This window comes from Cucumis sativus, chromosome 1, assembly GCF_000004075.3.
Source record: "Cucumis sativus cultivar 9930 chromosome 1, Cucumber_9930_V3, whole genome shotgun sequence".
NCBI classification, from domain to species: domain Eukaryota; kingdom Viridiplantae; phylum Streptophyta; class Magnoliopsida; order Cucurbitales; family Cucurbitaceae; genus Cucumis; species Cucumis sativus.
In genome coordinates, this window is record NC_026655.2 from 11,883,629 (window position 1) to 11,942,868 (window position 59,240).

The following is a 59,240-nucleotide window of genomic DNA, read 5'->3' on the forward strand; positions in this document are numbered from 1 at the left end:
TGGACGCTTAGCCAAATGGGCGGTTCTACTCCAACAAATGACATTGTCTATATTCCCCAAAAGGCGATAAAAAGGACAAGCGCTAGCAGACTTTTAGCAAGACCACCCAATTCCTTCGGATTGGAAGTTATGTGATCCTACGACGATGAGGTTTCTTCACAGAAGTTATGGAACCTTGGACTATGTACTTCGATGGTGCAGCTCGAAGAAGTGGTGCGGGGGCAGGCATTGTCCTCATTGCTCCTGAGAAGCATATGTTGCCTTATAGCTTTGCACTTTCCGAATTGTGTTCAAACAATGTGGCTGAATATCAGGCTTTGATAATTGGCCTTCAAATAGCATTAGAAATCGGAGTGTCATTCATAGAGGTCTATGGTGATTCAAAATTGATAATCAGTCAACTCTCGCTTCAATATGACGTGAAACATGAAGACTTGAAGCCATATTTTGCTTATGCTCGACAATTGATGGAAAAGTTCAATAATGTGATGTTAGAACATGTCCCTAGAGTAGAAAATAAGAGAGCGGATGCATTGACAAATTTAGCCACGACCTTGACCATGCCAGATGATGTAACTTTGAACATTTTGTCAACGATGGATTATACCCCCAGTTAGGCCTGAATGTCAGGAAGTGAACATGGCAACATCCTATTTGATTGATGAAGAAGATTGGCGTCAACCCATCATAGAGTATCTTGAACATGGAAAGCTTCCAAAGGATTCTCGTCATAAAATTGAGATACGAAGAAGGGCAGCACACTTCATTTATTACAAGGGAACTTTATATCGCCGTTCTCTTGAAGGGCTCTTCCTTCGATGTCTCGGAAAGGAAGATTCGGTAAAAGCTCTAAAGGAAGTACATGCAGGTGTTTGTGGAGCACATCAATCGGGATCAAAGCTTCAATTCCAGCTAAGAAGAATGGGCTACTACTGGCCTAAGATGATCCAAGATTCAATAGACTATGTGAAGAAGTGTGAGCCTTGTCAATACCATGCAAACTTCATACACCAACCTCCAGAACCTCTTCATCCAACTGTGGCTTCTTGGCCTTTTGAGGCTTGGGGACTCGATCTGGTTGGCCCCATTACACCAAAATCATCAGCAGGACATTCTTATATCCTAGCAGCAACAACTATTTTTCAAGATGGGCTGAGGCCATTTCCTTGAGAGAAGCCAAGAAGGAGAACGTGACTTTATTCGAACACACATCATCTATCGATACGGTATTCCACATAGAATCGTGACGGATAATGGAAAGCAATTCTCCAATAGTATGATGGACAAGTTATGTGAAAAATTCAAATTCAAGCAATATAAGTCATCCATGTACAACGCAGCTGCGAATGGACTAGCAGAAGCATTCAACAAAACATTGTGTAATCTTTTAAAGAAAATCGTCTCCAAGTCAAAGAGGGATTGGCAAGAAAAGATCGGCGAGGCATTATGGGCTTATCGGACGACTCATCGCACCCCTACAGGGGTTACACCATATTCGCTTGTTTACGGTGTGGAGGATGTCCTTCCTCTCGAAAGGGAAATTCCGTCACTAAGAATGGCAGTACAAGAGGGATTGACTACCGAAGATAATGTGAAGTTACGTCTTCAAGAATTAGAAGCACTTGACGAAAAGCGATTAGAGGCTCAGCAAGCATTGGAATGTTATCAAGCGAGAATGTCCAAAGCTTTTGATAAACACGTTAAACCTCGCTCCTTTCAAGTCGGTGATCTAGTACTTGCCGTAAGGAGACCGATCATCACAACAAGGCATACAGGAAATAAGTTCACACCTAAATGGGATGGACCCTACATTGTTAAAGAAGTTTATACAAATGGCGCATACAAGATCGTTGATCAAGACAACTACGAATTGGCCCAATCAATGGTAAATTTCTTAAAAAAATTTATGCTTAATTTTGTTAGGTAAAAAAAAAAAAAAAAGTTGAACTACGTTATGACTTGATTCCTATATTATAAAGGGTACGTAGGCAGCTTAAGGAAAACCTTAAGCCCAGTCCAGCAAAAAAAAAAAACTACGTTATGACTTGATCCCTATATTATAAAGGGTACGTAGGCAGCTTGAAGGAAACTTTAAGTTCAGTCCAATAAAAAAAAAGGAAGAAAGACAAATTACATTTTAAAAAATATGATGAGGAGTGGAACAATGAAAGAATAATTTTTTTTATTATTATAAACTTCTAGCAAAAAAAAAAATAATAATAAATAAAATAATACATAAGTAGATAAATAAGAGAAAGCAGAGAATCATGGAGTCCATTTAAAGTTCTTCAGCTCCTCTAGTGTGCTTTCTAAAGATTCACGAAGTGTTGATAGCATTTTAGCATCAATATCTCGATCGGGACATCGATTCGAGTCAATTTCCTCACAAGTCTTCGAAATCTCATGTTGCTTCTGCTTCAGCTCCAGGTCGTTCTTAAAAATTATTCCAGAAAGTTTAGCAGACTCAGCCCGCACCATCTTTAGTTTTGCCTCTAGTTTAGCCTCCTTGGCGGACAGTCGTGTAAGACGACGTTTAGCAGTGTTGGTCTCTGCCAATATACGATTCTCATCAACTCGCAGAGTCTTCACAAAACCTTTTGCCTCCGTTAGCTGAACATCCTTAGTTGATTGGAGTAGAAATGAGGAATGTATTTGATTATGGTTCTCGACACCTTGGAAGTAACCATTCACAAGCTCCCTCAAAACAATAAGGTTGTCGCTGCCGCTAGTCGCAATCGCATCAAAGATCTTATGCATTTCTGGTTCAAGACTACTCAGTCGTTCAAAAGGGGTACGAATGATCTTCTGTCGTAGGTTTTCCCATAAGGTTATGGCAGCCTGTCGTCGGAGGTCAGAAATTAAGCTGTCAGCACAAAAATGAGAAATCTCAGAAACTGTAATAGGCTCCGTGCCTTCCACTTTTTGAGGAGGTCCCTTGATCACAGGAGGACAAGCAGACACAATATTTGCGCCTATAGGTTCCTTAGAGTTCCATTATAAGAAAGTACAACGTTACAGTCTTCTAGATTCGGCATCGACTCTAGGGTATCTTCGATGTGTAGGTCGTGATCACCTAAAGAAGACTGCAAAATAATATTAACAACAAGAAATAAGAGTAAAGGAGAGAAAATACAATAAATAAATAAATAAAAAGGAGACGAAAAGAAAATGGGGAAGGGACATCGAAGAATTGTGCAGCATCAGGGACCCGAATAGGAGACTCTTCATCATCGATCGACTGTTTGTTGGGCTTCTTGGGTCTCTTCCAATGGCGATCATCATTGCTGCTTTGACTGTCCTCAATACGTTTAGAAGGATGCTTGGTAGCTATCGATAAGCGGTTGTCCTTACCCACATTGTCAATACCACCTTTAATAAGATGTTTAAATCGTGTAGAAAGAGACAAATTATCCACCAAGCGTTTTGTCCCTCCCTCAATTTTCTCCACAAGTCGTTCATCAGTTTCATCGGAGCATATCTTCTGATTCCACTACCAAAATTATGTTCAATCTTTTTTGTGGTTTTGGATTTGATGTGAGGGGGAGTAGGACGATCTATCAAATGTTGTACTCCTTCTTGGAGGTAATCACCGTGTTTTGCAAGCCACCAGACCTTATAATGAGAGGTAACATGTGTGTCTGGATTAGGGGCAGACACAGGAAGATATACTTGGGAAAGTGTATTCTCGCGAATACAAATCATCCAACAATATCGTACGTTAAAAAAATTGGCTTCGGGAATTTCTTCACCTAAGTCATATGGCACGTCTTGATAAAATCCAAATTGTCGGCTAAAGCGACAAGGACTATAAGGCTCAATAACTGTGGAGGATCCACATTGCGAGGATAGAAAACAAGAGCGAATGCTTATGAAAAATGAAGCATTCCAACTAATTAACTCTCCATCATCCGTTAAGAGTTCGTCCTTATTCTTTGTTGGAAGACACGCATGCCATGACACATACTTTCCCTTGTGGATATGTGTTCGAGCCTCAAGATTAGTATAATATTTGGCCCCACCTTCACCAGAAAATTCAACCATGCGAGGACCCCTAAGACTCCTAGGGGCTTTATAATGAGTGTTGAAGTAAAGAGCAAGCCACCCATGGACATAGTGAAGAGGAAAACAGGCATTTGAATAACCAAGTGATGAAGTAGAATCATGAACTTGGCGTAGGCCACTATAAATATTAGCTAAAACAGGGACGGCAAGGCTAAATGTGTAGCCTTCCGCCATGAGGCTAGCAACCTTAAAAACCTCCGGACGAAGGGAAAGTTGCTTATCAGGGAACACAAACACACATAGCCAACAAGAGAGAAATGCCGCTAGATAGGTTTTGTCCCTATCATCAGTGACGCTTAAGTCAAGGAACACTTTGAGTTCAGCTTTAGACCAGTCAGGACGTCTGATGGGAATTCCATCTGGATTATGAGTTGAGCGAGGGCGAGAAGTCTTTTTAGGCTTTCGAGGAGGCGGTTTCGAATACTTTACCTCAGATCGTGTAACCCAAAAAGAGATCCATTCACTTACAGTGATTTGAGAGTGATCCATGCGTTGAGAAACAATGCGGTAATAGGCTGCAAATAAATGCTCACAACTTCTTGGACATACATCAGGTGATCCTATTAAGTCTTGGTGGCAAGGAATGCTTTCTTCATAAAATCTACCTTTAATCGGAGTCCTCCTAGTATCCATAAGTCCCATAAGGAGATGGACATCTCACCAGCTGAGGTGTGAAGAGTGTTTGTTGAAGGACACCATGCCTCGCAGAAAGCCCGATCAATGTCACTGTTGCGATCATATGTATATAGGGAAGCCATCACAGCATTAAATAGGGAGGCTCGCTTGAGTACTGCGCGTATTTCTAGCAACAACGAGCTCTAACCACTCCCAATAATGAGGAAGATAGTAAAATTCTCCATGTACCTTGAGCACATTTCCCCAACGAATTTTTGGGTCGTTTATAATTCGACGACCCAACGTTGATTCTGGATCCTCATTTGGAGGCTTGTTGTGAATCGAAGACTCCAGAAACCAAGATTTTAAAGATGAATTTGGATTTACAAACCGTTCCTTGGACCATTTAGGCAAAAAGATAAAATTGTCCTCGGGTATTTGGAGTCCATAATATTCTCATATGTCCCCTCTCTCACAGGAAGAATGATCCCTTCCTCTAAAGATTGATCTACGTCCTTCAGGATAATTAAACACCTTTTGGTCGAGTCAGAATACTCAGTGAAGTGCACCATGATGAAAAGAAGAGTTAAAAAAAAAAGAATAGAAAAAGAAAAAAAAATAATAAAAAAAAAAAAAAAAAAAAAAAAAAAAAAAAAACAAAAGAAAGAAAAGAAAAAAAAAAGAAAGAAAGAAGAAAAAAAAGGGGGGAAGAAAAAGCAAATGAAGATTGAAGCCCGACGATGACAGAGTCGATCTCTCCTACTACTAGGGCGATAGATCTGACGGCAAAAGCCCGATCGTCCCTAGAAGAAGCTCAACAAAGTCATTTCTGCAAACGAAGATTGAAGCCCGACGATGAGAGAGTCGATCTCTCCTACTAGGGCGATAGATCTGACGGCAAAAGCCCGATCGTCCCTAGAAGAAGCTCAACAAAGTCATTTCTGCAAACGAAGATTGAAGCCCGACGATCTCTCCTACTAGGGCGATAGATCTGACGGCAAAAGCTCGATCGTCCCTAGAAGAAGCTCAACAAAGTCATTTCTGCAAACGAAGATCGAAGCCCACGATGACAGAGTCGATCTCTCCTACTAGGGCGATAGATCTGATGGCAAAGCCCGATCGTCCCTAGAAGAAGCCGACAAAGTCATTCCTGCAAAAACAAAAAAAACAAAAAAAAAACAAAACAAAACAAAAACAAAACAAAAACAAAAAAAAAATAATAAAAAAAACACACAAAAAAATAGAAAAAAAGAGAAAGGGAGAAGAAAAGTTTTCTATACCTTTCTGCTGATTGGATGAGGAATAAGCGTTGGATGAGGTATAAGTGAGTAGGGTATGAGTCTATTTATAAGCCCAACAAATCCAATTCTTAAAAGGATTAGGAATGATATTTAATTATTTTTTTTAAAACAAATCCAATTCCTAAAAGGAATAGGAATGATTTTTTTAAAAAATATATATATATACAAAGAAAAGATAATCCAATTATCTTATTTTATTTTAAATTATTTCTTTTTTTTGGATAAATCTCAAGTTTAACTTTTATTGAGATATTTAAAGTATTTAAAAATTTCAACATTTTTTAAATATATATATATATATATATATATAAATATTCTCAATTTCAAAATTCAAGTTAAATTAACTTGCATATGTGACCTCCTTTTTATCATGAATTTAAATTGAAGCCATAAATCCAACTTTACCTAAGATTGAGGACCTGATTTTTTTATCTCAAATTAAAATTGGTCATTCCAAATTCTTATGCATCCCCAAGATAAATTAAGGTACGGTAGAAACCTTATCCTTATTTCAAAATTAAAATTTTGGTTATATTCCAAATTTTACTTAAAAAAAAAAATCATCATATTAAATTTTTTTCCCTCAAATAAAATTAAGTGGGAAATAAAACTTTGAATTTTTTTTAAGGTTTGGCCATATTCCAACCCTTATTTTAAATTTAAATCAAATTCACGTACTAAATTCATAGTTTGATTAATTTGATATGCTGAATTGAGTAAAAAAAAAAAGGCTCGTACTTTGACTTCAAATTTATCTTTTCCGACATTCATTCACCCATATACGTGCATAAATCTCGAAAAGGGGCATTTGTTGAATAAGAAATTTTGAGACCAATCACAAGTTGCCACATCATTTATTAAGTTAATGATGAAAAGTACAAATAATTAAATTTGGGACTAATTAAAATTGACACATGCTCCAAATTAAAGAGTTAAAATAAATAAATTGGTCATTCTAATAATGCCACATGTTTTCATATTAATCGTTGGATTAAGTTAATTATTTTAGTTCAATTAAATATTATTTACTTGGATTAAGTTCAATTAAGCCAAAAAAATAAGCTTAATTGAGCCCAAAGATTAAATATAACCTAAGTCCATATGGTTGAGCCCATGGGTCTGGTCCATGGACCAACCAGGTTCAAACCCATAAAGTCCACCAGTGAACTCTATAAATAGAGGAATTCTCCTCATTTGTAGGGGTTGGAAAATTTTGACTCTAGAAAATCCAGAGAGAATTCTTCCAAGAGCTAGAAGACTCCCTAACTCCTGAAGTCGACCATCCTCGAAGATTGAAGCTTCTTTAAAGATACAAGTTATACAAGCTTTCTTCCAAGGCTCCAACTTCAAGAACATCACGTGCTTCGCTTCCTCCAAATCAAGCTGAAGCATCCAGTTGAGAGAGAATCAGAGGATTAAATTCTAGAGATTGAACCGCATCGCAACAAAATCAACAAAAATACAACATTAACTCCAAGTTCAAGTCCACGAATTAAATTTCTCCGGAAATCTCGTGCGAACAGAGTGCATTAACCTTTTTCAACGTATAAGAAAGTTCAACTCATCTAGAGCTTTGATTTTAGGCTTTTCTCTTGTTGGCGCACCCATGTCCTAACAAAGAGACCTTTCTGAAACGAATAGTTGAGCAAGGGAAGGGTAGGCTGAAATTGCCCGTGGCTCTCGAACCCTCTAATATGATCTGTGGTGATTGAGTGCTTGAGTGGAATCAAGGGAAAAGACAGTTATTGTGTTCTTCCTCCTTTCCATAAGGAAAAATGCAATTTTATTCCCCCATAAGACCCAATTTCCCTTGATTTTAGCCTTTGAACCTCTTAGTCTGTAAATATATATACTTGGATTTCCCTACTTTCATCCGTCTAGATCCTCATGTGAATTTAGAAGTCCTTCCATCATTATTTAAGCCTCTGAAGAGGTTCAGAGGCTAAAATCAAGGCGGTCAAAGAACAAAGGTCCATAAACATCGGCATCTTACGAGACCAGTTCTTTTGAGGAGGTTAGTTAAATAAAGAGGATTGCAATTTCTTCGCCTTTAAAGATAGGTAACAATATCTCGACTGATTTAGTGTTGGAATTTTTTGTCCTAAAACTCGTAGTTTGTAAATCATATTCTGTTCAATAAAGTTGTTATTGAGAAATTAAATATTATAATCTTAAATCCAATAAATTAAATATTGTCCTAAACTTGAACTTTATGTGTAAACATAAACGTGGATCAAGTTCGAGTATATAGCCTAAATAGTCTATAGTATATGAAATAAAGGTTGGGCGCCTTATTTAGAGAAACTATGGATGCGGCCCACTTTGTAGTACAAACGAGGTGATCCTAATCGTTCATGTAGAGACATGAAAGTGGGGGCATCCTATGTAAAATGTTTACATAAGACTGAACCATGAATTAGTCATTTTTACGTTATAACACCGTTTACTGTTTAAAACTGACTATCTCAATTATTGATGACCTAGGTAACTTAGTCTTAATCCTGAGTTAACTATGAACTCCTGTTCACACGAGATTATCCTTAGATCTGCATAGGTGAGGGCAGCTCATCAGCGTTGGCCCAATAAGCCTCCCATTTCAGGGTAAGATCATGTGGATAGCTGGAACATAGGGTACAAGATGGAATTCACTCCTACCCGCTTTAGGGTTAGTAGATAGGTTGTTCTCTTAAGCACTGAATCCAAGTCTTGAACAAGGGCCCACCCTCTCATTGGCCCGAGAGGGATTAAGTTTATAGGTTGAACCTTAAACCAATTGTTCAATAGTGGATTAGTGGGACTTAAGGAGCAAATGTAATCTTAGGGGTAAAACGGTATTTTGACCCAGCCAAGGTTACGAGCAACCTGTGAAGGATTAACTTACTGATTATGGTTTTATCAAATGGACACAAATATATCTATAGTGAGGGGAGTGCAACTACGGGACTTTAGTGGAATGACCCGTTAGTTAACGAATGTTGATTAACTCGGTTTAAAAGAGTTTAGCTAGTTAATCTTGAATCATTGGAGCCCATGATCTATAGGTCCATTAGGTTCCTCTGCTAGCTCATATGGATTAAACTTAGAACAGTGTGATGAAATAAGTCGAATTGTTCGAATTGGGAGAAGAAAGGGAAACCGACAAATATAGTGATATAGTCGTCGGTCTTCTAATTAGAAATAGAGCTTTTATGTTTTACATACTATAAGTATGAATGCGGATTCATACTAAGAAGCTCGGAATTGATGGAATTGGTCAAAAATAGTAAAAAGTCAAAATGTTGACTTTGACTTTGAAAAGTCAAACTTTGACCGGCCTTATATTCAAATGTGATTTGAATTTTGGAAAAATGAATGCGGATTCATGCTCGGGAGGTTGGAATTAGTCAAGACGGACAAAATGGTAAAAAGTCAAAATATTGACTTTTGACTAAGAAAAGTCAAAGTTTGACTTTTGACTAAGAAAAGTCAAAGTTTGACTTTTGACTAGAAATATCTAATGACCATTTTACCCTTGGACTAAGTTAGTGGGAAAATCCAACATTTATTGGATAATCCCACTAACTCTTAGTGGGATATGTGGCTATATGAGATATAGACACCTAGCCCACTAAGTTCCACTAATTGTTAGTGGAACATTAGGGTTGAGATTTGGCAAATGAATTGCATGCATTTTTGCATGTAATTAGGTTATAAATAGAGGTGTTTTCAAATGTTGAAGAACTTTTGCCTCTTTTATCATTTTCATCATCTCAACAAAAGAAAAAAAAAAACCTTACAATCCCATTTTATCTCCATCACTTTCTACACCAAAGTTGGGTCCCACAACCCGGTTCTTTGTCTAGAGGATAGTAGTTGAGTACTAGTGGTGGTCTCGGTTAGAATTGGTAAGAAGATATCAAACCTTTTGAAAGCTTCAAAGGTAATATTTCTTAAAACCCTAATTTGATTAGTTTATGGTTACATGTTAATTGTGGCAATTAGGGTAGAAATTCGATTCTTTTTCCGCTGTGCATGACTTAGTTCTATCATTTAGGTGCAAAGTCAGCCCACTATATGGGAAGAAAGAATAACCTTAGCTGACGTGAGGTGCGTGGGAAAGAAGATTTTTGCTTTATTTCTCTGTGATGTAGAGTAGGATCAGAGGATCGAGTCAGTCGATCTTCTGTAGCAACTCTGATACATGAAAGGACTCATATGCTCTGCTCCATGGGCTAAATAAGGAAAAAGCACCTAACCCTAGGCTGAACTTCCTTTCGATATGGGGAATACAATGAAACCAAGACTACTACTACCTAATAGGCAAATCAGGCACCCTTCAAGATTCATTCACCTAGGTCTTAGGCTTAACTAGGACAAAATACTCGGCCTTTTCCTTTTCTTCCTTTTCATCTAGACCTTTCTTTTTGGGATCCGACGGCTTCTTGATGACTCTTGGCTTGGCCTCCTATCTTCTTCGCTCTTCCATCTCCAGCTCATAAGTTCATTCTTTTCTGCAATTGACCTCTTCTTCTCTTTGAACTCATTTGATTAGTCATTCACTTCACCTGAGATTTATGGATTAGGAATATTTCATTCATTTATCTTTTCTCTTTCATAATCTCTTTCGGAATGTGGTAATAAACGACTTATGTCTTTAATAAGAGCTTGAGAAACTACTAGTTCATTATTCTATCTAAATAATCTTGAGCACTTTCGCAGGTTCGAAGACTCGATTCATTGAGAAGAGAGAGAAAAAGAAGAGCTTGAGAATGATTTCTTCTTCATAAATGATTCTCTCTTTCTCTTTTGATATTTTATTCGACTATGAAAAATAATGTTTGCGCAGAGACAAAGCTCCATAAGACAAGGATATTCTTGGTTCAGACGACTGGAAGAACGAGTATGTAAGAGGACGAGTGTTATTCCACTAAAAAAAGAATATTGAACTTTCTTTTATCAATGTGGATAAATAAAAGTATTATTTTCATCCCGTGGGAGGGATTTTGGCAGTCGCGATTCTTCTTCTTTCAGTTGCAGAAAGAGAAGTAGCCTTATCTCTTTCATGAGATCTATGATTAAAGGTCGAAGTCCCAACTAGTAATTTTCTCTCTTTTCACTATCAACTTAGTATGAAAGAAAGAGAAGGAGAGTAGTTAGGCTCGAGTGAGTAGGAGAAGTTGAGACAAGACTAACAAGGTTTTTTATGATGATCTTGACTATTCAAAAGATTATTATGAGAAGGGAAGAGGTGTGCATTATGAACGAGGAGAAGAAAGAGACCTACAGTTTACGCAGTTGAGGAGACGAAGTTGGAGAAATGGATGAGAATTAGAGGACTCGACTTTACTCTATCTTCTCTTCTTATTTCTTGACCCTCAAGTGGGTCCTGCTTTCCCCTTTCCATATCGGAAGCTATCGCTCATATTCATAAGGCCTATACATCAAGGTGCTCAGCCTACCGCTTCGTGGATATAATTAAGAGTATGAAAGATCAGAGCTTTCAAAATTCATTTTTTTTTCATATCTTCTTACATAGTCTTGAGCACTTTATCTTCTTATTACTTGAGCGAGATCAGGGTATCGATCTCCCGAAAAGGTTATACTCCACCTCTCAGTGGGGTAGTTTCTGAAGCTAACCGCAGAGAGAAAGTAGACTAGCTCAAAAGACCGTGGGACATATCAAAGCAAGAAAGAAGAAAACTCCACACCTCGACCCGTCTCCTAGATCAGTCTGAATGGTAAGCGGTTCACTTACAATCTATTTTCATAGCCTGACTTATGAAGGCGAAGGGAAAGGAAAGGAGGCACTCAAGTCAAGTTAAGCGGTACTGGGTATGAAGTTTCTACTTGAGCATCAAGTCATACCAATGCCGCTAGCCAAATGTTTAGTGATTACTGGAACAACGCCTACTGTTGTTCAAACGGAGATTCGTCAGCCTGATGGGATAAAGATGATCTCGGCTATGCAGTTGAAGAAAGGCCTTGCTCGTGACGAACCAACCTTCATGGCTATCCCACTGGAGCCGTTCGAAAGCCAAGGGAAACAGTCCCCAAAGACATCCTAAGTGTCTTAGAGAGTACAAGGATGTGATGCTAGAAGCCTGCCGAAATCATTTGCCTCAACGGAGAATGATCGACCATAGATCGAATTGCTGCCAGGGGCAAAACCGCCTGCGAAGAATGCTTATCGTATGGCACCGCCGGAGTTGGCCGAACTTCGGAAACAACTGGGTAAACTGCTGAACGCAGGATTTGTGAGGCCTCCAAAAGCTCCATATTGAGCTCAGTCCTTTTCCAGAAGAAGAAGGATGGAAGTATGCGGTTGTGCATCGACTACCGCGCCCTAAACAAGATCACGGTCAACAGATATCTGCTACCAATAATCAAGACCTGTTTGATCGCCTTCATAGAGCAAAGTATTTCTCGAAGCTAGACTTGCGATCGGGCTATTATCAAGTAAGAATTGTCGAAGGGGATGAGCCCAAAACCACCTGCGTTACGAGGTATGGGGCGTTCGAGTTCCTTGTCATGTCATTTGCTCTTACCAATGCACCTGCAACGTTCTGTACGCTAATGAACCAGGTCTTCCATGAATACCTTGACAAGTTTGTGGTGGTCTATCTGGACGATATAGTGGTTTATAGCTCCACGCTAGAAGAACACAAGGACCACCTCAAAAGGGTTTTTCAGAAGTTGAAGGAGAACCAACTAGAACCAACTGTATGTCAAGAGGGAAATGTGTTCCTTTACTCAAGAGTGGATCAATTTTTTGGGTCATGTGATTGAGTGTGGTCGAATCAGTATGGAAGAAGGAAATATCATTGCGATTCGTGATTGGGAAGTACCAAGGTCAGTCACCGACTTGCACTCCTTCCTCGGGTTAGCCAATTATTACAGGTGATTCGTGGAAGGATTCTCTAAAAGAGTAAGCTCGTTGACTGACTTGCTGAAGAAGGACAACAAGTGGAATTGGACACTGGAATGTCAAGTCGCCTTCGATGAACTAAAGCAAGCTATGGTCAAGGGGCCAATTCTTGGATCGCAGATGTGACCCAACCATTTGAAGTAGAGACCGATGTGCGTCTGATTACGCATTGGGTGGTGTACTCCTGCAGAATGGACACCCCATCGCTTATGAGAGTCGAAAGTTGAATGACACGGAGAGGAGGTACACTGTGTCCGAGAAAGAAATGCTTGTCGTAGTACATTGCTTAAGGGCCTGGAGACAGTACTTATTGGGGTCAACTTTTTGTTGTGAAGACGGACAATAGTGCTACTTGTCACTTCTTTACGCAACCGAAGTTGACTTCAAAACAAGCTAGATGGCAGGAATTCCTAACTGAGTTTGATTTTGAGTTTGAACACAAGAAAGGGGTGAGCAATCAGGCCGCTGATGCGCTTAGTCGAAGAGGTGAACACGTTGCTTTGTGCATGTTAGCACATCTCTACGCAAGCAAGATTAATGGTCCTATGCGCGATTTCTTGAGGGAGTTCTTGCAGAAGCATTCTGCGGCTCAGAGTGTCATGAGTTTAGCTGAGGCAGGTAAAACAAGGCAGTTTTGGGTTAAAGATGGGTTGTTAGTGACGAAGGGGAGACGGTTGTATGTCCCTAGGGGAGGAGACCTGAGGAAGAAGTTGCTACACGAGTGTCAGGACACTCTGTGGGCTGGCCACCCCAGATGACAGAGGACATATGTCTTGCTGAAGTATGGATACTTTTGGCCCCGAATGAGAGACGATATCATGCAATACACGAAGATGTGTCTTGTCTGTCAACAGGACAAAGTCGAGAAGGCAAAGGTTGTTGGGCTTCTTGAACCTCTGCCTGTGCCAACGAGACCGTGGGAGAGTGTTTCTATAGACTTCATCACACATCTTCCAAAGGTAGGCGACTATGAGACTATATTAGTCATTATAGATTGATTCTCCAAATATGTCACTTTTGTTCCCACTACGAAGCAGTGTTCGGCGGAGTTAACAGCTCAATTATTCTTTAGACATATTATGAAGCTGTGGGGTGTACCGACAAGCATTGTGAGTGATCGAGATGGACGGTTCATTGGCGCCTTTTGGACAGAGTTATTCACTTTCTTAGGGACAAGCCTGAATGTGTCCTCAAGTTACAGACATACTTGTCCAAGGTGTGTTTACCTATGGCCATATGCTCAGATTAGCCCCAATTTATCTTGTCTTTATGTCTTGTACGTAGTTTAGGTAGTTGCTTTAATTTCAAGTCGATATGCTTGGGTGTGACGTTTCGGCATTTTCATATGCAAGTCTGCCAGAGATGAAAATGTTAAAAAAGTACTATAGGAGAGGCATACCTGTTGAATCCCCGCCTAAGCCTTGTCGTACTCTTTGCAATCTATGCTTTCTTATTGCAATTGACAATCTTCAATGCTTGTTTTAACAACGTTTTCAATCAAATTAATTTGAATTTTTTTTTAAAAAAATTTTAAGGGTTCTCCCAGTTAGATTTGTGTTGTTTAGCAATGAGAACAACTCACAAAGCTCCCTCTTGTGATCAGCATCACGAAAAGTTTTCCAATTTTCCATCGATGACAATTTTTTATGGTGTAGACCAAATGACTTAATTTTATTAATATTTAAATTTGTGAATACAAGAAGACAAGTACTCTATTAAAATCAAACTAATCCTAATTCTAATTAATATAAGAAACTAATCCTAATCCTAATATATTAAGAATTTGTCCATAATACCCTAATTCCTACTCCATAAAAAATCTTATGAGTTGTAGTTCGTTCTTTAGTCCTCTTGTAATCAAGTTGTCAAAAATGATGGCAAATTTTAAAAAAATTACTATAATTGATAAGAGTTATAGTTGGCAAAAAGAAAGATGGGCACACACCTGAGACTCCGTTTGTGTTTCACTAAAGCCGTCATATATGCCCAACGGTCCCATCTTCAGTATATTACATACATAAGTGTATAACACAATGTGTACCTGCCACAACTTGATCATATATTCTATATCAAAAGGTTGTTGGAGTTTCAAATCTCAACCCATGTGAACTAAAAAAAAAAGTGTATGTGCATATCTATATTATATACACACATCAAATATGATGTGTCAAATGAAAGACTCTTCTTATATTAACTTTACTTAACACTAATTGTGATGTGTCAAATGAAAGACTCTTCTTATATTAACTTTACTTAACACTAATTGTGACAGAATTCTACTTATCAAATTCACTATTTAACTTATCAATTGGATCCGTATAATAAAGTGATCATCATTTAAAGATAAGGACAAAAAAACAAATTCCCCACCGATCAAAATTAAAGCCCTTGTTGAATAACAATAATATGACCAATTGCATAGGACATAAAGGCTCAAGAATGAGTGATTTTACTACTAGAAAGTAGTAAGTGTGTTTGTAATTGAACCAACTTATTTGCATGTCTAGGCCTACAAGAATATTTGAGGTCCCTTTTGAAACTTTTTTTTAAACCAAAGGAAAAAGGAAGAGCCTTTTTCCTTTTGTTTTCAACGTTGTTTGTAAGAAGTATAATTTGCTGGCTAGTAATGAGTTCTACTTCTTTATTATTTGCTAGAATTTTTTGTTTATAAGCTTGTGATTTTGGATGTCCAAAGAGATAATAACAAAAAAAGAACCTATATTTAGGGATATTTGAATTGACTTTCTACGAAAATGTTTGAGGCACTGACTATAGTAAGACTATAAATCCCCAATTACCTATCATCAATACTATTTTGAAACCTAATTTGCTACCGTTTTACTGTTTTACCTTCTATCACATAATATTATTACCAAAACTAAAATAATTCACACCTCAAGCACAAACTATAATAACCTAAGACTATATAACGAATTATCAACTCCTTGCCCTAAACATTCTCATGTGTTTAAATTATAGTCTCTACAAGTGAAGAAAACAACATTTATAAACATTTAAAAAAATCATTTCAAATGGCCGGTCCATTAGATGTTGAGTTTCAAATAAACATAAAATTCAATCCTTCTCAACAATTCTCATAGTTCAATTCACATGATTTTGGTGGTTTAAAATTTTAATCAGACATCGGACCATTAATTATGCAACAGTCCTAGATGGTTTTGGGAAGTTGTGATGAGAATGAGATCCAAGTACTACCATGGAGTAATTACAAAAAGGAAAAGGAAGGGAAAAAAGAACCTATGGGAACGCACTCCAACTATCAAATTAACACCTATAGAGTAATTACAAAAAGTCTTCGAAACCAAAACCCACGAGCCAGGAAGCATGAAAGCGATAAAAAAGATGACCTTTCTCCTTATGAAGCAGAATGAGGAGGAAAGTATAGAGTTTGTACCATCTTAATTCTATATTTTTTATAAATCTTAACTTAGTTATTGCTATTACTTTATTGTTTTAAAAAATTACTCTAACCAATTTGATAAATAATGTCTTCAAATGTTGTTACGATTTGTTGAAACCAGATGAACTAAATTTAAGATGTACATATAAATGTACAAGAAGTAACAACGTCCAAAATAGTATACTAACTTTAATACTAATCAATATTGATAGGAACAAAATTGTAACAGAACAAAACATTAACTTATAATTTAACCATAGCAAAGAAAAAAAAGAAAGATCTAGGTTTACAATGATTCTCAACTTCAATGGAACCTAGAACAAATGTCTGTTCCATTTAAATAAAAGAAATAATCAATATGAAAAGAAGGAGAAAAAAGAATAGGGATAAGATTTGAAATGCTGAACTTATTCCATTGTGATTTCAAATTCAGCAGCAATAGGAAGACGATCACTTGGGTAGCTATTATTAGGTAACCCACCAATAATCTCTGGCCATTCTAATTCTGGGAGCTCTAGAAAGCTAATGGGTCTTATAAAGTCAGAAGGTGAGAAAAATATGTAATCAAGAGTGCGAGTGAAGCCAGGGTGAAGTTTGTAAAAGAAGGTTCACTTCCTAGAATGTTGTCATAAACACTAGAAAGGGGTAAAGGAAGCTCTTGATCCAAACATTCAGGGGAAAATTCAGAAGGAGAGTTGTCTGAGACAAGGTATTGGTATAATTAAATAATTGTGAGAAGTAGAAGTATTAGGCCTTCAATAGTGAGAGTTCATGAGTTGTAAAAAGAGAAGGGTACGGACCTTATTTATTTTTTACCATGATTAGGTGCAGTCTAGCATACTAGTAAAAGAAAAAAATCTATTTTTTTTTGTCATGGTATATTTTTATTGGTGTGCAATTTGAGTTGCACGATGATGGATGCAACCTAAGTTGCACATGTTTTTTATTTTTCTATACTTTTTTATTTGTCAAGTTAAGAAGATGATGTTAGGGTATTTTTATTCAAGATTTTTTTTGATAATTAGGAAAAAAATATACAATTTTTACTTTCCAGATTTTGAATCTAGTTTTCGTTTTTCGTTAAGTTCAAAGGTTATTGGTATTTATACCCTTAACCCTTTTTGTTTAATTTCCATTTGGCCCTAGTTCCAAAATGTTACGGTCTTTTATAACCTTCACGGTTTTTTAGTTTAGTTTCCATTTAGTCCATTGATTTTAAATATTTTAAATCTTTCCTCCAAAACTTGCAATAATACCATTTTGGCTTTTGAGTTAAGTTTTAGTTAATTAATGTAAAATAATTATGATTGTGATTTTTTTTTTAATTTAACAAGGAAGAAAAATTGTTAAAATTTGGACCACATTGAAACAAAACCCAAAACTCAAGTCTAAATCTTGCATTTTAAAATCTAAAGACCAAATGGAATTTGAATTCAAAATTCTTTAGTAAACGTGTAACATGTGAAATTATATGGACTAAATGTAAACTAGACTTAAAAGGACGAGGGACCAAAATGCCAGCCACTCCTTCCTGTATATATCTCTCTATCACTTCAGACTCTAAATTAACAAATGAACTTTTTTAACATTCATAAAAAATAAATTATAAGAGATGATCTCCAACAAGAGACAAAAAAATAAGAGACCAATCTTTGAACTTTGGTTCACATTTGCACCAACAGAAACCAGTAAGTTTCTAGATTACTTATTTTCAAAGGTGGTGTGGTTAAGAACGTTATAGCATCAAACTATTTACCGTTCATCTTCATTTTGAACTATGTAGTTTATATTTTTCGAAAGATAATATAAGCTATCTAAATATTTTTCTGTTATATGTTTCTGCTATATGAGATTCCATACAATAGTACTTTTCATGTCACCCTGTGAGTTTATGGTCATCAGTTCGTTCTAGTAGCACTACGCCTAAAAATAAGTCTATATACTCAATAACAATTGGTTAAATTATAAGTTTAGTCCTTAATTTTGAGGTCTGTATCTATTTGATCTCTAAAATTTCAATTTTGTATGGAAAAATCCTAAACTTGAAACAGTATCTACTTGGTCCTTAAACTTTCAATTTTGTGTCCAATAAATCTATGAATTTTCAATTATGTTTTTAATAGATCTAAATTTACCCTGTATAACATAACCTATTAAATGCATGAATTTAAAATTTTGAGACTTGGTTACACAAAATTGAAAGCATGCAGATCTTTTAGACACTTTTGGAAAGTTAAGCAATCAAGGAGACACAAAGTTCAAGGGACTAAACTTGTAATTTAGACATGATAATAACAATGAAATAGCTATATACCATATCTTCAGAAAGAGGAAATTCAATGCAAATGATAAATCGAGATAGAATACAAACCTTATCTCCTGGGGTTGAATTGAAATCGCCAGCCAAAAGTACTGAGGGTGTGCATTCAAACTTTTCAGCAACTAAAGATTTGAATCGAGCTAGGCGTGATAAAAGATACTTAGCCTGAGCGAGCTTCACATCAGCCCATTCTGGATCCCTGTAACAAAATATCCATTTCTTTACATATTGGATGGATAAGATGTTCTTCAATACAGCAGGTCCTAAAAGCAATCATATAGACTTTACAGATAAGGGCAAAGGAAACTAGAAAGTAAAATTTTACCAACAAAGATGGGTGTTGGCTAGAATTACAACATGATGAAAAGGCTGCTCAAGTTTGAAAGCAGCCATAATCCCAACACAATCACGTTTTAATCTTACTCGGGGATCGTTAGGATCCCCACGATCGGCTACGGTGGTTTTTGATGATGAACCTAAATTCACGTGTTTGAACAATTAGCTCTTATAGTCCATGGCAAAGTAAGTCAGCTACACCAAAAATAAAACATCAACATGTCTTAAAAATGAATTGAAAATATCAAAAAAGATAAACCATGGGCAATGCTCCTCTCAATTCTACAAACTAATCACAACAGCTGAATGAACATACTGGAGTGAACTTTCTTCTGGGGAAGGAAAAGGGATTCTTTCAAAGACATGGCCTATGAAAATCCCGTAAAAATAGTTTAGAAGGAATTAGAACACAAGCACACAGATGCATGTAATAATAGATTAGGTGGAGTGGGAACCAACGATAAGATACTAAAGTCTATCACTAGATACTATTTAAATGCAGATGCATTTAATAACTTTTTCTTTTTTAAAAAAAAAAACTTAATTTTCATTTAAAAAATGAAAGAATAAACGGACATAAAAAAGAAAGCCCACAAAAAGAACCAAAGTGCAAAAAAGGCTCCAATAAAGAGATAAGGTCTAGCAAATAATAACAAAACAAATGTCCCAGAAGAAACAAAGAATCCAGTAAGGGATCAAACATCGCAATAAGGACTCTCACACCCTTTGACGATTCTGTTCTTTCTCTCGCTCCACCAGAATGTAATAATGAAACCTAAAGGCTGTTTTTGACTCAGTAAAACAGACAAAGAAAAAGAAATTGTCCTCGTACGACTAACTGCTTTGGATGTAAGAGCTAAGAATGGCCATGTCCACTAGTTAGTTTAAACCTAATAGAAGGATACACTTTTGTTGCAGCCAGTCTTTCCAGGTGACTTCTGATCTTGAATCTTAAAAAGAATGGAAAACAAAAGGATTTGAAGGAAAAAATAAAAATAAAAATGGAATGAAGTAATGGAAATTGAAGCTCAAACCAGATTTTACCTTAGTTGTCTGCTCCAACAAGTCCTCGATTGCGGAAGCGACATCAGGAACGTGTGAAGTTACTACAGAAGATTTTGATGTAGTTTGTTTTGTGGAATTCAATTGCAGTCAGATTGAGTGGAACTGTTTCCAACAAAAACTGAACGCTTTTTGTATGGCTTCGTCAAATAACTTGCGCGCTTCTTTTAGTAGAACTTATTCGTTCAGCTGCTCTATAGAGCTACTGTTAGTTCCAGCTGATTGGTCTCTCTAGAATGGCAGAGATGGATAGGAAACTGGGATACGCTTTCATTGGCTATCATTGGGCAGCTTGAGTAGGAAATTGGCTGACAGTGCACAAGCATGTCACTCTGTCTTGAGCTGTAACTTCTTTTGGGCGATACAAATCAAGAGAAACAATCTTTCTCTGAAAATTTTGTATTCAAACAAAATCATTCCATATCTAAGAGAGAAGATATAAACACAATGGGTCTAGAATTCTATCAGGATATGCATGTATATGAACATATATAATTGAAAAGCAACAAAATCGCAAAGTTATCTATCTGACACACTCATATATCCATTCAGCTGTAATGCATTGTTTCCCCCATTTACAAGCAGCCTCATACTTTGTCCCATCCGTGAACTTGCATATTAGATGGCTTACCTTCTTTGTCAGCTTCTCCACAAACTTGGCCCCAAGTACAAAACACAGATTTCTTAACAATACTCTGTCTTTATCATCATATTGTGAAAACACAAAACCGTATGTTTTCAAATCCAGGCAAAGGGACACAACAAGGAAGAGGAGAATAGAGAATGTGCCCATTGGTATCCACAAACATCCATCCTTCATAACGAATTTATTTGAAATAGTCAGTAACAAATAAAACAAGATAAATATTCAATTCTCATTTCAAATATCGGTTTAAGATATTGAACATAATTAAGTTACGGAATTAATAATAATATAAAATTAAAAATAAAAATCATCAGTGGTATCAAATTTCATCAATAATGGCAGTTTCTACTCCAGCTATCCATTCAAAATTGGCTTGAAAGCCGTAATTTAACGCATTTAACAGAAGTTTGCATCAATACTTTCTCAATTCCTCCAGAAAAATATTTAAGAAGCATCTATTTGTTTGGCACAGGGATGGAGTGCAAACCTTTGGAGTTCAAGGGACAGTCATAGAAAGATGTAAGACCCCCAATTATCCATACTTATAGGAGGAAGGGTAGAAAAGTAACTGCACAGGGAATTATTATGGAGAAATGATTGGAAGGACGTTCTGAGTGGTAGGGCCCACTGGGCTGAGGAATATGTGAGTCTATAAATAGGATTATTAGGTTGGAGTAGCTAGGGTATTTTTATCTTTTAGGAGGTAGGGCTACAGCAGCCACCAGGGTCTCTTAAAACCAAGAGGCTGGTATGATCTTTTCTGCATTTTTCCTTGTTGTTTCTTGTTATTTCTTTTCATCTTGTGAATCTGGATCATTTGGCTTTATATATAAATAAAGTAAACCAGAGTACCGCCTCTGTTTAAGCCATTTATACAGTCCTTTCGGTCTAAATTATTGTTAGTATCCTAACAAAAGACTTCTTCAAATTTTGAACTCTAATTAATTTTGTCGATAAAGAAACCTCTCACACTATGATAGCACTCATATTTCCAAAATGTAGACAGAGTGAAGAAAAAAGAGAACAACCAAATATGTTTTCCAAGATAGACCACCCTTTTCTTTTCCAACCAACCTTAATGGATAGTCTGAGAAGGTAAATTTATGTTACCACCTTCCCCTAAACATTAAAAGGTCAAAATGATAGAACTGATTGAATCTCCATTTTTGAATTTAATAGTATCCACCATTTTATGCCAATTGTTCTACACAGATGCAGAGTTAGGGAAACAAGTAGCAGATCAGAAGCAGAATGAGTCATGAACCAGCCGCATCTGGTGGCCCAAAGGGAAAAAATAAGGGTGTGACCATTTGATTGTGTGATGCCAGTTGAGGACAAGATCACGGCCATCACCTCGTCAGAGACATTTCTTCTTGAAAGCACCAACAAAGCTGGGGTGGCAGAGACACTTGGTGACTCAGTCACTATCACTCAGGACAAGAACAAGATCAACATCAACTTCAGTAGCTACTTCTCCAAGAGGAATCTTAAATACTTGGCTAAGAAGAATTTCAAGAAACACAACATTTGAGATTGGCCTTGGAGTTATTGCTTCAAACAAGGAGATGAATGTCTATGAATTGAGATACTTTAACATCGCCGAGAACAACGGGCATTATCTTAAATTTTTTAGGAAAAATACTCCCCAAGTTTTGAAGAACACATGTGTTTGGTTCCTAAGTTCTAAAAATGTACATTTTTAGTCTCTAGGTTTAAAAAAATAGGCCCATTTGGTCATGCACCTTTTTAGTCTCTGAGTTTATAAAAATTGGTTTAGAAAGTCCCCAATATAACTTTATACATTTTTAAGGTAGAATAACTTCTTCTAAAAATTGGTTTTGAGAGTCTCCAATATAACATTGAGAACTCAAGGATTAAAATAGTACATTTTGAAAACTCAAGGACCAAATAAACCTATTTTTATAAAATTGGGGACTAAAAAGGTCCTTTTTCCATTTTTTTTTATATCATTCTCTTAACAGGATCCGATTGTTAAAGAAACGGTAGATCTAGAATCCTATCTGCACCATTGACTTGCTTTTAAAATCATGGAGTTGGAGCACTAATGAACTACTCTTTACTCAAGTCAACTGATATTGAATGCAGGGCTCCTACTTTGTTATTTTTTAAAAAATGGATGCTATTTACCACAATAATACATCTAAAACCTAAAGTGCATAGTGTACATTAATCATGCTGTTTGAAATAAGAGGAAAGAATCAACAACATACCCGATCTTCTGGAAAGGAACTAGAAAAACAAAACCATGAAATCACGCCCCATCTTTTCTTGACTCTTGTTTGTACCATTTGCTACACATTATTGGCTTTTCTGGGATAATTTCATTTTCCTGTCTCCATTCACTTTTTTCTTCAATTCTTTCCACTGCTATTGACGTTTTTCCAATGCTAACATGAATATTTCCTTCTGACACATTTGATGGCACGATTGGGTGAACATTTGGAACTTTATTCCGATCCATAACAATGGTGCTCATTTTACTAGATGCTGCAAAGTAAACAGCCAGAAAATTTAGAACAAGACAAACAGGCTAGGGATCTCCAAACAAATATTAGTCATGCATCCAGATGAAATGTGCAGTTATTCTGCATGATGGTAGTTTAAGATTGCTATTCAAAAGACAGATAGCTTAGAATACGAATCCAGCATATCAAACCTTTAGGAATAATTTCATCATATGCCATGTGTCTACCAAGAATAGGGATCTCCTTCTTCTGACGATCACAATCTTCAAGCCAGTTGGATCTAACCACATGAACGACTCCCGAAGTGGCAATATCTCTAACCTCCTTTTTCTCCCTGCCATTTCAAATATGATAAAACTAATTTCCAATTAGGTGGATATATCATTCAAATGAAATCAAAAAGCTCACAGCACAAGCGAGCTCACAAATTCAAGCAATAAAGTTCACAAAACTTATGCTGCGATTTAAGTAAAAGGATAATTACATTTCTGACGGATCTCCAACTATTATGTGTGTTAATTTGTCATTGAACAACATGTATCGGGAGCCTCCACCTCTGAGAATCATATTTACAACCTTCTGCATCTCAGAAGCTTCAAACCCAACAACTTTTATTCTACATGCTGACAAATATAGGTCGTTTTCTTCAGACTGAAAGTCATTTGCAAGGCAATTAACAGTGTTTTCTTCATTCCTTCCCATCGCCACTGGCACTTCAACATCAACCTCATTTATAAAATGAGAAGCATCTGAAAACATAGGCGTGCTCTGTGAAAGAGTAACTTCAACATCCACGTCTGAAAACCAAGGACCAGCAACTGCTGTGAATTTTGAATCGGCAAGAAATGAGGACGGTACATCTGAGTTCACAATAACCTTTTCTTGGCTATTGTGAGCAGTCAAGCAAACCCTTGTCAATTTATTTGAAGTTCCAGAAAGGCTACCAACAGGGTACAAATCCTCATTAAGACATCCTATCAATTAAAAACGAGAATAAAAGGATTTGAAACAAGTTAGAAACTAATAAAATTATTTGACAAATAACTGCCAACTTATTTGACAAATAACTGCCAACAATTCAAATATCATATCGGTCTTCAAATATACAACCCGAACTACTACCTTTTCTGGCTATGGACTGATCAAACCATTTCCGAGTAACAATATTGATACGGCCCCACGTTTGTGCAACCTTGTACTTGTCACCTTCAGGAGCTTACTTAACCATTAAAGAAAACCTCTTATTCAAACAAGAATATTTAATACCAATAAGTAAACATTCTATGCAACTATTTAGAAATGGATTGTCTATGCAAGCAGCATGCTTGCAATGGCCATACAAATAAACGTTTGTGAGTGTGGTTAGTCATTCCATCACTTAACCTCAACTAGAAACTAGAGAGATTGTCAAGGGACAAAAAGTGATCAATTTTGTTCTTGGATGAGGCCGTACCTCATTCGTGTCAATCTCACATCCTTTTAGGATTGTTCTAAGAGATATGGAAAGAAAATACAGCCATTAAAGATCATTAAAAGAATAGTTATCATCATAAGTGAATCGCCTGACAATGGGAGGTCATTACTACCGGAAGAGAAGGAATAATGAATGATTGAGTTAATAATCATATAATCAGTGTTGATCCAATTTCAAAAAATAAGATACAAGACTTTTCCTTGTAAAATTTAAAGAGACTAATGCTCAAAATACAATGAAACAAACTAAAGCAGTTGCAACTATTACGGTCAAATACTGCCAATAATAGCACTTGAAAAGAAATAGAGGCCCTTATGAAAGATCCCAAGACATATTGTTCAAAGTTAATTTTTTTAGTAGTATTTATTATCCTATCCATTTATTCTGTAACTTAAGCTGCAGTAAGATGTTTTCCAGCACATAAATTTGAGTGCTTCAAACAAGAAGAAGCGAAAAGATCAAAAGTAACGCCAAGAAAAAAAAATGCAAAAAGGATATATCACATATCAAATGTGTACACTTTCTTGTGAGATCGCAGAATATCTTCACCATTTTGCAGATAAGCTTTGCCATCTCCTTGCACTCACCTGAGACCCAGAAATGATGGAACTAACACAATTTTATCAGATGTCCCAAGAGGACATAAATAGAAGAAATACAAGAAAACAATTTTCTTTGAGAAGAAAATAAAATATATAAAACACAACCTGCAGGAATTCCAGATACCGAAATATTCAGTCCAGAAAATGGAAGGACCCGATATCCCTCCTGAGGCACAACACGATGTTCAATCCAGCATTGTGTGTAACAAGAAAATGACACAATTGGTTTTCTTTGAAATGTTAGTGCCCACTGAAAACAGAGAAAATAATATGAAAGTATCTGTCAAAACCTTTGCAGTAACATTTCAGGTAGAATAAAACTAAAAACCATTATTAAGTCTATTACGCATTTAACAATTAAATTAAGGGAGAATATCAATTTACACCCCTAAACTGTAGAGATTGTATCAATTTAAACCTGGCTTTTGTTAGTGTATCAATTTACGCCCTCTATTACATTCATTTTTGAAAAATTTCGTGTGAAACTTATAGTTATATCAATTAGATCAACCTACCGGAAAATGATGAATGTCATGAATGTCAACCTACCGGAAAATGATAAGATCAGTTAACGCTGACCAGATCCATCTAAGTTGGCAAACCGATAGAGAGATGCTTCTGCCGGCTTCTACATCTTCAATGAAGCAACAATCTCCTTCATGTCAAATGCAATAGTGTGACTGCTCAATTTCCAGCTAACCACCTCCATGGTGATCTCTGAGACTTAACAGAGAGGACTGCTTAAAAAACCTGGCTGTCGGAGAGGGGAGATCGGAAGGAGTGGGTGGAGAGGGGAGAGGAGAGGAGGAGAGAGAGAACTTAGAGCAGTTTTATGTTTATTTAATGAACGTACATAAAAGAGAGAAGTTTGGATTTCTCATATGTCTTAAATCTCAAGTTCAATTAAGTTTACTATTGAAGCTGCTTATCGTTGGGAGTCCGATGTCAGTAGTACACATCATGCTTCGACAATGGATTTTTGATACTCTTGCCCCCAATACAATCTTGTTGTCACCAAACAAGTTCCTTGAAGTACCCAGTAAACATATCATGACCATGCTTCCATAATTAAAAAGATAAGACAACCAAAGTACTCTTAAATCGAAGAAAAACATTGCTGCAAAAACAAGTATACCTCCACAAGTTTCTCAATTTGTAAAATGACGACCAAAGGAGGAGTAGCGCATGCCATACCAGAAATGGTGCAAGATATACTCTGAGTTTGTTCTACAGTAAAGGAATTCACAAAGTCAGTTAAAAGTGATTGTTCAAAGAAAACAAAGAATTCAACGATGCTAACACATTTAATTCAAATACACAAAATTCATTGAAGACAAGAAAAAAGAACAAGACTTACATTGAGAAAAAAAATAATTATAAGGAAAGACCAAAAAAATCAAAGCTCACACAAGTGATCCAATTAAAGAAAGAAACTCCAGTCAAATAAATTACAACCTAGAGACAGATGAAGAAGAAACTCCTCAATCATCTCCGTGATCTCTGTGTCTAATGTTTTCAATGCTCAAGGAATAAAGCACAATAGTCTTTTAGGGCTTAAGTGCAAGGCGGAAAAAGAATGTGGGTTTTTTTTTAAGGTGCGGTCTCTCTATATATAATACAAGATAATATAAAAATACAAGATAAAAAGAGGATAGTTGAATTGGGAATATAAAAGAAAAAAAATAAAAGTAACCATAGAAAAAAAAATTCCATTTAGCCAAGCAAATTTTTATTATTTATAATTAATATGAAGGAAAAACCTATAATTACTTTTTAAAATAATGAAAAAAAAACCCAATGCCTAGACATTTGTGGCCGTAGGCTTCACTGAAAGCACCACATCTGATGCACTTGTGTGCAAGCGATGGCACTATGATCTCGAGTTTGTCTTGGTGCATTTTTGGTCGCCTTTTATTTATGAAGGATGTTTAGTCTTGTACTTGTATTTGTATTTCCCTTGTACTTCTTTTGTTTGTTTTGCCTTTAGCCATTTACTCCTTTGTTACGGTTTTAGCTTGTGGATATTGAGGAGGGTGTTAAGGGGTGTCAACCTAGTTGAGATGTCCAGGTGCACCCCCCGATCCATGCTTACATGCTCATTGTATAATTCTTTTGTATTATGAGCTTTTGTCTCATTATTATTATATTAATATTAATAGAGGTTGTCTCCTTTTTTAAAAGAAATATCTGTAGAAGTCTTCCATGATTGACTTTACCACAAACAGAAGTGCTAAGTCTTCCTAGAAAAATTTTACAAATCTCTAAAAGAGGGAACTACATTCTTAAAATTTTCACAAAAGCTCCAAAAGAGGAACTACAAGAAATACTTTTAGAAGGATTCAAGCTCCAAAAGAGAAACAATCCTTCTCCTTCGTATTAATATCAAATGTCTCGTTCGAGATACAAGAGCCACTATGTCAGTTGCTTCTCTATCAAACAACAAATGACAGAATCCCAACAATATCTAAGCTACTAAAACGAGAAAGCATCTGCCACCAAATGATTCAGCATAAGGAAAAGATGTAAACAGGAAAATAGAGACAGGGCCGAATGTCTAAGATGAAAGCACAAAATAGTTCAAAACTTCGAAAACACAAAATATTAGTCAGTATAAGACCATGCTTTGTCAAAAATTTCGTCAAAGCAGCTGAGCAAATAAAAGCCTAAGAAATTTCTTTAGAACAGTGCAATAAGAAATTGTAAGCACCTTCACATAAATATGTGGTTAAGAACTTCGGGCTCACAAACAGCTTCTGCATCTCAATGCAACATCCTTCCTCAAGCTTGCGCCAGAGCAGCTCGAACAGCCTAACAACCAAAAACAGTAGACCATTAAGGGATAAGAAACACGAGATCACTTTAAGGATACAAAAGTTAATAATTTCTTACCACAACTGACCCTTCCAACTTCCCCATCTTAATTGTCTTGTCCACAACATGTTTTAAAGAATATGCATGAGTAGATGGGACTTTGTGCTTCTTAATTACGTCTTCCAAAGTAATTGACGATGCAACATTTTTCATCATGTCCATTACCTAGGTTAAAAGAAAGAATATTTTAGAAACAATCCACTTTACCAAACATGCAAGCGTGCACTTTAGGGAAGTTTATAACTGTTGTCATTCCTTAATTCATTTTTAAGGGAGGGGCATCAAACAAATGTGAAGTACAAATGGCAGTTACCTCCTCTCCGAATTGGCATCTAATAGGAGCATCCCACTTCTATCCTCCTTGTAAATCTTACTTGGATCAAATCTCTTGGTTGGTATGGCAGACTTGCCAACTAAGGAGGATTTTTTCACTTTGATCGTCTTATCAATGTCCATGAGGACAGATTCTCCTTTTTGATTCAAAGAGTTTCTTGAAATGTTACCCAATTTCACATTTTAGACTCAGAACTCCACAATGATTTCGCAGTCACTTTACAAGAAGCTTCCCATCAGATGAGGACCTCTCAAATGATTTGGATACTTTTGCAGCAGATTTTCCCTGAAGGTCATCTGGCATAGATCCCTTCTTTGATACAACATTCTCCCTACTCCCACGAAAACTATCGTCTTCCCTCGTCTTGTATCACTGATAGGAAGTTTCCTTTTCTGAATGGGAAGCCTACTCTCTTCAAGACCAGGAATTTTATATGGTCTCTAGCAGGAGTCTCAATTTCTTCATCAATCTCGTGGTCCCTGGTCAAATTTAAATGAAAAAAAACATTAATAGGCCAATACTGATTAAAGGAAATAGTAGTAACAGCTGACACAGCAATCTTACAAGCAATATATCAAAATGCGATTAGGTAATAGCTCTTTCCCATGCCCTGGTCGGGGTTTCACCATCCTCAGAACCTTCAAAAGTGATTTTCCTAACAAAACAATGCATTCTTTAACCAATTAAGCACCAGAACTTAAAAAATTACACTCTGATTCACTATATAGAAATTCAAAGGATACCTTGGTAAGCATTTCCTGTGGTATGATTTTGGACACCGTCGACAAACAGCACACTGTAGTTCCCATATTTTCTTATTTTCGCGAGCGCACAAACAGAGCACTTATGCACAGGGCATGAGAAAGATTCTCCAGATGCAATCTTCTTCTCAAGGTCTCCAGCGGCAACTTTATTCTCCCAGATGAAGCAATCTTGAATACATTTAGGATGATGAAAATAACCACAAGTTGCATTTACGCATTGGAAGACCTAAAGAGCAATAGTAACTCATATTAGGTAATAATCAGAGACTGATGTCTAAAATCATAAGTAAATCTCTTTTTCTAATAAGAAAAGCATATGTATATTCAACAAAAAAAGCCAAGAAGGACCATCTAAGAGGAAAGGGTTGAGGAAACCCCCACCCACAAAACTAATAAAGAAGCCTAGCAATTATTAATACTCATTAAAAGATCTAATTACAAAGGGAGATATGAGCTATTGGCAAATTAACAAGTGTTAGAAAGTTGCTAACAAGACAAGATATTAATTTATTATAATGAACTATAAGAAAATACAAGATAAACCCAAGTATAAGGCACTTGGAACCTCCCTCTTGAGTACTCTCACCCAAGCCCTAAATCACTCCACATAATAACCTCTCTCTCTCACTTACCCTCCCTCCATTTATAACAAGATGTAACCACCCTAGTAACCACAATAATAGCTACTAGTAACCACACTTACACAATAACTACTAGTAACTTCCTAAGTATCTAATTACCCTTATACCCTAACCTATACTAATCTAATTACCCTTATACAATATAAACCCATGTATACAAATGTAGGTATCTAACACAATGCTAATAAATAAATTACATTAAAACTACAAAGATTCCATACCTACAAACAAGAAACTAGCAAAAAAAGTCAAACAACTCAAACCCAATCAAAGGGTCGACAAAATTATGAACCAAAAGATTGTGAAAAAATCTAGTGTAAATGGAAAGATATTAGGGTTCACCTAAGTTCATTATGATTTATAATAAACAAAACAAATTAATAAAACAAAAAAAAAGGGAGCCAATGTCTATATTGCGCAGGATTCATATAGTAAATATTCATACAATACGTGAAGGATAGCCATTTTAGTAGTGAAGTGTATGGTCAATCGATTTTATACCTACAATGAGTTATTTTTAGAGGAGTTTCATTGAATCTTTAACAACTTTCCAAATATAAGCAGAGTACAAATAAACTTGACTTTGTATTACTCTCTTTGTATAACTCTCTTGTACTTTGAGTGCATATTAATAAAAAAGATTTGTTTCCGTTTCAAAATAAATAAATAAACTTGACTTTGAGGGTGAGTATTTTTTGTTTTATTGATGATAAAACCAATTTCAATGAGGAAAAAAAAAGAGAGAATAGGAGGCTAACCAAAAGCCAGCCCACTAAAAGGAAGGGAACCCTCTAGAAAAAGGGACCCAACTATGCAAAATAACACCTATAGAATAATTACAAAATTCCTTCGAATTCAAGGCGCACAAAGAAACATGATAACGTACAAGGGACCAAATCTCACTGGGACCCTCTCCCACCCCTAAAAACCCCATTGTTCTGCTCACCCCACACCACCCATAAATAGAACACACCCCCATGACCCAAAGGAAGTGCCCTTCTCACTGGTCAGGGTTGAGAAGGAACTCCTCAAGCAACGCACACACATCTCTATGTCAAGTCCCCCTAACGCCAAATGTCTAAAACAAAGAGTTCCAAACCAAGCTGGAAAACTCACAATGCCCAGAATGTGGTCCAGATCTCCCTCCCTTTTCTACAAAGAATGCAACAAGAAAGGACCTACAAGCGAGAGCATCTTCCTCTTAAGCCTATCCATCCTGTTTTTTTCTTTTACGGTCGTGTAAAACTTGCCAACTAAAGAACTTAACTTTCCTAGGAATCTCAATCCTCCACAGCACAAGAAAACAGATAGACCTAGGCAGTGTTTTAAAACGCGCACTAAGCCGCGCGCCTAGGCTCAAGGCGCCCACTTGGAGCTTATTTGTGAGGAAGTGCGGAGAATTCTAAAAAGCCCAGATTAGGCGCGCGCCTCAAAGGCGCAAGTCGAATTAGGAGTGGGCTATTTTTATAACTTATGGGCTGGGCTTTAATTATAAAAAACTATTATTATCTAAATTTTTTAAACCTATTACGTGAAAGTGAAGAAACAACCCTTCACCCTTCTCCTCCCGCGCATGAATTTTCTTCAACACGACTCTTCATCTACTTTTTCGGTTCTTCCGTTCTGCTTCTACTTCAAAACTTTTTGCTTCCTTTTCCACCCTTCTTCTTCACACAAAACGTCAACAAATCTATTTGGTGCTGCGGCTGCCATTACTCTGTTTTTTGGTGCAAAAACAGAGGAAAAGAGAAGACAATAATATTCTGCTTCAGTTTTCACCTCCTCCATTTCAGCTTTATCGCGGGTGAGTATCTCAATCGTACGTTGTAAACTTTTTGCCTCCTCTTGGATTAGATTTAAATTCACATCAAGTGAATCTCTTTGTTCAGTTAACATCTGCATTGCTTTCTCCTTCTTCTGTAACTCTTTGACAAGAACATCAAACTCCATCAGCATCCCACTTTCTTTCACCACAGCTTATTCAATTCTCATTTGAAGCTCAGAAATTCTCTTCCCGTTCTCTTCCTTTTCCTGTTTGAAACAGAATGTACTCTGTTTTAATTGAGCAACTTCCTTCTCTAACTTCTCAAATCTCAACCTCCATTTCCAGCCCATTTTTTTCCTTTTCAATCTCACCTTTCTCCTTCATTTTCACATCCACTTTCCTCTCTAAATCTTCAATTACCCTGCCTGATTCCTCCAACAACTTCTTAATCAATTCATTGTCTTTCGTCAGATTCACATTCAAAATCTCACATTCCTTTTTTTCACTCAACAACTTCTTCCATTTCGTACATGCTTTTCAAAGGATTATTAGTTTTTATCCTTTTACTTTCATTTAACATATTGATTGCTCAGAATGGTGAAAAGAACAAATATGGATGAACGAACTTGAAATGTTTTCTATCTATTGCATCTTTTGGCTCTATTGTCATTTCCTCTAATTTGGTTGCTAAGAGAATGGAAGGTGGATCCTCTCTTTCATTTTCGAGAACTAAGTTTCCACCTACAATTCCAATGAAACTCGAGAGGAATGAGATGAAATATAGCAGAGGATTGAGATAACTACAATCAAGTTTTGACCAAAAGTCTATATTTCATGCTAAGCATAGTGGGCTATTTTTTTAGATGTCGAATTCTGAGTATCTCTCCTTTGTTGATTTGACATCTTGCATTAAATTTCATACTCTACTGTGACACTTTGTTGTGTCACAGATTCATTTGGTTCTAGTATGTTTTGGTCTAAGTTAGCTATCAATTTGCTGATTTGACGGCTACGAACTACATATGTCGTTTTGTGTTTTCATAGCGTGGTATACCCATTGAGTGACTATTGGTTTTGTCTCTTGACTTATTTATTGTGTGCAAGTTTTGGACATCTTCTTCTTCTTATACTTCTCGACCACAACTTCCTTCAATAACCCATCAAACTCAACCTTCATCCCATCCCTCTCACAACACACTCCCCTCCAATCCTCCATTTATAACAGCTTCATCCCATCCATAGATAGCTTCTGTTTTTTTATCTTTTTATAACAGCTTCTGTTTTAAATAGCTTCTGTTTTTTTTTTTTTTTTTATAACTTAGATCATAGATGGCTGATAAAAGTTCAAGAAAAAATCCGGCATGGAAATATGGTCAATTGCAAAATGACCAAGATAAAAATACGTTTGTCTGTGGATTTTGTTCGAAAGTAACAAAAGGAGGGGTATATAGAATGAAACAACACCTCGCTGGTGGTTACAGAAATGTCACCGCCTGTACAAAATGTTCGGATCACGTGAAGGAAGAAATTAAAGAGTACATGTCCAAAAAAAAAAGAGATTAAAGAACAAAGAAATCTGATTGTGGACATTGATGTAGAAGATTACGGTATCGAGGATGAAGATGAAGGGAGTGTTAGTGTAAACAACATAACAACACCAAGGGGCCCGAGCTTGAAGAAGCCAAGGCAAAAGGGTCCAATGGATGCATTTTTTACTCCTAACCCAGAAACTGTGGTTCAAAATAGAAAGGACAAAGGAAAACAAACTTCATTGAATGGGGCATACAAGAAGGAAATGAGAGAGCACACCATCCAAAGAATTGCTCGATGGTTTTATGATGCAGGAGTGCCTCTGAATGCCTGCACATATGATAGTTTTGCCCCTATGATTGAGTCAATTGGGCAATTCGGTCCTAGATTGAAACCACCATCTTATCATGAGTTAAGAGTTCCATGTTTGAAAAAGGAATTAGAAGCAACAAATGAGTTGATGAGTAACCATATGGCAGAGTGGGCCAAGGTTGGATGCACTGTTATGGCTGATGGATGGACCGATAGAAGAAATAGGACATTAATTAACTTTTTAGTTAACAGTCCTAAAGGCACCATGTTTATTGAGTCCATCGATGCTTCATCTTATGTGAAAGATGGAAAGAAGATGTTCGAGTTATTTGATAATTTTGTAGACCGAATTGGAGAAGCGAATGTTGGACAAGTAGTTACCGATAGTGCCTCAGCAAATGTGATGGCAGGTAAGAATGTAGACTACTTACAAGTTATAACTTTAATTTGTTAGATTTAGTTGAGTTCTACGTTAAATGTGTACTTATTTTCTTTGTTAATAGGGAGATTGTTAGAAGCAAAGCGACCACAGTTAATATGGTCTCCGTGTACCGCTCATTGCTTAGATTTGATGTTGGAGGATGTATACAAGATCTCGAATATTCGAAAAGCATTGAAAAGAGGCATGGAGATTAGCAATTTCATATATGTTCATCCTGGATTGTTAAACATGATGCGATGTTTTACTAACCAAAAGGACTTAGTTAGACTAGCTAAGACTCGTTTTGCTACTGCCTGCATTACATTATCGAGTATACATCGTCAAAAGAATAATCTGAGGAAGATGTTTACTTCAGATGAATGGAAGAATAGCAAATGGAGTAAGGAGCAACAAGCGAAACGAGTAGTTCAGACTATTTTGTTGGCTAGTTTTTGGACTACAATTGTTTTCACTCTTAAAGTATCTGGCCCACTAGTCCGAGTTCTTAGATTGGTTGATGGCGAGAAGAAGCCACCTAGGATATATTTATGAGGCCATGGATAGAGCTAAGGAAGCTATTGCTAAATCCTTTAATAATAATGAAGAAAAATACAAGGACATTTTCACCATAATTGATAAAAGATGGGAGCTTCAGTTGCATCGTCCCCTGCATGCAGCGGGGTATTATTTAAACCTGTCATTCTATTATCTGAATCCTAATATCCAGAAGGATGATGAAATAGTTAATGGACTCTACTCATGCATAACAAAAATGGTTGCTTCATTGGAAGTACAAGACAAAATACTTGCAGAACTAAGCAAGTATAAGAGAGCTGAAGCATTATTCGGACAACCTTTAGCAATCAGACAAAGGGACAAAATATCTCCAGGTAAATTTCAACTAAACGATTACTCAACGATACTAGCAACAAGTTCTTCTATTAATATATATTTTTTTGTTTGTGCCTATAGTGGAATGGTGGGATAATTTTGGACAATCAACTCCAAGCTTGCAAAAGTTTGATGTGAGAATTTTAGGTCTTACTTGTAGCGCTTCTGGATGCGAGCGTAATTGGAGTGTGTTTGAACAAGTTACCTTTTCTCTCCTTAAGTACATTGAGAATGAGAATCAAAATTTGTTGATTCACTGATAATGAAACTTTCTAATTTTTCAGCTTCATAGCAAGAAACGAAATAGGCTTGCTCAAAGTCGTTTGAATGATCTAGTGTTCATCAAATACAACACAGCATTAAAACGTCGATACAACCTACAAGATATTGTCGATCCCATCTCCTTAAAAGATATTGATGATAGTAACGAATGGTTGATTGGAAGATTGGATGACGATTCTGAGGAGGATGATGAGTTGGTATTTGACGATGATTCTTTAACGTGGGGTGATGTTTCTAGAGCTGTCGGAGCAAAAGAACCATCATTCTATTCTAGAGCTAGTACCTCTAGAGCAAAGACTAATGTTTCATGTTCATCCTCGTCTACCACGCAACGCAAACAAGTAAATTTAGATGACTTCGATTTGGAAGAAGAAGATACTGATGGCAATAAGTCTAACGAAGGAGTGAATGAAGACGAGGATCAATTTAGTGATGATGAGTTTGATCTTTAGGGATGAACTTTTATTTTGATTGTTGACTTGTTGTTGAATACTGGGTAGTTTTCTGTTGTGTTTTGTTGTTTAGGCTACTTATATTGGGTACTTATATTTTATACATTGTTGCTCTGCTACGAGTGTGTATATATATATTTTCTTTTCTTTTTATATATAGTGCGTCTTATCAAAAAAAGCTCACGCCTTTTTTTGCGCCTTGTGCCTAGGCTCCAGAGGACCAATGCGCCTTAGTGCGCCTTGAGCCTTTAAAAACACTGAACTTGACACTTCATGTCTATTAGTGCATTACATTTAGCATCTTTATGTTAAATCTGCATATATTTGATATTCTCTTAATTAAAATAATGTATCTTCAACGTATCCATATCCTAGTTTTTCAAAAATTGGCATATCATTTGTATCCTATTGAATTATCCTATATTTGTATTTGTGTTCATATTTCCTACATTTTTTGTTGGAAGAGGAAGAAAAAGGGAGCTGGTGGGCTTTTCCTTTAATAGCAACAACGGTGAGCGGCACAACAATGATGGAGAGGGGTTGAAGGAGGAGAGGAGAGAGAGAATTCAATAAAATTAAAATTAGTATTTTATTCAACTTATTTATATTAATTAATAATATTTTTATTCATAGTAATTACCACATGTAGATCCTGTTAATAAAGGGAGCAAAATCAAGCATTTTTCAAATGTAGGAGACTCGATTGTTCAATTTTCAAACTTAGACAACAATTCAAAACAAACCTCAAGGATCAAAAGTGTAATTTTCACTTTGATATCTTGTTCAAATTGGATTTATGACCCATTTTATTCCCGCAAAGACACCTTCCTCTCTCTCATTCGTGTTTCTCTCTAAGAAAAACATACCCCGCAAAAACAGTGTATATTGAAAGTAAAAAAAATCAAAAACATCCAGTAAACATTATTAATCCCATACCTCAGCACCAGAAGACTGATCAGATGAACCTAAATTCCCGCAAGCATAGCACTGGTGCTGTTTGTACTCGCAATTCTTGCAAATAAAGGTTTCAATTGCCTGCCAGCAAGCCCATAGATATTGAAGAAAATTAACAAAGGGAGTTTGCAAGCATAGAAAACATACATGAATATTATCATACATCTACTTCTTCTTTAGAGAGACCGAGCGAGAAACAATCACCATCCTCTTCAGTTGCATGAAAGGACCTCATGCACCTCCCATCACAGCTATAAGAAAATCAAAATAGCTTATTAGGCTTAGCTTGATGCTTCTACTTGGGAGAAAATTTCCAATGACTTCTGTAATTATTCATTAGATCATATTATTTTGAACTAGAAACACTTTTGTGTGTGATTTCCTGGTCGAGCTGTCATTTCTATGTCATTCTGAGAAGAAGGCTAAAAGGGAAGGAAATTCCATCGAACTATGATTTTAAGAAACAAACAATTTTGCCAAAGCAGTAACCAACCTCGCATAATTTAAAGTAGGAGGAAAAAAACATATGTGTATTGTGAAAAAAAGGAGAAGGTATATTTAAAAAATAACAGGAGAACAGGTATTGGCAGTTGAGATATGAAATATTACTCTCTCCACAAGAAAAAAAAAACCTTATCATTTAGTTAAAATCGGACACAAGATCCATAAATGAATTATGAATTATCAATGGATCACTTTAAACAAAAACAGAAAGGAATGCACTACAGAAAATGAATACTTCAACATTTCATAAAAATAATGAAATATACAAAAAGGAAACCCTAAACCAAAGTTAGATACTGAAAACTATAGAGAGAGAATAGGTACAAAATTTAGAAAGAACACTCCAAGATGATGCTACAAAACTATGTACCACCATGTATTTTCTTGGCCTTTTCTCTACAGGATACAATAAAAGGACCCATTAACGAAGGCATTTACAACATATAAGCAGCAGTGATGTGGGGAAGGTTGGGGATCCAAAAGCCAAACCCTCCAAATGGAGTTTCAAATAGGTCATCTATTTAGCAAAATCTGGTTCTTTAGCACAATGTTAATTGAAGATACCCAAAATTTAAAAGAATTCCTACTTAAAGGTTTTATTCATCTATCTCCTGCCATTATAAGCTTAAATATTTCTTTCCAAACATAACTCCATACAAATTGCAAAATGAAGCACATCCGTAGATAATCTTCCCTATCCTTTGACTATAAGCCTAAAAGATTGGAAATCCAATGTTGACAACAAGAGCAATCCTTCAATCATCTCTTACACCCCTTACTTTTGTGGCCCTGGTAGAACATTGTTTTCTTACACAGTTACAGCCAGTTGGATAACTTTTTTGTAACCTCCTTCAGCATCGGGCTTGCTTTCCTCCCCCTCTTCTACAATATTATCATCTATGAAAGTGTTTTAATTCAAAAAATGACAAAGTATACCACTGAAATAACTATCATTTGAACAGTAACTATACTTTTTTCAAAAATTATTCAAATTATAATAAATGCATGTTCCACATGCAAAATTTCCTTGTTACTATCTCTTGAATTAACAAGTGGCAAAGACTCGTATTCTGTAGAATTAATTCAATTCAATAGCCCAGCGACTAAGTTGTGCAAAACCAGATCTCTTCTTTGTTGACTTTTTTTAAGTACCTCAACTAGTTAAACATTGTACCCTCTACCACTATTTTCAAGATTTTAAGGTCATCTAAAGTCCCAAACGTAACAGAATCTTCATTAGAGTTTTTGGAGTCTTTGTACTCTTTTATGCCATGAAATCAACACTTGTGAGATGATATGAAACATATATCCTACTTGGCTACTGCACTCTGTGCTTGCAAGCTGACCGCAAGGAGATTAACCGTGTGTACTTTCACAATCATTACCCACAGAAAATCAGGGCCTTGCATTCCACCAACTGATCAGGACAGCTCCCTCTAAAATTGAGGACTTGGATCTCAGATTGTATGGGAATTATCTTTATAGAAAATGAAAAGCCTACGGGGATAAATATGGTTCCAGAAGTCCTGTAGGAACTTTCTGAAAAGAGGGTATAAAAAATATTTTGAGGATGGAAGTCAACATAACTAGAACTGTGGAATGGTTGAGTAAAAATTTTATTTATCTTGCACTAATTGAAAACTCATTGCCTGTGGGTGTGGCTTTGAGACTTAGGAATGTATCACGAACTCCTTCCTCCCTCCCCCTGCCCTTTTGTTTCTTCTTCACATCCATATAAAAAACTTTATTCAACAAAACAAATGAACATAATCTTTTCATTGTCTGCAAAGAATGAAAGAGAACCTGGGAGCCAATATATCATCCCTTTTAACTGCTTCTCCGATTAATGACATGTGATCCACCAAATCATTCTGGAAGGCCTCACTTCATACAAGCTGCAAAAATGAATGGCTTAAAAACAACAAATACAAAAGCATGAAAAGATGAAATGAATTCATGTTACCTAAAGGTTTTAGCTAATAGATCCCACAAAGATTTGCTAGATGTATCTGGATTCCTCTTCAAAGCATGAAGGCAGTGCACTGTGATCAAGATGGTTCTAATGGTATCCTCAAAGCTCTTTTAGGCTTCTGAAGTGTAATCCACACATTCTCTTTGGAAAGCACCGATATCTCTGGCTTTGAACCAGAAATATTAAATCTCCATGCGGTAACCTGTTTATAAACTTTTGAAGTCCATTATCAACTGTACCATGGAGGAAAACAGGTTCTTGACTGCCCTCCAATCTCTCCCCTTCATCCCATTTAATCGGCAAAATAGAGAATGAAATAGGTTCTTCCTTGTGATCCACAAAGTGATAATTTGAGACAGGTGGTACTGGTAAGGTCTCAGCCTCATCATCTGAAGACGCCATTACTCTATTGTAGTTCCAGTCCTGCTACTTAACAACTAAATTCAATGAGTGGAATAACAAAATAAAAAATGACTAAAAATCCGACCTACAATGAAAGAGAATACTTCACTTTCCCTTAAGACTAGAACAAACACCCGTTCTTGAAACAGGAATAGGATTGATCATAGTGACATATCCATACGAAGTAATCCCTAAATGCAAATACAAAAAGGGTAATTGAGAGAGACGAAGAAAGGTACCTGAATGGCCTTCGGTTGAGAGCCAATCCCTACAAGAAGCTATTCAAACTCGGAAATGGCAATACCGAACAATTTCAACAATGTTAGCAGCGAAGATAGCAAAGGAAGAATGGGAACAGATTGTAAACAAGAATCGGATACCAGCAGCCCTACGGAAGAAAGTCAGGCAGAAGTTGGGGAGGGTGAAAATTAGTTCGCGACGGAACCGGCGAAGAAGAGAGCAATATTCTTTGAGGAAAAGAAGTTACCAAAAAATTGTGAAAACTGAAAGCCACATCAGGTAAATTATAAAAAAGATACGAAGAGGATGTTTTGGAGGCAAGAGGGAGGGGATGTTCGGGGTAAGAGGTAGAATAGAGATACTACGGGGTCGTTTTGGACTAAAATTATGGCCCTTATTTGTAAACATTATTTCAATAAAAGCAGTTACTCTAACACTTAAGTAAAATAAACTAGAATAATCATCACGGTTGGGTTGGATTAAATTAGAGGAAAAAAATACTGATCTGGTTCACCCAACCCTATTATGCATATAATATATATAATTGAATGTAAGAAGGGGTAGAATTCAAAAACAAAACTTTGTAACTCACGTTCTACTATTAAAATTACCATTTTATTCATCATTTTCTTCCCAACACTTGAAGTTGCATCATTTCTTTCATCTTTATTATTTCTTCTCTATTGTGTTCTTTATGTACTCTTTGCTCTAAAAGACCATATTCAATTTTCTTTAACATCTCAAGTTATTGGTATTCAAAATTTTAGGGACATACATTAGACAGGTTGATATAATGCCCCTCATGGACACCCATTATGTCCATTTTTTCTAAGCTTTTCTCTTTGTTTATGTTGTCCTTTTTAAGCTTAAGGAAGTCTTTGTGCTAGGGTTGCTGCATATATCTTGATTTCTCTTTACCATTTGGGCTAAGAAGAGTCGATATTCAAAGGATTCATTCCTATGTGCGTGTGGCTGTTGTTCGTGTGAATGCTTGGCTAAAGATTAATTTGAAACCAATCTAATGACATTGCTTTAGGAGATCCTAAAGTTGGCTCTATCGAGAAGGGAGATCTCATCAACTTAGGGGGAGTCTAAGTTTATTCGTGAAGGGAGTTCACAAGTAAAGAGGAATGATTAATCAAGAATTTCTATTATTTAGGGGAGTTTGAGTAGTTATTCACTAATAGTAGCATACTTAAGGGGAGCCTAAGTATTAAAGAGAATGTTTCCCAAGTGTCCAGTGAATTAGTTCTACGATTGTCTTTGTGAGCGGAAGAGTGTTTATATAAGCACAACTTTATAATTGCTTGACTTATTGATTTCCGTGGATTAACTTTCCCGGACACAATTCTCGTGTGTTTTTTCGTTTACTTCTTGTTGTTTTGTTATTATCTCTCATCTTGGTTATTGTTTGGCAATATATTTCGTAGTAAAGAACAGTCATTACAGTTTTTCATGTTTACAAGTTTATGTTTCTATTGTTGAGAAAAGTAAAACATGTGTAATTTTGTCTCATAATTTTTTCAATTAATTGTAAATAATTAACGTTAATGAAATATAAATAAAGAAGTAACACATTCTTTAAAGGAATCTAAAGAGTTGGAATGTAAAAGAATTTCTCATTTCGTATTCTCAAAAAGTTTAACAATTTTTGTTTTAATAATAATCCGCTTATCTTTCCATTTAAAAAAATATGAAAAGTTTAGTATTTCAAAACACAAAAGGAAAGAAAAGCACAGTCCAAAGCGAATTAAGGGAGAATATTAGTAGACTACTTCGTCCATATAAAAATAAAATAAAAGTTCATGCCATTGTTATTTTTTCACAAGTTCCATGTTTCGTGGTTGGTTTTGAATTTTTTTGGACGAGTATTGAATTCCGACATATCTTCCTCATATTCTCACTTCTTCTTGTTTGCGATTTCTTCATCTCGTGTTCCATAATTTCTTCCTTGTACGTCATCTTTCATCTTCTTTATTTTTCTTCTTCTTTTTTACTAAATGACTGTGTTCCAAAATCTAAACAATCAGTCATCTATCTCATATAGATCACTATCACTATCTATCCTAAATAGATAAGTAATAGATTCAAACGGATCACTTACCAACATCTAAACGATTGTGTACCAATATCTAAACGATATTTTGGACTATATTATACAACCGTTTAAATTAGAAGCTTTTTTTGTGTATGTTTGTGGTCAATTAATTCCGAGGTATTTTTGTTATTTTACGTTATGGACTTGTGGGCTCTTTCTTTTTTCAAAATTGTTCTATACGGTGTGAATAATTTTGCATTTTGTTCTACTTTTGGGGAAAAAAACCAACAAATTATCTTAAATTTATCTGACGTTGTTTTATACTTTAAAGACAAACTTAAATTATCCTTATTAATTTATTTTACATAAATGATAATTCAAAGAAAAAAACACCCATTATGTTTGTTATGGATTTTAATACTATAAATAAGAATAAAGAAAATACGTCATAACAATGAAACAACACAAAAGAGAATAATAGAGAGGGAGAAAACATGGAAAGCAATTGAACTCAATTGTGGTATATCTAAGAAAGACATCACATACCTCTATTTATAAGACATGTCATGTCATGGTACAAATTACAATATGAATCTTAGTAGGATGAATGTTACAACATGGAATTGAATGAGAGTTATATGACAATTGATAACCTATGTAGGTTATGGATAGATGTACATTTACAATATATAACTATATTTGCAATACTCTCTTTTAGATTTCCATCTATAGTATATATAAAAGCTTGAATGAGAAGAAAATTTTTTTCTTCCATTTTTGACTTTCCTTTAGAAGTAGCTTCTATAATTAGGTAGATGACAATGTTGTCCTTTTCTATTTTTATGTTAATTGAAAAAAAAAAAGCGGTCCTCAATAGTTGGCCAACAACGGACATTGATACTTGCCAGCAACAGTCATAAAAAACAGTTGACAAAAGTTTACCGACAATGGTTGAGGAAAGTTAACCAGTAATGGGTCATCGAAAATGGTCGACGAAAGCTGGCCGACAATGCTAGTCGATCAACAATAAACAAAATTTGTCTAGCAATAGTCGCTGAAAAATGGTCGACGATTTCAGAGGTTGACCAGCAGCGATTACGGGAAAAATGGTACAAGGAAGTTACTGCCAGTGATAAAAAAAAATAGTTGCCATAAAAAATTTCATCAGAAGTTGATCGACGATGGTTGTTAGAAAAAGATTGTCGGGTTCGATCAACAATGGTTGTCAAAAAAACAGTAGATGAAAGTTGACCGTCGAAGGTTGCTAAAAAATAGTAGCCAGAAAAGCAGTAACCACAGGTTCGCCAACGACTATTAATGGTGGTCAATAATTTTCTTGTGACTATTGCCAAAAAACAAGCATTTGAAGTTTGATCAACTACAATTGTCAAAAAGTAGTCATCGGAGGTTGGTCGGAAGCGATTAATGGTGGTCAACTTACTCTAACTCGATAACACTTATACTCAAATGAACTCCCTTTTTTCAACAATGCTCTTTTTCAATAGGACTTACCTTTTGGATCTAGGTCTTATATACATACGTACATATATATATATATATATATATATATATATATATATATATATATATATATATATATATATATATATATATATATATATATATATATATTATATTTATTTATTTATATTATTAGTTTAGTAAATGGAAAAGAAGTAGCTCACTTCACATCACTCTCCTTATCTCTCTCACTCACTCTCCCTCTCGTTTGGATCTCTCATCTCTAGTGTTCACAATCTCCAACGTTCGCCATCTTCTTCTCAACTCGACAACCCAACCCAACTTAATCCATAATTTAAGGGTTTGATTGGGTTGGTTAAAAATACTATTTGGGTTATTCATATTGTCAATCCAACCAACCTAAAAATATGGGTTGGGTTAGGAATGTCCTCCAACCCAACTCAATCCGTTTACACTCCTCCACTCTTTCATGTAGTTGTTATGATATAATGTACACCCTTTCTAACTTTTCTTTCATCCAATTCGTAAAAATGGTAAATATGATGAAGATTTGGTAAATTGTGAAGCCTTAAATTTGTGACACACTTTCAAGTAATATGTCAATATGTCTTTTTTGATTTCAAATTGAATCATTCGTGAAATCTCCAATCTTATAATGAAGTTCGAATTCACTTTCTATTTCTTTGTCTTCTATGTAGTGACCAATTGAATAGTTTTTTTTTTTCTATTGATAAAATCATTGTAATATCGTGTCAATTACAATAAAAAACAATAAAAACAATAAAAAAAACAAATTATTTAAACTTCATAAAAACAAACTATTAAAAGACAAAAATAAAATCAATTACAATTTCTTTTCTATGAAATACAAAAATTTTGTATGAAAATGTAAATATTTTATTGAGGGTAAATTGTTTACTCTTTTTGAAAATTCTCCATTTTCTATATGTGTGTGTATGTGTGTATATATTTATAAAGGGGCTCTGAGAGAAACATCATCTGCCCTTTTAGTGAATGATTATAGGGATATTTTACCTAATTTCATCTTTAAAAAAAATTTAAAATCTCACCTACTTTTCAAAGTAAAATTTCTTTTTTAAAAAATAGATTTTATCCTTAAAATCTAAAATTCACCCTAAAAGAAGGAAGAAAAAATCTTCCATATTTTTGTGCATATACACGTTTAAAGTTGATTTTTTTTTTAAAAAAAATGAAATCTCTCCTATTTTGTGGATACAACTATAAAAAGAATCCGGTGATCTCTAAAGTTTTATTTATCATTAAACAAAAACTAAAATTTTATTAAAAAATAGTATTCACTTAAAAAATTAAAATTATGAGTAGTTTAAAATTTGGTTTATTTTAATACATGATTTAAGACCCAAATTTAACCGTAAAAATAATTGACTAAGTGTCAAAGGTTTAAGGACAAAGCGTTTAGAGGTTATAGGGTGATGTGTAGGCAGCCAAAAGAAGGAAATATAACCTCTAAAGTGGTTATTTAGGCGTTTGGACAAGGTAGGTAGCTAAGCTTGAGTGTGTGTTTGGCTAGGCGACAAGGCTTGTCCGTAGAGGTTATTGGGTGGTGAAGAGTCCCTAGGCGATTGAGAGCAAAAGAGGTTAGCAAGGCTATGCGAGAAAGATTTTTAGGGCGAGGAAAGCTTGTCATTTTGAGGTTATTAAGCGTTAAGATGCTAGGCGAGAAAGCTAGACAACATGATGTTGGGCGAGTAGACTTGCACGCGAGGAAGGAGTGCTTGCGGCCATGTTTGAAGTTAGTTAGGTGTTTATCTTGATGTTCCACACTTACGTGTTTTGGTTAGACAAGATAATGAAGAGGTGGAGTCCATGGGTACTTTACAAGTGTTCTCTACATACTTAAGTTAAATTTCGGCAAGTAGGTCGTGTCAATAAAGGCTCATGTAAGACTCAATATAAATAGGAAACTTTAGAATGACATTTCTCCTATCATACTTGTGCGTTTTGGTTGAAATTACTCTCAATAGTTCACAAATTGACTCTAGTTTCTAGAGTAGGGCTACCGGATAAATTTGAGTAAAGGAGGTCTGAGTTTGAGTCGACGAAAGGGAGAATTATCAGCTTTCAGAGGAATCTGACACTAGAAGAAATTTACCATTTAATGTCGGTTTTAAACCGACATTAATGACCTTTGGTGTCGGTTCGGAACCGACATCTATGCTAGCCTTATTAAAGGCCTTTAATGTCGTTTTTACTTTGATATCGATTTAAAAACGACATCAAAGACATCATTAATGTCGGTTTAAAAGCGACATTAATGACCATTGATGTCAGTTTTAAACTGACAATTTTTATGGTGTTATTGTTGACCTTTAGTGTCGGTTTGCCTTTTATGTCGTTTTTAAACTGACATTAAAATCTTGTTTTTGGATCTATTTTTACAAAATTTATTTTTATTTAATTGTTGCATTGTTGTCTATTTTTTATAAACTGACATTAGATACGTGTAAATAAATATTTTTTTGCTCACTCCAACAAATCAATAAAATTAATATTATTTTAGAAACTAGAATATTTTTCTTTTACATTTGTATACAGAAAATGAAATCTTAATATTGCGTTTGTATATACATTCTACAATAATACATGAAACTAGATCCTAATACAAGACTTAAATAAGAAATCTTAAACGCCTTCACAATCTTCAACTTTCAACGATCGCTTCCATCTACACAATCGCTTAGCTTAGCTTGGCTGGCTATCTAAGACCAAAATATACTTTACAACCTGAGGAAGATTAAATCTAGAATCTGCAAAATTAGTACATATTATTTAAAATCAAACTAAACAGACTGCAATCTAAATGTGGAAAATTAAAAATTACTACAAAGTTTTCGTAAAGTAAATAATGTAGCAACAACAAAGAAGACGATTGAAATGACAACCCAAAAGTACTGCAGAAATAAAGAAGAAAATTAGCTTTTATCAAACAACTCGTTAACCTGATTTGGTTCTTCAAAGATCAACAACAAAAAGAGGAATACAACTAAAGAATAATTATACTATCCTCGACTCTGACTTCAAAGCAAATTTTAAATGTTCAATTTAGCAATGTTAGTCTACAGGCTTCTTACTCTTAATTGTATAAATTTACCCATCAATAACAACATTGTTTTTATAGAGAAAGTTGAATAATGGAGATGATAAATAATCTTACAAACTCCTATTGGATCGTTTTTCCTTTCAAATGAAAATAGTTAATGAATTTCATATATCGAAGGTGAAAATCCCAAATAGTAAAAGAACATGGAATATAAGGAAGTCCATACTCCACTAGCTAGGTATTGATCAAAGATAAATATATGGAAAAATAGATGCAACCTACAAATATATCAAAACAGACTAATACTCAAACTAAACTAAAGAAAACAAAAACATTACTACTAAAATTAACTAAAAGATAAAATAAAACACAATTGAAAACAATTAATTACCAAGACTAATCTCAATCGAAAACCAAAACGCATCACATTCTAAAGATATTTTGCTTCACATAACACTCCAAATAGCTATACCAAAAAAAAAAAAAAAACATAAATATCTACAAAATAAATTTGATCCTAGCATAAAAAGCATCATATGCATCAATTTACAAGTAATAGGATGTGCGAGTTAGAAATTAATATATGATGAGCATTGACAGATAGCATGTGAAATGAAGTGCTACATCTTTATTAAAAGGAACAAGATTTCAATAATTAATATATGATGAGCATTGACAGATAGCATGTGAAATGAAGTGCTACATCTTTATTAAAAGGAACAAGATTTCAATAAAATCGAATCTTTAATGCATCACCATTCTCATAAAATGCTAAACAAATCTTCATAATCGCTTAGCTTGGCTGGCTATGTAAGACCAAAATATATACTTTACAACATGAGGAAGATTAAATCCATAATCTACAAAATTATGTTGACAGAGGCCAACATTTGCTCCATCCACAATAGCATCACAATGATTATGTACTTCTATGAGTGCAACACGCCCGTGGCCATATTTTATAACGTTATATATGCAAAAGAAATATATGTATATATATAACGAAAATTTTATGAACCTACGCATGCACACATTTAATAATAATTACTTACTCTGCATTTTTCATTTTGGCAAATCCACCAACAAGAATGGTGTAAGTTACCAAGCTCATTTCTATGCCTCCTTCTCTTCTTTCATTTTTCTAACAAAAGATGGTATGAATAATGTTGCACATCATTAAAGCTTACTATTATCGCAAAACGACACACTTGAAAAATATTTAGATTGAATTAATATAGTAAATATACTTTTGCAACGACATATCTACCATCAAAATATATATTTCAAGCATAAAATACTTAATTGGCCTTCTATACAAATCAATCAAACTTTAACCATATTCAAAACTAGAATGGTGACCTTTATGTCAATAAATGAAGCAAAAATATTAAGCTAACGTTGAGATCAAATTAACATATGACGAAAGAAAGGGAGAAAATAGGAGTAGTTATTACTTTGTGTAGACATGAGACCATGGTTCTATTTCCCTAGCTCGCATATTTTCAAAGATTTCACGTGCACCGTTCATATCACCTCTCCTTGTGTAGTAATTCACCATCAAACCATACTCTTTCCTAGAAGGATTAATGATAATAGATTTCATCCTAAAAAAAAAAAAAAGATCAAACCAATTAATATGAAAATGCTCAAATTTAGACTTTTCACTTTTTATGTATAAAATTCAGCAAAAGGTGAATGTGAGATGTCTCAAAGCTTGCTTACATTCATGCTCATGAACAGATCATTGTTGGTGCAAGTTTGAATGAATGAACTCGAACACGCACGATCAAAGCAATACAATTGAGATTCTTACCTTGTCTGTATGATGTTGCACAGTTATATTACATTGTCCAGTAGATACGTCCCAAATTTTGATTTGCTTATCAAGAATTTGAAATAAAATAACTCCAAGATGCAAGTGGGTCAACAATTTTAAGTGAAATGATTAAAATGGGAAATTGAATGAGCCTTAACAAGAAAACTAGCAGCTTACAATTCTACACAATAACAAAGACTATATTCAAACTTCTTAAAGAAACCACAGTGCTTCTAAGTCCACAAAGGAAGATGTAGTTATCAATTTACTAAAAATACAATATCTGGTCTTGTATTATTAACAAGATACATAAGTGTAACAATTGCACTAAGATATGGTACTTATAGGTCAAGAAGTTCTTCATTATCAACTCGGGGTTGAAATATATATTGCTTTACATCTAGTAAACGAACTTGCATTGGAATGTTCAATGGATGTGCTTTATCCATATAAAGTCTTTTAAAAAAATTTCCAATATAAGTTGATTGATAAACAAATATCTCATCTGCCAAATGCTCAAATTGCAAACTGAGGCAAAAATTTGTATTTCCGAGGTCTTTCATCTTGAATTCTTTCTTAAGATATTTTATTGTCTTTGAAAGCTCTTCAAGAGTTCAGACTATATTTAAATCATCAACATATAGAGTTATAATAGCAAATCTTGGCTATGATTTATTTATAAAAATGCATGGACATATTTGAATATTTTGATATCCTTCTTTCAACAAATATTCACTCAGATGATTATATACCACATTAGTATTGATTGTTTTAATCCATATAATGATCTCTGTAACTTTATTGAATATAGTTCTCGAAAACTTGATTTATATATTTCAAGTATCTTAAATCCTTCTAGAACTTTTATTTAAATATCATTATCAAGAGATCCATATAAATATGTTATGACTACATCCATAAGATGCATGTCCAAATTTTTATACACAACCAAGCCAATAAAAAATCTTAATGTGATTTCATCCACCATCAGAGAATATGTCTCCTCATGGTCAATACCAGGTCTTTGTGAAAAACCTTGTGCAACTAATCTTCCTTCATCTCTTGTAATCTCATTATCTTCATTTCTTTTTCTCACAAATATCCATTTATATTCCACAGGTTTGACACCTTTTGCTGTTTGGACTACTGATTCAAAAACTTGACATTTTGAAAGTGAATTTAATTTTGCCTCAATTGATTCTTTCCACAAAGACCAATCTTTTCTCTGTCGACATTCTTCAACGAATTTTGGTTATGGATCTTCATTTTTTAATATAGTATCAAGTGCAAACTATTATCAACAACTGCATTAATTATATTCCATCTCTTTCCTGTCTTAGTTGTTTTATCTTCTTCGATATTTTGTGTCATAGGATTTCTTCTGGAACATCCATATCCTTAATCGAGTTATTGACTCAATTTCTATTTCAAGGATTTTTATCTTTAATGACAAGTTGTTATGTTGGGATATCAATTTTTTATGAGACATTTGCAACTCTGATATGTGTTTTAGTTACTTTCTTTGCATCTACAAATGCATCTAGTAACTGATTTGCTATATATATTTTGCAAATGAATTATTTTATGAACTTCAAGTTCACATTGATCTGTACGAGGATCCAAATGAGACAATAATGATACATTTCATGTAATTTCTTTTTCCAATTTTTTTAATTTCTCCTTATAACGTTGAAAAATTTGTCTAATTAAAATGATAATCAATAAATCATGTAGACCCGTAAGAGGTTCAAGATTTCAAGATATTTAATAATTTATGGAGAATCGAATCCAACATATATTTCTAGCCTTCTTTGAGGATCCATCTTAGTACGTTGTAATAGAGCAATTGGAACATATATGACACATCCAAAAATTCTCAAATCCCTAGAAGAAATTTTGCCTTTAATGTCAGTTGTCAACTGACGTCTTTGCAAGCATTATAAAAGGCCTTTAATGTCGATTTGACTTTAATGTTGGTTTAGAAACGACATTAAAGGCCTCTTTAATGTCGGTTTAAAACCGACATCAAAGGCCTTTAATGTCAATTTAAAATCAATATCTTTGATGGTTTTATTGAAGGTCTTGAATGTCCTTGGCCTTTGATTTTGATTTTAAACCGACATTAAAGAGGCCTTTGATGTCATTTCTAAACTGACATTAAAGACACCTTTAATGTCATTTTTAAAACGACATCAAAACCTTGTTTCTGGCCCATTTTTAAATTTATTTTTATTATATTGTTGCATTATTGTCCATTTTTTATGACATCAAAACCGATATTATTTGTCTCGAATTATGAGAGGAAATGTTCATCATCGTATATTGTGAAAAATGTAAAAAAAATTGTTGGCACGCTTGCTAGCTATAGAATGCTAGAGCTACTACTCCATGGCAAACCTTATACACATCAAATACACTTTTCCACACTTCTTCCATATAGAATTAAACAAATACATATAATCCAACACCTATATATATTCACATATCAAATAAATGCATGTTGTCCTCTATGACAAACCAATAGGATTCCTATTTCACCCGCAATGAATAAGATCCAACATATAATATACCAACACACTTTTTCACACTTCCATAAAGTACTACAACAAATACACATCATCCAACACACACACACACACATATATCTATATATATTCACATATCAAATAAACACACTATATCCGATGACTATAAGTGAAAACTCAAAATCTAAAAATAATAACATCACGAAAGGGGCGTACATTTGCATAAGAGAGTTCTTTCCTAAACAAGGAACAATCATTTCTACATTTATGTATCTTCTCGTACTTCATTCCAAGAGTACACAAAATCTTTTTGCTTCATAAGTAGAAGTAGGGATTTCATTAGGAGTAGGTAAGATGTCACCAATTAATTTTAACAACTCCGTGATACTCTTTTCACTCCATCCAAATTTAACTTTCAAATTATATAATTTTATCAATGTAGATATTTTGGTAAAAATTTTACAATTAGGATATAATGGTTTCTTGGCATCATCTAGTAGTTTCTCAAAATTTTCTAACTTGGTCATTAAAATAATTGTGTGCACCCTCAAACATCCCAATTATGTCACCAACATCAAACATCCCAATTATGTCATCAACATCATCCACGTTAATTTCTTCTCTTGCACTACTAAAGACACTTTCATTGTTTCTCTTCATTGGTAGTGATTCACCATGAAAAATTCATACTTGATAACTCTTATCGATGCCGTTAAAAAATAATAAGTGATCTCTAATTGTATTCACATGTAAAGTCTTTGCATTTACGCACTTTAAACGAGAACAAGTCATGATGTTCGATGTCTTCGAATGTTTCAACCCATTTTTAATAAACATCTCAACCCCAACAACATAATCAGTTAACATTCTATTATTTTTCATCCATGGCTTATCCATATTATATAAGGATGCAATTTAATCTACAAAAAAATGTCAAAAAAACAATAAGGAATATTTAAGTAATCTTACACTTGTGAACTCAACTATAATCAACAATAATACCTAAAAAGTTGAAGACTAAATATAATTAATGTAAATTTCTATATACACCCAACAACCAAACAATTAGAATAAAGCAAGACTATCAAATAAGCACATATGAAAAAGAAATTAAATTCTTATCCACATTCCAAAAACGTACTAACAAGTTCTATATAAACCCAAACAACCAAAAAGTTCTATATACACTCAAACAACTACAAAACTCGTAATCGTATCACTCAATCAACTAACAAGCAAATCTCAAATTAAAACCATCGACGAAGACCAAACACAAACTTCTAACCATCATTATGACATTATAATTCCAAATGAATGGAAGTAATTAGTTTGATTTTCTTTTACTAACAATTTGAGGTGTGTTAAAAAGCCCTCCGACACGCTTAAATACTGACAACATATACCAAGTACCAAATATATCTACAAAAGACCGATGAGCAACTTAAAAAAAAAGAAGAGAAACTTCAATTAAATACAAAAAGTGCATGTGCACTCGTGTGCATGAGTATATTATCATCGCACAATCAATTAAAATATACATGCATGCATGCTCCAAGATTTTGTAATATTGAAGCACAAACCAATTCAATAATTACAAATCGAAAGCATCCATTCATTCTTTGGATACACAAGCGTAAAAAAAACTTTTCAAAATCTTAAAGATAATACAAATAAATAAAAATACGGATTTAATTTTCAAGGAGTATGAATCATTACCTCTCCTTACCCTTCTTTAAGAATCACTTAAGCAACTTCTTCCTAGCAATTGGAAGATATGTTAGAAAACAATACAAATTAGCATAGAACATCACAGTAAACAAAAGCGTTCAGAGTAACGTACACAAAAGTATAAGAGTTTATCTTTTTTAAAGCTACAAACTAATGGGTTCACCAGATATCTCATCAAATAGGTTCACCGGTGACTGCTGAAACGTGTGGGTTGTGACTGCTGAATCAGAATCAGTCCGATTTTAGGTGGGTATCTAACCGAATGGGTTCAGAGTTGGAGATTTGTGGGTGGTGAATGCTGAATCTGGCTATCTCACAAACACGATTCACTGGAGAGAAAAATATTTTGATGGTGGTCGTGAGAGCTGGGCACAAACGTAGATGAAGGTGGATGAAGGAAATGATTGATTTCAATATAACACCCCAAAACTAGTAAGTTAACTTTAATGTGTGTTATATTGAAATTTTTTAGGTGTTATGTGTGAAATTATTTGATTTGTGGAAGTTAAGTACGTTGGAGTGATATGTGGTTAATTCTGAAATTTGAAATCCTATTGTTAAAGTGGTGATTTTTGGATTGATTGGTTGGTAAATTAAATTTGTAAAGTTTGAAGTATTATGAGTAATTATTGTTTATCAGTATAAGCAAAGTTATAGAGGAATAAGAATAATTATATTATGGGATAATATAATTATTCATAATATAATTATTATGGAAAAGAGAGAAGTTATTGATGATATATTGAGTCGGTAATGAAGAAAGAGAAAAATTATTTGAAATAGAAAAAAATGAGTTCGTTGGGGAAATTAAATAATGATAATAAAGATAATGACAATAGTAATGATAATAATACTGTATTATTATTATTATTGTATATATTAAATAAGCCTCTTTCATTTTTCATGTCCATCTTCTCCACCCCTCTTTCTTCTTCACCATTCAACCCTAGAGCAGTCGCCGCCCCACTTCAGCCATCGTCGCGCACAACACTCCAGTGAGAGAGTCCTCGTCACGGTCGCATAGTCGAAGCATCACGGTCACGAAGCACAACCGTTCGTTTCTCTCCAGCCGTGTCGACTCGTGTTGCATCGGACAGTCGAACGACCCCTATCTTCCGCCGTGCGCTCCTCCTTCGCGTCGTCGATCGTAACCCTCTCTTTTGTCGAAACCATCATCGGTCGTAGCCTCCACTTGCACAGCACCGCCGGACATCATCGCGCTTGACAGTCAAGGATGCAAGCCATGACAATTTTCTTTTCGCGAGCCACACGTCCAAGCCGCGTCAGTTCAAGCCGTGTCCCTTCACCGAGCCGCGTGAGTCATCTCTGTTGATCCAAGCCGTTCCATGTAAGCCGTACGCGAGCCATACACAACTGAGTCGATCCTGTGTGAGCCGTATGCGAGCCGTGAGTCTCAAGACCCGAGCCGAAGCCTTGCTAGCCGAGCCACCTTCAGTTTTAGCCGTCTGCAACATATTTAAGCCCTTGGTGAGTTTTTGCTTAGTTCTTGTTGGGTTTGGTACGCCCAAATAATTATTGTTTTGGGTCTTAAATAAGTTAGCACTGGAATGAGTTGTATTATGTTTTTTGAAGGTTAAGGTGTGGTTGAGGAATTGAATTGTGCAAATTTCAATTTAAGGTTGTATTGAGATCAACTTTAAATCTTTGGGGTAAGTTTGATTGAATTGGTTGCCTAATTAAACAGTAAAGTGATAGATTGACAAAATTATTAAGTTTAATTTTGTTCATGTTTAGGACTGAGTTTATTGTGAGGATTTGACTCTCAATCAGAGGAGTACTATTTCTTTTGTGAATCTCCAGGTAAGAGATTTTTCGTACTAAACCCTACTTGGAAGTTGCATGTATGTTATGTATTGTTTAGTAGTGTAAGTAAGAGATGTATAATATGTCTATTTGAGATGGCCGTATAAATAGTTACTTAGTAAACCATATTATGATTTAGATATAATATTCTTTGTTGAGGCATGCTATGATCAAATATGTGACTTTTGAGTTATGTGTAACTGAGCTAAGATGTTGATGCTATGATAAGCATGTATAGGCTATAGTGTTCTGTTAGTTTTGCCTGTTAGAGTCATACCTATGTGGCTGGTTTGAGATGTGATTCGATGGGATCACTTACAACCCGACTCTCCTATAGGGTTATTCCTTCGGGTTCACCAAGAGCCCAAATGTGTCCCTACGGGACCATTGGATAGTATGCATTCGGAGCGCAATAGTATGCAGTACCATGTTACATGACTCTAGGTTAACAGACACATACTGAGACCAATATGGTCTCTTACTAAGTATAAATTTATACTCACTCTTTTAAATGTTTAGTTTTCAGGTAAGGGTAGAGGCAAGGCAAACTGGCGAATGATAAGAAGTGACCGTGGATCGCCATAGGGAACCGTTCAGTTTTCTTTCACATTTATATTTCAGTAGTTATATTTTCATAGATTTATTTCAGAACTCCAGTTCAATTACTTTAAGTATATTTCCTCTATTTTTGGGCCGAAAGTAGTATTTAGATTAGTTATTTTAACTATTTATTTATTTTTATTATTTAAAGTTTTTCCTCAAATTTTAATTTATTTCTTGTATATTAAAAAAAAAATCTATATTTACTTAAATAGTAATGACCTAAACCTTCTAGAAAAGTTGGGGCGTTACAGTTGGTATCAGAGTCAAAGTTTTAGATTTTGTAGACTGACTTACGATGTAAGTCTTTGATTTTATCCCTATGGTTAATACGGTCTTTCGTCACTCGCCAGGTACATTTTTATGATATAATTTAAGATTGTGCATATGACCTTGCATGAATTAAACTAGATAAGTAAGCATGTTATGAATGAACTCGTAGTAAAAGACTTTTAATGGTGGAAATTAGGAAAAAAATGCTGCCATGTAGAAGTGTTCATAGAGGTGGTATTGGAGGTAGAGGAGCTGGACGTAACCATCCTGCGGGACAACCTGAAGCACAACCTGGAGGACAGCCCGGGGAACAACCAACTGTACAAGCTGTCAACCCTACTGCACCTGTTACTCAAGCAGACCTTGTTGCTATGGAGCAAAGGTACAGAGACTTATTGTTTGAAGTGATGGCACAACGACAGCCTGCCTCACAGACCTAGACAGCTCTTGTTCAGGCATCGGCTGTAGGTGATCAGATTCCAGCTACAGGAGTTCAGGCCCCAATTGTAGCCCAACACTTACCAGGCATGCTTTTAGCCGAAGCCAAGCACTTGAGGGACTTGAGGAAGTATAACCCTTAAACTTTTGATGGATCTTTAGCAGATCCCACCAAAGCACAAATGTGGTTGAGTTTGGTGGAGACCATCTTTCGTTATATGAAGTGCCCTAATGACCAGAAGATTCAGTACGCTGTGTACTTACTGATTGATAGAAGCAGAGGTTGGTGGGAGTCCACAGAGAGGATGTTGAGTGGAGATATAAGTAAGATCACCTGGGAGCCGCTCAAGGAGAACTTTTATGCCAAATTCTTCTCTGCCACAGTGAGAGAGGCCAAGTGCCAGAGTTCCTAAAACTAGAGCAAGGTAACATGACCATGGAAGAGTATGATCAGAAGTTCAATGTGTTATCCCAGTTTGCACCCGATTTAGTGAGAACCGAGGTTGAGAGAGCTAACAAGTTCGTCAAAGGTCTCAAGTCAGAGATCTAGGGTTTCGTTCGCGTCCTTAGACCAACCACCCAAGCTGATGCGCTGCGCATGGCAGTAGACCTGAGTTTGTATGAGAGGACGATGTTGGCCAAGGCTGTAGAGAAGGGGCCAACTTCGGGACATAAACGGAAGACTGAGCAGCAGCCTATAGTAGCACCACAAAGGAATTTGAGATCAATGGTTTGTTCCAACGGCACTGACAACAAGCTACTCAGACAGGCCAAACCTTGAAGGTACTATTCATGACTCTTAATTATGGAAGACCTCACTCGGGTCGTTACCTAGCAGGAAGTGGAGTATGTTACAAATGCAGACAACTTAGGCATCTAGCTGATAAGTGCCCTCAGAAGTCATTCGGAGTTGTTGCGAACCAGACTTCCCCACCCCCATCAAGGGAGAGTTTTTGTCACTAATAGGCAGGAGGCCGAGAGAGTTGGCACAATGGTGACAGGTACACTCCCAATCTTGGAACACCTGGCTTTAGTATTATTTGACTCGGGGTCCTCTCATTCTTTTATATCCTCTGTGTTTGTATAGCATATGAATTTAGAAGTAGAACCCCTGAGTTACCTGTTGTCTGTTTCTACTCCATCTGGAGAAATTATGTTGTCGAGAGAAAAGATAAAAGCATGTTAGATAAAAGTAGCAGAGCATGTTTTAGATGTAACTTTATTAGTATTGGACATGCAAGATTTTGATGTAATATTAGGCATGGATTGGCTATCCGCTAACCATGCAAACATAGATTGTTCCGCAAGGAGGTAGCACTAGTACAAAAGTGTCTACGACGACAGTTATTTACTGTCGCGAACGGATTTCGCGACAGTTATTTTCAGTCATAGAAGCGGGAGTCATGAAAGGCCTTCGACGACAGTTTTTGAAAACTGTCGCAATAGGTTATTTTATGACATGAAATAAATGTCGTTAATCAACATTCAACGACATTCAATAACTGTCATAATTTATTTTATGACATTCAATAACTATCATCATTTCTTTATTAACGACAGTTAAATAATTGTCACGAATTCTATTATCGTGACATGTATTAATTGTCATGAATATGTTTTTCGCGACAGTTTTTTTTTGTAAAAATGTCATTGTTTAGTTATTGACGTATTTTTTTCCAGTCAACGATTGTGCAATCGTGACAGTTTTTCGATAACATTAAATGTCTTGTTTTGCTAGTGACGACATTTTTTTCCAGTCAAATATATTGCAACTCCACCATTACACGAACCATTAGAATGACAATAATGTAGCTGAGAATGACAAATTTGAAATTATACAAGTTTCACACCAATGTAAAAAAAATAGCCAACACTTTAATATATATACACTATAATACGATTTATAATATTTGTCATCTTAATACAAGTTTCAATAATCCACATGTACGAAATACTAGCTCTTAATCAAAAATATATTTAAATAGCATTAGAATTCATCTAACAAGATTTTCTGCAGAAGCATAAACGACAACCGAGAATGTTTGTCTCTGGAAATGTTCTTTGAAAGAAAACTCATGAAGTTGTCGACTCCAATTGAACCTACAAAGACAACATGAATATAAGTATCCATAACACATACGTACAGTCAATGAGTAACTAAATCAATGTCTCAACAGAATACAGAACACAAACAAGAACTTCAACACTTGATTCCATGAAATGAAAAGAAGCACGTGAGGACTACATTAGGCAAACGATCATTAAATATAGTGTGAAGAAGTGTAATCCCAAATGATCAAAAAGTTGGACAATCAATCTAACCTGGTTTGGCGATACATAAAGTGGGTCTCATACCAACAGTTGATGGAAAATTGAACATGTAAGTTTAAAGGATAACAATCAATTATATGGAAATGTATACAGTGAACTAGAAAAACAATGAAATCATTGACATAAGAAAGAAAAATAGCAAGATCCCCATCTAGGACTCCTAAAACTATTCCCCAAAATCTGCTTAATCTCAAACTCTTCAAATCAATTAATTTTTTGCCATGCCAAATTCCTTTCCTAATGACGATTGTATGCCTCATATCTTAAGAACGACACTTCTGACATTTATCCATATATACCTTAACGTACTTCACTAAAAACACGCATTGTTCCTCAGGTGGTGTTGCTAACGGAGTGATGGTTATAAATAAAGCATGATCATGGTTAGTATTAAATTCTGTAGCAAGTAGGAACTAAATAAAGCATACCTGGTAATTCCGGAACCAGATATGGTCATCAACAATAGAGAAAACAAATACATGATCATGGTACGGTTTAGAATGTCGATGCTCCTTAGGAGTTCCAAAAATCTGAGAGAAAAAACACATTGGTGAGATAAAAGTATGTCATGTAAAATAAGAGTTAATAGCAATCGTTTTAAAAAAATGCCATTATTTGGAGAAGCAGCAAGGATCTACATACTTTTCACAACATAGTAAATATGCATATGTGAAATCCGAAATTAATAAAGGCAGCATGAAAAGAGAATAATAGTGGTGAGGCACTGGCATTTTAGAATGGGCACAAGTATTCATTAACCTTATTCTTATGCATGATATTACATGAAAGAAGTGCATTACGAATATTTATTTTCTTTCCATAAGAAAAAACTGAAAGAAGCTACTTCGATACAATCATGCAGACTATTTTATCAAATTCAATACGATGTTAGCTTTGGATTGAAGGAGCAAGGAAATGAGCAAAAAATGCGTTTAATGAAGAAAGACAAGGAAATTGACATTTGCCTCATACATTGATCCACGAGTAAGAATGAAAAATCATTTCAACATTCAAAAATTATTGTTAAAGACAAAACTTTGCATTGGTACCCTGAATAATCATTCCTTCAGAAGTTTCTAGTGGACATCTTTATCAAAATTTGATGAAAATGTTAAAATTGGACGGGAACCTTCAGATGGTTCCCTGTAAGCTTCAATTCTTCCATTGTATGCACTGAAAGCAAAAAAAAATGGACAAGTAAGAAAACTTCATTTAATAAAGAAATCAAAATAAAATTTTAGTAACCCAGTAATAAAATTGAATACAAGTTAAATACTGGCATTAACTAAAAACTTCACAGATGGCCCACTAGGGCACTTTGCGAATACATAGATAAAGATCTTTAGTTTTCTGCACTGGAATTATAAGAAAAAATATCAATGAGTGGAAAAATATGATTGCAATGTACAAACATGATGAGAAGGCCATATAGGAAATAATATAATGAAAAGCAAAAGGATAGTTAAAACATCCTTTATAAGTTATACACCACAAGAATAAAACCAAAATGTTATCATCCTATATCTAATTAAAAATAAA

At 35.2% G+C, this 59,240-nt stretch overlaps 2 protein-coding genes and 3 long non-coding RNA genes across 8 annotated transcripts; 1 reads left to right on the top strand and 4 right to left on the bottom strand.

The window, feature by feature from the left end:
- Positions 1 to 14,407: 14,407 nt before the first annotated feature.
- LOC116405947 lies at positions 14,408 to 20,145 on the bottom strand. 3 transcript variants are annotated; one of them, XR_004219029.1, is made up of 4 exons: positions 20,004 to 20,144; positions 18,949 to 19,099; positions 18,675 to 18,822; positions 14,408 to 14,923 (listed from the first exon to the last, which is right to left on the bottom strand). It is a non-coding gene; the product is annotated as an uncharacterized LOC116405947 (long non-coding RNA). The 3 variants fall into 3 exon arrangements; XR_004219038.1 differs by having other exon boundaries at positions 14,408 to 14,932; XR_004219033.1 differs by lacking the exon at positions 14,408 to 14,923 and adding an exon at positions 16,488 to 16,617 and having other exon boundaries at positions 18,454 to 18,822; positions 20,004 to 20,145.
- Positions 20,146 to 22,786: 2,641 nt separating this feature from the next.
- On the bottom strand, positions 22,787 to 27,127 carry LOC116402957 (DNA topoisomerase 2-binding protein 1-like). Its single transcript, XM_031883550.1, has 8 exons — positions 27,067 to 27,127; positions 26,365 to 26,456; positions 25,335 to 25,479; positions 25,126 to 25,214; positions 24,276 to 24,369; positions 23,638 to 24,127; positions 23,345 to 23,487; positions 22,787 to 23,175 (listed from the first exon to the last, which is right to left on the bottom strand). Exons 1-8 carry the CDS (start codon positions 27,125 to 27,127, stop codon positions 22,940 to 22,942), a joined length of 1,350 nt encoding a protein of 449 aa, XP_031739410.1. The 3' UTR covers positions 22,787 to 22,939.
- Positions 27,128 to 28,681: 1,554 nt separating this feature from the next.
- On the bottom strand, positions 28,682 to 36,802 carry LOC116401782 (protein ENHANCED DOWNY MILDEW 2-like). The gene is made up of 5 exons (XM_031880301.1): positions 36,610 to 36,802; positions 36,429 to 36,527; positions 29,178 to 29,424; positions 28,999 to 29,089; positions 28,682 to 28,913 (listed from the first exon to the last, which is right to left on the bottom strand). The coding sequence occupies exons 1-5, from the start codon at positions 36,679 to 36,681 to the stop codon at positions 28,781 to 28,783; spliced, it is 642 nt and encodes a 213-aa protein (XP_031736161.1). The 5' UTR covers positions 36,682 to 36,802; the 3' UTR covers positions 28,682 to 28,780.
- Positions 36,803 to 45,696: 8,894 nt separating this feature from the next.
- LOC116402571 lies at positions 45,697 to 52,931 on the bottom strand. Of its 2 annotated transcripts, XR_004215015.1 has the most exons (3): positions 52,224 to 52,931; positions 47,621 to 47,770; positions 45,697 to 45,873 (listed from the first exon to the last, which is right to left on the bottom strand). It is a non-coding gene; the product is annotated as an uncharacterized LOC116402571 (long non-coding RNA). The 2 variants fall into 2 exon arrangements; XR_004215014.1 differs by lacking the exon at positions 45,697 to 45,873 and having other exon boundaries at positions 47,375 to 47,770.
- A 121-nt stretch (positions 52,932 to 53,052) lies between these two features.
- LOC116402821 lies at positions 53,053 to 53,944 on the top strand. The gene is made up of 2 exons (XR_004215468.1): positions 53,053 to 53,723; positions 53,829 to 53,944. It is a non-coding gene; the product is annotated as an uncharacterized LOC116402821 (long non-coding RNA).
- The last annotated feature ends 5,296 nt before the right edge of the window (positions 53,945 to 59,240 follow it).

Excerpts from the sequence above, each read along its gene's own strand:
- LOC116401782 (XM_031880301.1), bottom strand. The coding sequence starts at position 36,681 with ATGAGGTCCTTTCATGCAACTGAAGAGGATGGTGATTGTTTCTCGCTC. Across the intron at positions 29,425-36,428 it reads ATCAGTCTTCTGGTGCTGAG|GTCTTCCAATGCGTAAATGC; the intron begins GTATGGGATTAA and ends ATTGCTCTTTAG. Across the intron at positions 29,090-29,177 it reads CACAGGAAATGCTTACCAAG|GAAAATCACTTTTGAAGGTT; the intron begins GTATCCTTTGAA and ends TTGTTTTGTTAG.
- LOC116402957 (XM_031883550.1), bottom strand. The coding sequence starts at position 27,127 with ATGCACCAAGACAAACTCGAGATCATAGTGCCATCGCTTGCACACAAG. Across the intron at positions 25,215-25,334 it reads GGTATCTGGAATTCCTGCAG|GTGAGTGCAAGGAGATGGCA; the intron begins GTTGTGTTTTAT and ends TCTGGGTCTCAG. Across the intron at positions 23,176-23,344 it reads TGATGAAATTATTCCTAAAG|CATCTAGTAAAATGAGCACC; the intron begins GTTTGATATGCT and ends TTTACTTTGCAG.